General features: G+C 43.2%; 3 protein-coding genes across 6 annotated transcripts in view; all 3 read right to left on the reverse strand.

Annotated features, from left to right (window-relative positions):
* Window positions 1-568: 568 nt before the first annotated feature.
* On the reverse strand, window positions 569-6,389 carry cacng7b (calcium channel, voltage-dependent, gamma subunit 7b). 2 transcript variants are annotated; one of them, XM_041044288.1, is made up of 6 exons: window positions 6,194-6,389; window positions 5,710-5,796; window positions 4,287-4,427; window positions 1,764-1,909; window positions 808-1,024; window positions 569-636 (listed from the first exon to the last, which is right to left on the reverse strand). In XM_041044288.1, the coding sequence occupies exons 1-6, from the start codon at window positions 6,387-6,389 to the stop codon at window positions 569-571; spliced, it is 855 nt and encodes a 284-aa protein (XP_040900222.1). The 2 variants fall into 2 exon arrangements, with proteins under 2 accessions (XP_040900222.1, XP_040900221.1); XM_041044287.1 differs by having other exon boundaries at window positions 569-1,024.
* Window positions 6,390-15,034: 8,645 nt separating this feature from the next.
* prkcg (protein kinase C, gamma) lies at window positions 15,035-29,610 on the reverse strand. 3 transcript variants are annotated; one of them, XM_041044209.1, is made up of 16 exons: window positions 29,357-29,610; window positions 26,423-26,454; window positions 26,225-26,307; window positions 25,180-25,291; window positions 24,223-24,351; window positions 23,963-24,119; window positions 23,370-23,571; window positions 22,650-22,847; window positions 20,031-20,204; window positions 19,647-19,738; window positions 19,091-19,153; window positions 18,778-18,916; window positions 16,976-17,056; window positions 16,680-16,787; window positions 16,088-16,228; window positions 15,035-15,196 (listed from the first exon to the last, which is right to left on the reverse strand). In XM_041044209.1, the coding sequence occupies exons 1-16, from the start codon at window positions 29,596-29,598 to the stop codon at window positions 15,035-15,037; spliced, it is 2,115 nt and encodes a 704-aa protein (XP_040900143.1). In that variant the 5' UTR covers window positions 29,599-29,610. The 3 variants fall into 3 exon arrangements, with proteins under 3 accessions (XP_040900143.1, XP_040900142.1, XP_040900141.1); XM_041044208.1 differs by having other exon boundaries at window positions 22,650-22,838; window positions 29,357-29,598; XM_041044207.1 differs by having other exon boundaries at window positions 22,650-22,844; window positions 29,357-29,598.
* Window positions 29,611-44,299: 14,689 nt separating this feature from the next.
* Window positions 44,300-71,557, reverse strand: part of LOC121185563 (glutamate receptor ionotropic, NMDA 2D) — a 27,817-nt gene continuing 559 nt past the window's right edge. Inside the window, exons 2-17 of the mRNA XM_041043788.1 lie at window positions 71,294-71,500; window positions 69,995-70,261; window positions 66,499-66,827; window positions 64,835-64,949; window positions 59,702-59,907; window positions 58,828-58,996; window positions 57,201-57,354; window positions 56,523-56,648; window positions 55,423-55,652; window positions 54,907-55,067; window positions 53,000-53,069; window positions 52,774-52,891; window positions 48,346-48,581; window positions 46,927-47,494; window positions 45,956-46,818; window positions 44,300-45,808 (exon numbers count right to left, since the gene is read on the reverse strand). Coding sequence (XP_040899722.1) covers window positions 44,300-45,808; window positions 45,956-46,818; window positions 46,927-47,494; window positions 48,346-48,581; window positions 52,774-52,891; window positions 53,000-53,069; window positions 54,907-55,067; window positions 55,423-55,652; window positions 56,523-56,648; window positions 57,201-57,354; window positions 58,828-58,996; window positions 59,702-59,907; window positions 64,835-64,949; window positions 66,499-66,827; window positions 69,995-70,261; window positions 71,294-71,500 — 5,328 coding nt within the window. The remainder of the gene's footprint in view (window positions 45,809-45,955; window positions 46,819-46,926; window positions 47,495-48,345; window positions 48,582-52,773; window positions 52,892-52,999; window positions 53,070-54,906; window positions 55,068-55,422; window positions 55,653-56,522; window positions 56,649-57,200; window positions 57,355-58,827; window positions 58,997-59,701; window positions 59,908-64,834; window positions 64,950-66,498; window positions 66,828-69,994; window positions 70,262-71,293; window positions 71,501-71,557) is intronic.

Genomic DNA, 71,557 nt, shown 5'->3' on the forward strand with positions numbered 1-71,557 from the left:
ATTTAACCACATTTACCTTTTAGTAAAAAGGTACATAGACCATGTACTTCTATGAATTACGTATGTATAAAACTATGTGCATCCTCAGTCTTTGTGATCAGTGTTTTGCATTGTACATTTCCAAGTGCATACAAATTTCCCGCAGCACTGCAGCATCTTCGAATTATACCGCAGCTCCTCACTCTCTCCCTGCCTCACTCTCCCTCCCCTGTATCTCCTCTGCCACTCAACCTAACCTCTAAAGTCTTTTTAGGAAATATTTTTGCCCCTCTTTCCTACAAACCAAATTCCTTGATTTCTTCTCCCATCTTCTCCCATCTTTGTTTCTCTCTGTCCGTCATCTTTGCTATAAAATCACAACAAGGGTGTAAAATCTTCTCTTCCAGTCTCCAAAGCCTCTTTTGTCCTTGCTTCAAATTAGTCCAAGGCTAGATTTTTTTTCCTTCTACCTCACCTCACATGATCTGCAGTCCAAGCTCAGCATTTACGCTCATCCACATTTAAATGTACAGTATACATGGTTATGAAGAGTCAGTATCTCTCCTTCCCTCCATAATGCTTCCTTTTCCTAACAGGGGGAGGCGCTCATTTGCATGTGTGTGTGATAGTGAGGGGGAGGTACAGGCGATGGAGGCATGGCCATCGGGAGAACCTGGCCTTGGGGATGTGAGGAGTGCGACCTAGGCAGGGTGTGTGTGGAGGGGTAGCCAGCAGACTGAGGGGGCATTTGGTAGCTCCCTGCGGAAGAGGAACCAGAGGGTGGGCTTCCCTGGCCGCTTGCTTGGAGGCTGCTTTTGGTTGGCGCTGGCGGCGCCTGATTGAGCTGGATGGAGATGTCGCTGGAGGCCTCGGAGGTGCTGCGGCCTCGCTTCGGTGGGGGCCAGGAGGATTCTGGGTGGAGGAACTGGCCACTGTAGTCGCTGCTCTCGGACAGACGGGGGCGGTAGAGAGCAGGGTGGGGGCGGTACATCTCCTCCTCGGCATAACGCTTCATAAACAGATAGACTGACATCACCCCAGCCCCCTGAGACATTGAGTGAGAATAGAAAGCAGTAAGAAATCAGGGGAAATAAGATGCGACAGGGAGAGAACAGTTTAGTTACAGAAATAAACTGAGCTCAGAGACAAAATAAAACTTCAAAGTAGCTGTTACAAGCGATGGCTAGGGAAATTACATTAAAAGTGACTGATAAAAGAGAAGAAAAAAGGGTTGTACAAAGTAGAAAGGTGTAAGTCCCATGCCCAGATACTGTTGTCTGCAAAGGATTTGAGATTGAATTAGATTAAACTAAAAAAAAAGGAAATATAAGGAAATATAAGTGTGGAGAAAAGACGGGCAGGGGCCAGAGGAGGGGAGGAGGTTAGTTCACACTGAACTGTCCACTGCACCACAGCAGTGCTGCTGATGATGGGGAAGACGGAGAAGGGGGGAGGGGAGAAGGAGGGAGGGAGAGGAGGTGGGAGGATGAGCAGAGGATTCACATGAAACTGCATCATGCATGGATGCACACATGAGTACACACACAGAAACACAAACCCTGCAGTTTTGTGTCATAACCACTGATACCTCACATTATCTCCAGAATATGAATCATCTTACCTGCCTGCACACTCTGCAGACAGTACTCCAGGAAAAATCTCCCATGCCATAGAAATGAAAATATATTCCTTGCGTGTAGTATAGGACAGCCACTCAAACATACAATCTGTCCTCTTCTTTTCCATATTTTTCTCTGTAACACACACACAGAGCTGAGACTGACCTCTTTGAGTAAGAAGGAAGAGGCAGCAAAGGCGAAGGACCAGCCATAATAGTAGTTGAAGAACTGCTCAGGCTCCCTGGGCCGGTTCATCACCTCGTCATTAATACTGGAGATGTACAGCACCAGGCCCACCACCAGACTGAGGCCTGCACACAGCACATTAACAATGACAGAGAGCCAGCGAGAGAAAGAGAGTCAGATACAAGAGAGAGCGAGGAGGTCATTACACAGCAATCTAGACAGCTGCACCAGTGTGGTGAGGGTTTAAGAGACAGAGAGAGAGAGAAAGAGATGGGATGTGGAGTGATCACGCCAAGCAATTAGCCTCCAAAATGTTAACATTAATAAAGAGATGGGAGAAAGATCAGAGAGAGAGTGTGTGCATGGGTGAGCGTATGAATCACAATGACAGATATAGATATAATGATGAATTACTTCCTGAAATTAATAACAAAACAATAAAGCAAAACAATGTACAGCTGTTTACTGTTACCAGAATATATGATGCCAAACAGACCCCTCACTGAAAAGCATAGAGGTTACAAGGGATGACTTTTGTGAGCATTTTGTTTGTTTGTTTGTTTGTTTGTTTGTTTGTTTGTTTGTTTGTTTGTTTGTTTGTTTGTTTGTTTGTTTGTTTGTTTGTTTGTTTGTTTGTTTTAATAAAAAGCTGTCTACAAAGATTCTGGAGAAAAATAATTATAAAGCAGTTGTAGGTGCTATAGGAGCCAAGCGCAGTTCATTTAATTGTCTTGTAATTTCTTAATTATATTGTACAAAGCTTAAACAATCACAAAGTATGTTTGAAAAAGAGATGAAAGAGGATTAAAAGGACATTAAAATTTGTTAAGTGGCCATTTAGTAATAAACTTCTCCCAGCATGCACTGTAAACGTCAGTGTGTTAAAGGACTCATCGTATGGAAAACAAGAATTGGCTTTCCACCCAGAAGCAACACATACAACATTAAATCCCCCCCTTCTTCCATGAATACTCACATGCTCTATACGCTGCCTCAGAAATGTTAAATGCATGATATACAACATATGGCCAACATCGAAGAATCAATATTCAAAGAAAGTTGCATGCTGTAAGCAGCGCACGTGAGTATTTTTAGCTTTTGCTGCAATATTCAGATGTACCACAGGGCTGTCAAGCAGCTATGTCCTTTACATGGACAGTCGGTTTAAGAGGTTGTGTTGTCAATTTAAAATTGAAAAGTGTGGGAAATGCAGAAACCATGCTGCTGTCAATCCTGCAGTGGAAGTACATCTTTATCTAAATAAGTAACACCAGAAAACCGAGGAAAACACGTGCACGAGTACACTGAGTGCAAATGAGAGAAGAGAAAGTGTGAATCAAAAAGGGAGAAAATTTTTAAATAAATGAAGCATCTGCAAGTACAAAAGCACATGCAAGATGTCTGTGGTGTGTTTGCCGGAGGAAGAGAGAAAAAAATCACAGATAGACATCAGCCTCAAACCAATCTTGAACAGCTGTGGCTCCATTCTGTCTTTTGCTGCTGCTCTGAATTCTGTAATATTAACCAGAACATAACCGACCCAAACTACAATATTTATCAGACCACTATGTCAGTGATGCCAGGAGAATAGGTTCATTTCACTCAATAGAGCTCAACACAAACATCACCACAGTGGTGAAAGAATATACTCTGAATGGAGGAGTGCGTAGGAAATGAAAGGAAGGAGAGTGACTGTGGTGGGGGGGGGGGGGGGGAGCAAAGAAAACTGAGAGGCTGCATGAACAAGGGGTGGGGGGTGGGGGCAGGAGGAAGGCAGTGTTCAGAGAGAGAGGCTTAGTGCAGCAGAATATCCAACCGATGTAAAGCAATTTCATACACTTGCCCCTTATTATCACCCTATTATCAAAATACCTCATAAAGTAAAACACTGTGACACTTCCAGCACGGGCTACAAACATTACATAACCCCCATTACATAACACCTATTACACTGTTACACCCTTTATCAGCAAGTCCCTGCCATGGCAAGTGGGAACCGTCATATCAGACTGTGTTTGCTGCTCCTCTGAGCTCTGCACTGCTGCTTCCTTCTCAAACATGTCAAGTGAAACAGCCTTCAGAGAACATAAGCTCCAATTTGGCTGCTGACAGTTTTTACTCTACACACTGAGCACAAGAAGTGGGAGCATTACAGCCACCTGCTGTTCAAGAAAGTTAACTACACTAATGCAGAAAACGCAGCTGAAAATCCTGTTCATGATGTTATATGCCATGGAAATCTAAGAAAAGTCTGGCCTGCTCTTAATCGTTAAGTCAGTTTTAACCCAGAGTCATGCAAAGTCAAAAGAACAGAAAACTCTGTAGGAGTCATGAAAACTAATCTCATCACATTTCCTGATGGCAGTCTACACACCTGCATCATACACTAAAAATAGAGCCATGATGGAGTGTCTCCATGTGTGACACAGGACACACCAGGCAGCGGTAATCAATCACAGAGTGAGAGAGTGGTGATAGCAGGACATGAGTAATGGGTCCCACCTGAGAGGATGAAGAAGATGCCGGACACAAAGGCCAGGATGGTGCGCTGAGGTCGTATGTGTCCGATGTTACTGATGACGAAGGCCGTGAAGACGAAGAGCAGTGACACCATCGGAAAGGGCGTGGCTGTACGCACCATCTCTGTGGGGACGGAGGGGTCACAGTGTTAAACCAAGCTGGTGGGATGTGCCCTTTAACTGCTCTGAAGGTGAATGATAATGACTCAGAATATTAATAACTATAAAATATATATATAAAGTATGCACTGTTTTACTATGATGCAGGTCTAACATATTAGGATGGGAAACTGTATTTTTGTCTTACAATAGAGTCAGTGTATAACCAAATGTCAACAGGGTTCATTTAGAGCGAAAAGTTTAAGTACTTTGTAAACACTATTAACAGAGTTATGATTTAAAATGTTAATAAGAGGGTTCAAAGAAAAACAATTTGTTGTCAGTGAGATTACAGAGATGTTCATTAGTTTCAGCTTTTCCGTAATTATTTTAACTTTTCTATTTTTTCTATTTTTAGTTTTTTGTTTCCTGTAGTACAGTTATGTAACACTGGATATTCAGTAATGCCTAAATAGCTATAAAGTGGAAAATATATCCCACAACCTTGCAACCCTGCATATTATTTACAGTTTGAAAAAGCAATGATAAAATGTCTGTTCATCATCAATTTATGATAAATCTCTTTTTCAAATTTTTTCTTTTCAATTTTTAATAAAGAAATCATCGTTTAAATATACTGACCGGGGAATTCCAGGTACCAAACATTTTGTCATGTCATGTCATCATCTGCCGCTTATCTGGGTCCAGGCCCAGGTCAAGGGGGCGACTCCCGCCCAGCCCACAATGCACCGAAGCCCTACGGCACCTCCCACAGGTGGTGAGCCTATGGGAGGGGGTGCTGTCCAAAGTGGGGCTCACACCCACGACCCCGAGAGATTGAGTCTCGTGCTCTACCAACCGAGCTAATCGGGCAGCTACAGACATTTTCATACACCTAATTTTAATCGAAGTGTTGTTCATAAAAATGTCCTGGCTTTTCTAACTAACTTTCTGTGAGTGTGAAAACTGTGTGATGTACGTCATCAAATGCTCTTCACATTTCCCCAGAATTCAAGGTGACATCTTCAAATGTCTTGTTGTGTCCAAAAGTCCAAATATATTCATCTGACAATAACATAAAACAGGGAAAAGCAGCAAATTGTTCCTCTGAAGAATTTTGGCATTATTTTTTAAAAAATGACTAGAGACAATTGATCAGTTAATTAATAAACTCATAGTTGCCAATTTCCTTGAGAATTATGTTCAAATTTTAGTACCCACAGTCAGTCAGTAGGGGGACTCCTCAGTTACTCACAACTACAGCAGATGATGTGTAATATCATTTTGCTGTAATATGTTTTACGCACTGAGGATGTTTGCAGTGTTTTCGGTGGTGATCTCTATGTCAGGTTCGGTGAAGTACTCCGATGCAACACATCTACCATTTTCTGATCCTGTGAGCAAACAAACAGAAAAATAAGAAAAATATTAGAATTTGCTTTTAGGATCAATGTCAGTGATGCATGAAGAAACAAAACAAAACCAAAACAAAAAAAGGCATGTGGGTCTCTGCAGTCCTGCTCACAGGTAACGATCACGTTTTGTGACAGCTATGAGTCCAGAGGCCAGAAGCTTGCTACCTCTCTTTTCTCCCCTTCCCGCTCTCTCACTCTGCTACTTTATTCTACCTCTGTCTGGGTTTCTATCCCCGTAAAAGATGTATACCTATGCACACACATATAGCAGCACTGTTTGGATGTGTGTTTATATCCCAGAATGTGCAAATGTACCAAATGTCTTCTGTAGTCATCCTTTAAGTTCTGAATATTCAAACATGTTGTATCTTCCTACCAGCGACGAAGCAAACTCTCCAGAGGCCCGAGTGCAGCGCCATCTTCACCTCCATGCTTTGGTTCTGCTGCAGGATGATGCCCTCCACCATGATCAGCCAGTAGTCTGTGGACACGGCCACCCCCACCAGCAGCAGCCCGCAGGCTCCAAACACCGTGGACAGGATGGTCAACGCACGGCTGCTACAGGAACTCATCTGGAGGGCAGAGAGAGAGAGGGGTGTTAGAGGAGAAGAGGAAATGCACGTCAAAACTGCAAAGACAAAAATGTAGGTAAATTCGGAAAGGGTCACAGAGGGGAGGTCATTAGGAGCAGTGAAACACTGAGAGAGACATGTGATGTGCACTCATGCAAACAGCTACTGGCTATTTTCCTGTCTCGCCTTGTTATTGCTAAAGATGAGTTAGTGACACATCCACTGGCAACCAATCCTGTTAAAGGTCAGAGAGGAGCCAATGCAACAGATGATGACTTCACGGTAAACCACTGAAGTTAGGCAAAGACTTGTGTGTGCGTGTGTGATTGTTCAGCCACGAGCCTCTGCTTCATTTAGACTGCTGTTCAGTATCATCAGCTTGGCAAGTAATGGAGAGTAAATGCATCTGGGAAACACAGAGCGGGGTTGGTGTTTACTGTAATCACCCTCATTTTGTTGAGTTATACAGTACATTATGTGCCACAATTGGAGAATCATTACTATAATGCAACTGACCTGTCATTTCATCTCATCTCCCAATGGGAGAAGTTTCACTGCTTGGTGCTTTTTTGTGATTTTCCACATATTGTATATAACCCAGTGTTTCACAGTGTTTTTCACATGATTGCTTTTGCCAATTTTCCCAGGTTTATAGACCTGGAGGCCATTTAATTAGGCTATGCATGTTAGAACTGTAGGACCACCTTTAATCCTTTCAGCAGGAGCTCTGCCCAGACTGATGTGATAGCATCTCTCACTGGCTGCAGATTTTTTTTTTTGTAGTTGCATGCATGCTGTGACTTTCACACAGTATCTCACAGACTGTGCAAGCCATTAAAGTTCATTGAAGTCACTTGAAATGAAACGTGACACAGTAATAGAAAACTGGCTGGAAGAACACAGTTATGGCCATGAAGCAATGCGGCAATGCTTAGCAACAATGTGCACATACACACATTCAATACCCGGCAACCCAAAACTACAACAGTAGCACAATATATAACAAGGAGACCAGCATCATTCACATACTGTGCTGTCCATAGCCTGAACTGCAGAAAAGAGGCAATGTGTCTGATCCTTATTGTCACATAATAACCCATGTTTGTTGCAGCAGGAAATGTTTTCCACCTCTAAGTTGTCCAGTTTGGGTGATCATGTAACTACTCAAGCTTCATCCTCCTGTTCTTACAGTAGCTGACAGAAGTGAAATCAGGCATGTTCTTCTGCTGATGTAACACAGCTGCTTCAAGGTTTGAAAAGACATGTGTTTGCGCTTCCCCTCTGCACATCACTGTTGTGCTGAGCTGTTTTTTGCATACTTGTGGGCTGCCGGTTTGACTGTCATTAATAAAATCTTCACAGTGCTGCGGCTGACCAGATTCTCTCTGTAGTTCCTCGAGTCCTTCTCTGTACACCAGACCAGTGTGGTGCCCTAAAATCCCAGGTCAAATGTTCAAAACTGTAAAATTCCATAACATGCAGCTTCATAGACACTGAGCTTCTGTACCTTATCACCACTGCATAAAGATATATAGTAAAATATATCATCGATATGAGGGTGACTTATTAATTTAACACTGACCATTTATCAGGCACTTACGAAAGCTCTGACAACAGAAGATGAATATTAAATTAATGACTTAAACATGAGAACCACTATTCTTCCTCTCTTCTTTCTTTGCATGACAAACCTTTGAGTCTTTGAAGAGCCGAGTTATAATAGAAATGGTAATTCTAGTGGGGAATAAACTCTTAAAGATTAAGCTTGGCTTCATCTTATCTGGACAGTCACTGCGCGAGACGAGAGCGCTATAGAAGGAACTTGAGTTTCTATGCTGCTGCAGGGATGAATAGAGCTCCTTTTGTGAGCAAGGCACAAGAATGATGTGTAAGAACAGAGCTGACTGGTGGTAAAGGGTACATGTCTGAGAAATCCTCAGAGAAATGACATGTTTAGGCATGTTAAGGCTGAAAGAAGCAGATGAAGAACAGAGTGAGCGACTAATGGGACAGACAGAGGTGAAGGGAAAAGTATGATCAACCATTAAAAAAGATCCAGCTGGGCAAACAGCAGATGAAAGCGATAAAAGCAGAGAAATCATATGATAAAGTAACAGAAGTTTGAACATGGCAGCAATGCCATCAACTTCAAAGACACAAAGGCATAACTGCTGCAGTGGAAATTTACTAACCAACTGCCCTATACAGTATTACTAGATCAGTTAGATCATGTATCATGCCCACCCAATACTCATGTAACTGATGCAATTCAAGTAATCACTGATTTCATGTTCTAAGACATTTTTCTACTATAATCACATGAATGCATTGTTTTATCTTGAGTAGGCAAAAGAAGGGAAAGTGCATCTGATCACAATGACACCTGATTCTAAGAAGTTACTTAATGGACAGGAAGGGTTGGAGACTTACATAAGAGTCTCGCAATGGTCACACTGTATGATATATAGCTTGCTGTTTGTGCATTTATTCCTTGAAGCTTGCGCAAATTTTTATGAATTCCAATGTGTCACATCAGTTGTCACTAATTTTCTTTTTCTTTTTGCTTCCGATTAATCAGTGGTTTTGAAATGTGCAGCAGGCCCAAAAGTGACCACTGCTTCTGCTGACTTTTGGGACCGGTGGACAAGCAGGGAGGATGGTGCTGAGGCCAGAGGTTGGACAAGGAGCTGCAGTGAAGAGATTGAGCCAGTGTGAATGAGAGAGTTCGAAGCACAGTCTTCTGTAAAATCAAAAACAACTCTAAAGATGACCAGTGAGCAGAGAGGAGTGGGTCTAAGGTATGAACTATCACACCTTCCAGCAGTTGGAGGATGTGCCAAAGTGGTCAGGAACGAGTGTGAATCAATTGGAGTTGCAACACTGCAGAAATGAGTGGATGTGCCCGAGTGGCTCCTCCAGACTTGTTCAGCACCGCGGACAGCTCCCTCATCTCTCTCACAGAGTACCAGTCGAACAGAAAACACAAAAACCATCCCACAGATGAAACACATCCTGCTGGTTTATAATGGGTTTTGGACAAAAATGAGGGGAACAAATTCTCCTCCTTCCTTCCCATGTATTGTGCTCATATGATCCCCCCCAAAAAATCTTCTCAAGAACTATTGAGGCTCTTGGAGAACTAGCCATTGTGGACTTGGGATTGAGATTGAGTGAAAAAAAATTCAGTTTCCCTGTTAGATTTGTGATAACAATCCCATTTTAGCGCTGTGAGATAGGCCCCTCAGCTCCCTCACCCAGAAAGTAATGAGCCAATTGAATTGGTTAGATAGGAGCCACAAGGGGGACAAAAGGTTTAATTCTCTCTAATCTGTCACAATCTACAGACTGACATCACCTCTAAGCCTCTCAGGAAAGAGAGACACCAAGAGAAAAAGGGAGTGACTGATGAGAAGAGAGGATGTGAAGATGTGCTGCTGAAAACACATGCAAGCAAAGAAAGCAGTAGAAAGAGGAGAGGACTGAGAGGAGGATGGAAACTATGTTTGCAGAGAGCCTTTAAGGCGGGAATAGCAGGAGCAGGAACGAGGCAGATACACTTTAACACAGAGAAAGACCTTGGCCCAAAAAATGGAAGGAGTACCCAACGTGGACGCGCACGACGGGGACGCGCCTACACCTGTGCTAAACTAACCAACCTTGACTGTGCAGCGTCTCAAAAATTCTTCTCTGAGAGGGACGATGAAATCACTCAGCAGAAAATAAAGGACTTCATAACGACTAAACGAAAATATCGTGACTCAGTGGGAGGGTTTGCTCATGATTTCTCAAAGCATTTCAGCTGCGCAGCCACACTCATGAAACTCGCATTATTTTCACGGAGCGGAGCCGACAGTTGGATATTCACCCTGTATTTTCTGTTACCTACATGTATGTAAAACAGGATCAGTATCCCAGCAGAGGAATGAATGAAGCAGCGATGTGCGCATAGGATTGTTTAGAGAACCCCCCCACCGCCCCACCCCCCTTTTACTGTCACACACACTCACACGCGGAGTTTGGAAATGATAAACAGGGAGCAGGGAACATGTGAGCGACTCAGGCAGAAAATTGGGGAAAAAAAATAAATAAATAAAATGAAATAAGAGCAGCATATGGATTTGGCTTTCAGGTAACATTTAAGTGGGATTTTTCTGTGTGTTCTCAGATGAAGATCAGCGTCTGTCTTTACTCTAACACGACATGAGGACACGTTATGAATGCTGCTCTTTTCACAGCTGTCATCACACACATGCATGTATACATACATACATAGATACATTTCAAAATGACTAAATCAGGCTGAAAAGGCGTCGTCATCTCAATTACTGCCCCCCAAAAAACAAACAAACAAACAAACAAACAAACAAAAAACACACGCGTGTAATTCAAAAGGAAAAATACTCACCCTGCCACGAGAGTCGTGCGCACACGTCAAGAGCCAAGAAACCTCACACCAGGGAGGCTTGTGGATTTTGGTCTTTCTCCCTCTCTCTCTCTCTCTTACCCCCGCCCTCAGCCCTCACCCTCTCTCTCCTTCTTCTGTGTGTTTACCCTTAAGCCCCCTTACCCATCCTCTGAATCCCTCACTCTCTCTTTCACTCAATCTGTCCCAGGCACTGCGGTGGATCGGTTCAGCAAGCTACTTTGGCTACAGAAGAGACATACTGTAGCGGGAGCACTAGGGAGAAGTGCTGGAGAGAGAGGGAGAGAGGGTGGCAGGGTGGGGGGGGGGGGGGGGGGGGGGAGAGAGGGTGGCAAGGGGGGGGGGGGGGGGGGGGGTCAAACTACTACATCTCATCCTATCATTCAGTTTTCTTTTTTAAATGATTTGTTGCCTATGTTTCTTTTTCTTTTACTATAGCATACTGTGCAGTAATTTAGATTTTTAATGTTGAATAATGGAGTGCCCTGTATGTTGCATATTTTATTGGTTTTGTTAATGCCTCATATTTCTTTCTCATGTGCATTAGTCTTAATTTCTCTTTATTTCGCTTTTTTTGTAAACCTCACATGCCTACAATGTGCTTTGGTAGCACTGTAGCACTTAAGTGAAAAAGTCAAGAGAAGCAGGAGACAGGAAGATGGGGCAGTGAGTTTGATTTGGAGCTGAGAGGGGATGCAGGTTGCAAACTTCGGTTCAAATTACATAGATTTACAGTATCAGGTGAAAGCAGAAAACACCTGTCTTTCATTCAACTGGTCAAACACTTTCATTTAATTCCACACTGAATACAAATCAACAGCAGTAAAACAGTACAACTAACCTCTCTCTCCCTCTCTTCCTGTCTCTCTTCATCCCTCGCCTCCTCTTCTTCTTGCCCCCTCCTCCTTTGTCTCCTGTGGTCCGTGTCCCTTGCTCTATTTTTAGCGGGCTGGTGGAGGAATCCTATATTTTTAGTAACGATATCAATAGTCTACAGCACACTCTGACCTAAGGGCATGAGCGTGTGGCGGTGGTGGTGGCGGGGTGGGGGGGGTTGTGTTGAGGCGAGATAGAAACAGAGGAGGGATGGAGACAGAGGAAGAGGAGGCAGGAGTGAAGAAGAGGGGGGATATCATGTCACAGTGACAGTGAGTGATGGACTGCACACACAGCTCCGATCAGTGGGCGCTGGAGGTTCAGTTACACAAAGGCAGATACTGTCAAGGTTGGAGTAAAGGTTGTTGTGTGGACTTTTAAATCATGTGATGTGATGACAGTCAACAGTCAATATCAGGTGTACATCATGTACAGAAAAAAAATGGGCAGGATCGATCTTTTCAGATAAGTTTTGTTAAATGTTATATTTTCTTCAGAAATGCCTTATTTGAGCATCAAATGCACCAGTTGGACACTTTTCATTCCTGCATGGTAGGAAAGAAAGACATCATAGACTAGTAAAGAGCCTCATCTACAAGCTATCTACATTAATTTTCCCACCACATCCATCAATGTGAAATTCTTTGAAACATAACAGTCACACATCTTGACATGATTATTAACAGTTTTTTTTAAATTATAGCAAAACCAAGAACATCAGGGTTTTTTTTCCTCTTTTTTCTCTGTTTGACAGTGAACATACACTTTCATAGTAGTTTAACTTTCTCAGATTATATAATGGTGCAAAGTAGGTTTAACTGGGTTCACCCTCCTCTGCATCCCTCTCTCACTTTCACTGCCTAGTAAACCATTAGAAGAGAATATAAAATGTAAGTGTAAAACAGGTCATAATATTGATGTAGAGGCTGGGACAAGATGAGATACTCATATCAACAGACAACAGTGGGGGGTATTTCAAAGAGACGATAACAATAATAAATTCTGACACTACAGTTTATAGAGAATGATATAAAACAACGCAGTAAAGCATTTACAGTGCAGCACTGACAGAAAAAGACAAACAGAGTGGAAGAGAGATGAAGGGCAGATAAAGAGAAAGAGAGGGAGGTAGAGAGGGAGATGGGAAGTTGATGAGATTTTAATGTGAAGGTCAACTTGTTATAACTCAGATCTCTACGGGGATATTAGTCCCATCATGATGCTGGAGGGGTTGGAGAGAGGGGGGATGTAGGCGGGGCAGATGCAAGAGAGGAGGAGGAGAAGTTGCTGGGGAGGAGGAGGGAGTGAAAGTGGGATGCCTGAGAGGTGGTTTTGCTGGTTCGACAACTATAGCGCCACAGCAAAGAGAGAGGTCAGCATCTTCTGTGTGTGTGTGTGTGTGTGTGTGGTTGTGTGTAAAAGCATGTGAGTGTGTGCACATGCTTGAGATTGCACTTTTGAATGTATGTGTGAAAAGTGAGGGAGAGAGTGTGACAGCGGGGCGTGTGGAGAAGACAAAGCGAGAGGCTGTGCATGTTTGTTTCACACCAGCTTCACACAAACGTCACAGAATGAAACACTTCACTGTTCTTGTTTCATGATTTTTTTTTTCTGTGACTTTATTTTGATGTTCTTTTTCCAGCACATAAAAACAGAATTAACTCAACTAACAGATACATAAATTATCTATTTTATTATCTATTATTGATTGTACTATCTATCGTACATATCGTATTGAAGTATTGTGTGTTGTGACATTTGACCTCAAATCAAACTGAGCTGAGGCAAAGAGATCGGCTGCTCTGACCTTTTACAGTTGGCCACAATTACAGGGGCACAGACATCTGCACTTAAAACAAAACTGTATGATTTTGCTTCTCCAGATGAGAAATGATTATAGTTATCATTATGCTTACATAGAATGTAGCCCAAAAAAATGATAAAGATGCATTAAGGGAAATCAGACTTCTGTGTGAAATGACCAGCTGGTTTGTGAGATAAGAGCTCTGAAATGGGATTATTAAACTGTATGTTAGCAGCCACCTGCCCTGCTCAGATAGTGCTTAATGACAGTGCTGCTATTATTTTTCCATGTATTGAACAGTCCCAGTGAGCCTCACTTTTAATTACACTGTAATCAATGCTGTGCATCATTACACAACAAAAAGCTTTATGGTATACATCACTAAAATTATTAAGTATCTGTACCTGTACAAACTAACAAGCCTCTTGTTTTAGCTGCAGAAAACGTTCCTAAAAGGTATATTTTCTAAAACTGCAAATAAATATTTCAGTGCAACTGTAGGATGTTAAAAGGGCTGCATATACTATAATTTGCAAGACCCAATTCCACAGTTTACACAAGAGTAATAGAAAAAAAAAAAACACGAGCTAAAACCAATTTGTGAATATAATATGATGCAATTCAGACTGTAGCATTTATGTGAGGACTTTCTCCTGGTGTTAATAGAGTCAGACAAAGTGGGCCTGAGCTGGGGGCAGCTCTGTAGCCTTCATTAACTGTCACACTGTGCCCGCAGTGTTGTTTCAGCGTCTCAGTTGGTCATCTGAGGTCACCGGTGTGACGTTAAACCGAGAGATCAAGCCAGGCCAGAGGAACCTGACTGAGCGCTTTCACAGGATGCCAGTCTAATAAAAAATTTTTTAAATGGCTACCCGCTCAGTTTGTATCATAGTCAAATTGTCAGCAGTCACAAGGATATAGAATGAGATAGATATTTAGAATTATAGTGCTTCTGATGCTGAGTTACTGTACTGTGCTTAAACACAACATTCAAAAGGAATACCCTGTTAGGAAACAGCCTACTACCTGGATATGTATACCACAGCTGCAAGAGAAAAGACCTGACTGGAAAAATGTAATTGTTTGGTTTCTCACAACACAAGATAATTCTAATCAAAGCACTGGAAAATGTTTTAAATAAACAGGCTGTAAAGTTATATATCTTTCTTGGATAATCTATGCTATAGAAAACTATTGAGTGAAAGCAATTCATTCTAAAAACACTGCATGCATACAGATGAAGTATGTAATCATACTACAATCATACTACAGTACTCTTATAACAAGTTAAGGGATGTCTTTCAAATCTATTACACTGGCATTGTTTGCAATGTTGCAACATATTCTGTGACTATCAAGATGTGAAATATCAAAGAGAGTGCATGGATATAAAGGTGTCTTGGCATTTTCATGTAAACGTTAGAATTTGGTTATGAGAGGTGTTAGATGTTCAAACTTTCTGTTATAAAACTACTATCAAGGGGATACTAGGGGAGTTTGGGTGCACTTAGAGGGGCCGTGGGGCAGGTGCGGGAGCTATTTTCAAACAGCAGTGAGAGGCGAGGGCGCAAAGTCTGGGTTGAGGAAGGAGAAGCCCTGGAAGTCTTCCTGATTCATGGCAGCTAGTATTTCCGGGTCGGAGGGAGTGAGTGCTGACGGAGCGGCTGTGAAGAACTTGTCAAAGTTTTCACCTTTTCTTCCACCCTAATGAAGAAGAAGAAGAAGAAGAAGAAGAAGGAATGTACACACAAGATTAGTATGAGAATGCATACAAACATGCATGATTAATACCGATTGTATCTACATTAAACTTTTCCTTCTGAAAGAAGACACTAAATAACAAAAGTTAAAATATAATAGGAATCCACCTCCGTATCTTCGTATTTCTCTCCCACATCCTCTTTTTCTCTCTAAGGATCTTTCTATCACACCTGCTGTAGGAAGAAAGCTGCTCAGGTCTCTTTTTCTGCTCCTTAACAGCGTATGACAGCCATTCTGCTGGATCATTTGAATCTCATTTAGCTAATGGGCCTGGCCTCTAACCCCGGAGCATACTCAGCTCACTCAAGGCACACCTCACCATTGGCCAGCGGGGCCACAAAATGGTGTGTGGCAGGCTAATGATGACACACATTTGCATATGGGAGGAGAACGAAGGACCCCAAGGTCAGAGGGCCCTGTCTGTTTTGACTGGACTGTCTGTTCCCAAGCACTCAAAGCCCCAATCTCTAGAAACCAGCAGAGGTGATGAAAGAGAGAAAAGAGAAGGGAAAGGGGGCGAGGCAGGGAGGGACAGGACTGTTAAAATGGAGAGGAGAAGAGGGGATGAAATGGGCAGCACCAAGTGGCTGGCAGGGAAAAGAAACACGCAGGGAAATGAGGGATAGCGTGGGAGTCACAGAGAGACAGAGAGAGAGAGAGAGAGAGAGGAGACAGATGGAAGAAAGTGACAGCTTCAGTTCCCCAAACGTGTCCTCGGAGAGACAGGGACAGAGAGAAAGAAAGAGAGGAGAGTGACAAGACAGAAGAAAAGAGAAAGAAAAAAAAGAGAAAAAGAAAGAAAGACAGGCTCTGAAGTCCATCTGTTCAACTGACAGTTCTGGGTTTGAAAGGCGGCTGGATCTCCAGTCTCTCCAGACGGTCCCAGTCAATCCAGCGGAAGAAGGGGTGCTCCCTGATCTCTCTCTCTGAGTCCTCTCCCCCACCCAGACGCTTGGCCGGGTGCTTTGTCAGGAGCTGGACAAGAGTAAAGAAAAGGAAGAAAAATGGGAAAGAAAAAAGAATAATATGACTGTGATCAGGGGATGTGGCTTTTATTTCTATGAATCAAATGTGTTTTAAATGTAATACATGTAATTTCCTTTTTTCCTTATTCAGATGTTTATTTATCTTGACTGTGTGTGCAACTCTAAAGGAACAGAGGCACAGTTAATGTTAAGTTAATGGCTGCTGGATATAGCATCATATTCACAGACAGTTATAAGAGGGATATCAGTCTTCTCTCTCGACAAGAAAGCAAATAAGCATATTTCCTAAAATATTGTACTGAAGTTTTCCTCCACTTTTAAATGTATTTTAGAAATGGTGTCATTTCATTTCATTTTTTACTGATTTGCATATGCATCATATCTTAATTGACCGTGTGCTAAAACATGTATGAGTAAGGAGAAAATAAAAAGTGACTCACTCCCTTGCAGATAGCGACAGCTTCACGAGAGAGACTTTTTGGGTATGTGACGCTCTGCTCCATGATGGACTGAAACAGCTCCTCCTCATCAATACCATCAAATGGTGGCTAGAAGGAAAAGACAGAGAGAGAAGTTAAAAAGGGAGCAGCCTTAAGGATCTGTAGGCAAACTGAAAGCAAATATACTGAAATTAAAGTTCTTTTAAATGTCTTTTGAAGTGATTACAAAGGAGAAGTACTGGAGGCTTAAGTATCTGCGCAAATGGGTCTATTGTTAGGATTAAGCTGAGTGTTACCTGTCCCGCCAGCATTTCATACAGCAGAACTCCATAAGACCACCAGTCCACTGCTTTATTATAGGGCTGATATGCCACAATCTGAAAGGGATGGAGAGAAAAGGAGAGGAGATAAAGGAGAAGAATGGCAGCGCAGAGATAATGAAGTAAAAAGAAGACAGAGAGGGTGAGAGAGAGCGGAGCTGTAGCAGTCCGCTGCTCGGAGGATATACAGCCGGAGTGAAAAGCAGAGAGAGAGGAGAAGAGAAAGTACGGCGTCAGGGAGGGTAAATGTTTGAATGAGCTTAGAAATGATCATCACATGACTCTGGATATGAGTGTTTGTGTTTACCTGCTTGTGTGTGTGTGTGTAAATGCATGTGTTCATTTTATGTGTTTGTTTGTTTCCCTGGTGTGTGTGTGTGTGTGTGTGTAAGCACAAGGGAACAATCCTCAGCCCCTAGGGAAATATATTGTATCTATTCCAAAATGGCAGATGCAGGAGAATCAATGGGTGTTTACATAAGAGAGTCAATACCCAGGGGTTCCATAGCAAGGTTTACAATATCAAAGACGTGCACAACAGTCACATCCTCTCTTTCTCTCTCTGCTTTATCTGTCTACTACAAGTCCACAAACCAAACAAGCGGGATATCTCCTTCACACTTTCTCTGAATTAATTTGTGTGTGATCACTTCACACAGAAGCCTGCACACACATATTACAGACAACTTGTAAGGTAAACATTATACAGCATACGGATATTTTACACATCAAAAGGGTGTCAAGCGAAACCACCTCCACTGTTTTTAGAATTTCAGAACAGCTGATATTTGCACATCGACTGCACATTACATCCCTTTGAGACACTTAGGTTATTTTTCAGTGGTTCTTCTCAAGCACAGAGGAGAATATAAACATTAAAGGGTAGATTCATGTTTTCAAGTCTGTCTTAAAACAACAGTTTGGTGTCCATATGAACACCAAAACAGGTTTTGATTGCTACAATACTGGCCATATTTTCCTAACATGCTTCCAGTGTAAGCGATCAGCAACAAAATCCACAGTCCTCTTTGTGTGTAAAATACACTGCAAACTCTGCCAAAGTTCAAGTGGGTATCATCCAAGGTCACACTTTTTCATACAAAATTCCCTCTTCTTCTTACAGTCCCTCCTCTGCAGCTCAGCACAGACACGATACCATGGGGGAAAACAAAAAGGAAAGGGCTGAAAGGGCTCTAACTTTGACTGATACCCATTTGATCTGACAAACTGAGACTGTTGAATCCTCATCTCAGCATCAAATAAATTTTGTGTTTTTACAGGGAACAAGGACTGTGGATTTTGTCCGCTATCATGTTCCCCGTACACTGGAAGTATTTAATAAATGTAATAAAAGGATGGTCTGTATGAACAAAAATGTTCAGTGTACACAAGGGCACCTGTAAGGGAGCACTGTTTTAGTACAGACTTGAAAAAAACAATGTAAGTTATGTGAGCTGCAGTAAGAGAAAGGTACTACTGGCAATACAAGGTCTCTGAAGGACAATCGCAGTTTCTGTGCAATGTTCTCACAGAGCAAGCACACACCACTGCTAATTGAATCACGTGAAGTTAATTATTCAAAAATGCTGACAAGGTCAGAGAGGACAGAGGAGATGAGAGGGGCTGCAGCGAAGCAACTTGCCATCTCACAGCTCTGCAAAAACAGGTCAAGCAAACAAAGAGTGGTGACACAAGAGGAAATGAGGGGTCTAAGGAGCAAATGTGGGAAGTTTCAGGAATGATTGTGGACCCTGGACTGAGGGTAGGGGTCAGTGTACCTCAGGGGCGATGTAGTCAGGGGTGCCGCAGAAGGTGCGAGTGGTGTCGCCCTCGAACATGCCCTCCCTGCACATCCCAAAGTCAGCTATCTTTATGTGGCCCTCACTGTCAAGCAGCACATTATCCAGCTTCAGATCCCTGAGAAAGAAATAGATAGATCACACAGGTATGAATCATTTTGATAGATAACATCTTTATAACAGTCATTAGCTACAAAAGACATGATAAATCTGTGTCAGGTCCGTGTGCTGCACCGCAGAGCAGTGACAGCACCAAACCAGGCCATGTTAGATTAGCAGCCCACTTCTTTACCTGTAGATGATGCCTTTGCTGTGGAGGAAGAAAAGGCCGACCGCTATCTCTGCTGCATAAAACCTGGGGGGAGAGGAGAGGGTGGTGGGGGGGGGGGGGGGGGTTTAGGTTTTCAGCTAATTCAAAAGGCAATGATGACAAGAGAAGAGGGGAGAGGGAATGGAGCTCGAGAGGGTGATGAAAGGGAGAGTAACCAAAGAGATGAAAGGCAGAAAGATAAAGAAACAGATCTGGAAATGAGCAACAGGGTAAGAATAAGTTTTAGATGATTGATCAAAGATTATTGATTAGATGAACAGCCAGGGGGAGGGAAAATGTAGATGAAAAGATAAGATTAGTGGGAGGAGAACGTCGGGTGGGGGAAGAGAAGAAGGCTGGTACTTGAGTTGATGACTTTTTATGAGTCACAAGATATAATGAACAAAGCTGTGATGATGTGATGAGTGTGATGAATGTGTATGTATAAGAACAGGGAATAAAAAAAAGGCAGGAAATGAGACGCTGTAGATGAGAACTGTGATTAAAGGTAAAAGAAAGGAGCTTTTTAACTACATACGCTGCATGAGGCTCTTTGAACTTGCCAACTATCTGAATGTGAAACATCAGGTCTCCTCCGTTGACGTATTCCATCACATAATACAGACGGTCCTAAAGAAACAACACACACTCATTTACACACTCTCAATACATAATGACCTCCTGTCCAAATTAAAAAGCAATCTGTTAAAACCCTCCCTCCAGGACCAAGGACCTTGTTAAAGAAAGCAAGCTAATTATTTCATTTATTAATCGAAATTCTCAGCCAACCTGGCCTGAAACAACTCCTGGGAGGACTATGCAGACAAAATGTCAGACAGGTTTATGGACAATTTAATGAAAGTTATGTGGTTCATTTGAGACCAACCCCATATACCTTCTACACACACAGGTATGCACACACCTCAGTCTGGAAGGCACAGTAGAGCGATGTAAGGAAGTAAGGGCGAGAGGAGAGAGCTAGGACCCTCCTCTCCACCAGGGCGCTCTCTGTGTCTTCATCCTGGAAGAGAACGTCTTTCTTCAACACTTTCACTGCAAACAGACGCTCACTGCCTCGCTCCTCTGCCAGCAGCACCTGAGCAGGAGCAGAGAGGAGGGAGAAAAGTTACTGTAACAACAAAGAATTATAAGAATTTTAATGGAGCTACTGTATGTCTTCAGACTGCTGCCATCCATAAATAAACAAAATGTTTATTTACAGATACTGTACCAACTGTCTGGCATGAAGAAAAGAAGAAAATTACAAATGCACTTGCTAACAAGCAAATTTCCCATTTTCAAAGTTCCTCACACACTTAACACAGCAGCAGTCTGCATCAAACCAGGGCTAGTGTTTTTTTTTTTTTTTTTTGCTTTGACACAAAATGTATTCAGATCCAACAGTGTTCAAAATTCTTGAATGAATCTCTCATTCATGCTGCATTTCTCACTCTGGATAAAATTATACATGTACTGTTACTGTAATGTTTCCAGTTCTGAGTGTTTTTTAGGTCATTGTGTTATGAGTTACAAGCTGCTCTAGTTGGGAGAAAACTAGTTCTGCTGTTTTAATAAAACAATGTGCTTTTGAGGCACACTTGCAATATTTTGGCTATTTTGTACATGGAATTAAGTGTTTTCTTTAGGACTCAAATTTATGTATTTAAAATGATGTTGTTGGTTGATACTGTGTCCCTGGATTTTGTTCTCATCATTGTCCTGTATTTTGTTTTTTTACGTTATGTGATGAAGTAGACAGTGAAGTTCCTAAGTAACTAAAATAGTGCAAGAGAAAATTTTTTTTTATCATATTATAATTGACTGATGCTGAAGCAAGTTCAGTGCTGTGCACATTTACCCCGACATAGCGAAATAACTGAATGTAATGTTTAATTAAAGTCGCTCTATGCCTGAAGATTGTAAGACATGTTAATGTTCTAAGTGAAAAAGCGAAGCTGCTCTCATGTTTTTATCAGACATTAAAAACACATTGAGTGGCTATTTTCATACTGTGAAATTGGCTGCTAGCGGGTTGCTCTGACAGCTAATGATGCTATCATTTTCTACAATGAGAGCCACGTGACCCATGTTTTAGTGGAAATAGCATGGTCAAGAGCACTGGAAAGTGCTGACAACAATGTTGTTTAAAAATTGTCTGACCAATCTGCCGTTCTGTGCCGTAATGGTCACTGGCTGCTGGGAATAAAGGATCTCATTTTACTTTCAAATAGTGGTGAATAGTACAGAAAATTACACAGTTACATTTTTCAGAAATCAATGTGACTACATAAAGGTGCTGATGAAGACGGCTGTGTGTGCATACCCTCTGTGTGTGTGTGTGTGTGTAGGACTATTGATGAACTGCCAGTAACTGAGAGAAATCCTGCCATCCTCTGTGATCATGTCTGCTCTGCTCTTCCCTGTGGTTTCAAACTAACGCACACAAAAAAATCCTAAAGATTATCACAGCTCTTACTAATACAGTCACATTTACACGAGCAGTCAAAGGTTTTATCTCCATTTTTTCAGGTGTTACTGAAATTTGCATAGTGTAATGTTTCAGTGTACTCTGAAATGAAAGCATAGAACAAATAAATAATACATTTAATCTTACATCCTAAAGTTAATCTACATTTTTTGACACATTCAGCAGCCGAACACACCTGTGATGTCTTTCTAGAATGGAAATGAAACATTGTCTGGAAAGTTTGTCCAAACACTGTTAAAGAAGTTCCCACAAATGTGTTGCCCTTGTAGTTTGCTTTGCTTTCACCTTCTGTCTAGTTCATCCCAAACTAGCTCCATGGGGTTTAAGTCTGGAGACTGTGCTGGTCTACTTTTCCCCTCTTGATTTTTTTATTTATTTATTTTGGTCATTTTGTCACTTTCTGCAGCACAGTAATGTTTCTCTCTGTCTCTCTCTCACTTTTCCTCACTCAGCAGCCCCGAGGTCTGTCTCTCCTTTCTTGGGTCGCTTTTTTCTCACATCTTACGTAAGTCGAGTCTATTTCTCCTGTCCTCTGTAGACTCTCCTCTGACAGTTATGAAACAGCACAGGGGGATTTCAGAGGAGGAAGAAGGACTCAAAACTCCACTCTCTTCATTATGGCTCATCTACTGGGGAATTAAAGAGAAAATGGAGAGCAGAGGCTCCCTTGAAATGAACACCTCCAGGAGCACTGTCTGCCTGTGTGGCATGTAGGAAGGCAGCCAGCCTGAGTTCACGACTGTTGACAGCACAAAAGAAGCTAAGGGTTAAATGAATCATCTGGCAGTAGAGACAGAGAAGGAAAGACAATGAGGATGTTTGTAAGAGAGGAGATTTTTTTTTCAAAGAAATTCTGCTTTGCTGTGCCCAGGAGATGCCGTTTGAAATGCCACTTGAAGGTCAAGTCCATCGATAGATGAAATTATTTAAAGCCAGGAATAATCTTGCTTTTATCATGAATGGCCTTTTTGATATCACTTACAGCTGTTGGATCGGAGGTGCTGATTGTATGTAGAAAAGATGACATTTCGTCTCTGTGGCTGCGGCATTTACCTTGCCAAAGCTGCCTTTGCCAAGCACCATGAGGAAGTTGAAGTCGTGGATTCCCATTTTGACTTTGCCAGGGCCCGGGGTGTGGACAGGTGGACAGGGCATGACAGGGGTTGGGGACAGGGCCACAGGGAGCGGTTCAGAGAGTGGGGCAGGTACCGCTTGAGCCAGAGGGGGTGTTGTAGCGTCTGGCTGAGGCTCCTAGAGGATCACAGCAGAAGGTTTGAGAAATGAATGCTTGGATGCCGTCCAACATGTACACACACACACACACGGACGCACCAGGGTACATGCACACACACATAAACCATGAACACCTGACAAACCGAACCCCTTCCTACCCCTTGCTTTGTATTACAGTAAGGCAGAACAATCCTGCACCCTGGTGGAGACATAGAGTAACAGAGAGAGATGGGAACTCATTATAATTTATTATCTAATTATTTAACTAGGCATAAATCTTCCATGTTTTTTTCTCAGGGAGGGACAGTTCAAGATCCTGACCCAGTGCGAGCAGTGGCAGCTGCTGTTTATTAGATGTAGGTAATTATAACCCGATAAAGGCAATGTCAAGGCCTTCGGATAAATGGTCATTAGCACAGTCAAAAAAAGGCTGCTCTACTCTAGGGAATATAGGTATAAATATCTCCATTGTTGTTCTTTGTTCACCTGGAGGATCAACTGATGGCTTTATTGTGGAAACTGGAGCATATTTTTTTGTACCTGCAGGTCTGGGTCTGGCACAGGGATGTTGTAGTACTCTCCCTCATCCTGGGCCAGCAGTTTGAACCAGCCGCTGATGGGACGCCTGAAGATCTCACTCACTCCAAAGGACAGCGCTCCCATGAAATCATTCCTAGACGTCCGGTCCCAGTCCCATACCTCCACAGACAGACGTCTGTCCCACTGGTGACCGCGAACTGAGCTAAAGAGACAAACACATAAACTAAAAATCACTAGGGAAGGTTTGCTCGGAATGGTGGCAACATAACAATTCACAAAGACACAGCAGGAAATTATTGTTTGTCTTACATGCTCACTTTTATGACATTTTCCAGATTTCTTTTTTTTTTTTCAAATATCTTGATTTTACTGAATATTATAAAAATGTAAAAATGATGTTCTATTAACTGTATAAATTCTGGGGCCACTAGCCTTATAATCTGTACTCTTATGTTCCATCTTCTGTTCTTCACCTTTCGAGGCCAGTTTAGACCCAGCAATTTGTTTCTGGGACATTTCTTTCTACTTAAAGCACATTTAGTCCCAGACTCTTGTAACTTTTCCACCTTAGATCAAAGTTCACAATGACTCACAAGGTGAAACTCTCATTCCAGACAGGATTTAGTGTGGAGCGGATGGTCTTGGTCTTCTGTTTGCTGTGGCTCTTTGGGTCTGGAATCAGTTTCAGTTTAACATATGGGTCTGACAGGCCGTTAGGATCCATAGGCATCAAGTTACGAGCCTCCCGCACTGGAGAGAAAGTAGAGTCATGGGAAGTACAGACAGTGAAATCCTTCATTATAAGTGTAATCCTGCTTTTTAAAACTTCCTATGATCCAGCAGGTGCTCCCACCTGTGACAAAGATGTCCTCCTTCTCCCCTCTGACCGTCAGGTGGATTCTTCCTCTCTTCTCTGTATGGTCCTGGCCACAGAGACTGGGAACACTGGTCTCACACCGTCGATGGACGTTCATGTCACAACCTCACCACACGAAGATACACAAAACACAAGCACCAACAAATACATGCGTATATGCCAGAAACAGAAATTAGAACACAAACTATAAATGTACATAAAAAAAAACAGCAAGTTCAAAATTTTTTAAATTTAAAAATTAAATTCAAAACTTTATGGAAAGAAATGCATACACAAACAAAGCTTGTTTTTGTAACATAAAAAGACACTGCACTAACTCCCAGGACACTTACCTTAAACTTAACCATACCTACTGCATGTCTAACCCCAACCCTGGTCCTAATCTTAAAGGAAATAGGTTTATTCACCTTATTTTCCAGAGCTGGATAAGGAGATTGATACTGTTGTCATGTCTCTTCAGTAATTAGTCTACAACCAGCAGCCAGTTAGCTTTGCTTAGCATAAAGACCGGGAAAGAAGGGGGAACAATTGGCTTAACTCTGTTCAATGGTAACAACCTTTGTTGCCTACCAGCAACTCCAAAGCACACAAATTAACACATAACACCTTGTTTGTTTAATCTGTACAAAAATGTAAGTGTAAAAATAAGAAGTTGTGGTTTTATCTACACCTCATCTGACCCCAAGTAAAGTGAAAAAGAATCTCCCAAAATGCCAAAAACTAATCCTTTAACCTAACGTTAAATATAAACACAACAGCATCAACTATAAATTTTGCAGAGTGATTTTCTCAGGGTACAAGCTTTGTTCCCCCCTAGATGGGAGGTGAATTTCCAATATTGTGCCTGTTTGAACTGATTTTTATCCCCATTATATGATTAATGTAAGTACACAGACACAGATGTATTACACTTGTATACATGGTGAAACTCACAGGCACATTTCATGCCCTGGTGTATGAGGCCATACAGCAGTGAGCCACAGTGGTCGCAGAAGGTCGGACTGGAGTAGGTATGGACCTTGAATGTGTGTCGGCTCTTCAGGTCCTGAAATACAACAGAAAGAATCTGTGCTGAGAAAGCACACAGCACACAGACCATGGAAGGGACCATGAACACACACACACACACACACACAGATATTTACACACATACAGGCAGAGTATGATTAGTGGAGAGATGTTGAGTGGGGTATTCATGGACAAGCCAATTAGATATCTCCACTGGGAGAGGACATATAAATGAGAGTGCATCTAGGCAGTGTGCGTGTGTGTATATGCTGTGCTGTGCAGAGAGCGATGAATCATTTTTATCTCTCTTCAACTCGTCAGACCCACCACCCCCCACCCCCTCCACGCACCATCCTCTCCCAAACTGTTTTCCCTCCCTTGTCGCTCTGAGGCGCTATTTAAAAACACCGTCACCCTGTTTCTCTTCTTTCCCTGTGTGTGTGCTCCTTTCACTCTCGCATCCTTTTTCACTGAAACACACACAAAGACACACACACACATACACAGAACCACACACACGCACACAGACACACACATGTTCCCCTTGACCCCATTTCTGAGGCAGTTTATTTGGCTGGCAGAAAAAAATGTGAAGAAAAGACAAATCTCCCTGAAATCCTCAAAATGCCACACAGAAGAAGACTGAGCAGTCTGCTGCTTTCTCCCCCCTTTAATTCTCCTTCTTATCAGTCCCTCCCACCCTCCACCTGTATCTCCCCCACTCTCTATCTCCAACTCCCTGTATCTCTGAGGCCTTGTAGGATGACATGACATGAGTACAGACGTCACAGATGGGACAAGGCGGTGTGATGCGAAGGATGTATGGTTTGACAGATGAGTCATGCACATGTGTTACTGGCAGCAAGCGGATGGCTAAATATGATGATGGCTGGGTAACTCTTGACTAAAATGGAAAATAAGACAGTAAAAGTGAAAGCGCCGTGATGGATACACTGATAAATCTGCTCACATCTGGTCTGGGGGCCGTCACAGAGCCAGGACAAGTGAAGGTCACAAACTCATGACATCTTTTGTGGACCACGAAACTGCAAACTAAAAAAGAACACAAAGAAAAATATGCTCAAAAATTTATCTGCTGCACTGAAAAAAATGATCTGAGAAGATTAAACACTGCAAAAAAAGACAATAAGACCAGGTTTATCTCTACCTTGACATTGGAATCCCTGTTTGCCGATGCCCCTGTGTGAGAAAGGCACATGTATTAAGATACAAAAACAAATCTTCAGTACTCCAATTTAAGGTGAAGTATTTTGCTTCTGGGACTGTTTCTCAGCCAGGAGAGTACAGATAATGCTGCCAAGACAGAGATAGCGCTGCTGTATTATTCCATGCTGTATTAAAACCAACAGACACGCAGGTACAAGTTGGGAACACACTCTGTCTCATCAAAACAAAAACCCTAGCTGTGGTAGAGACTACCAACTTGATAAGCAAAGTTATTATGGGTGAACTTTGAGTGTCTTTCCTTTCTAAGACTGACTAGGCCAAGTAGAGCAGTGTCAATTATTGTCTCAGACACACACACACACACAAATTCTCCTGTTTCTATAACTGCGGTGTTGGCTAGTTTCCAGTGTCTCCTTAGAGCTTTAATTGAATAATTAAAGCCATTGATTGACTAAAGAGTCCACTCAGCAGCTTGCCTGCTGTGAATCAGGTTTTGATTAGGAGGTTTAGAAAGGCAGATGAACAAGACACTGCCGAGTGCTCTTCCACAATCATACTGGAGAGGCCCAGGGGTTCATAGGAAACTGACCATAATCACTGATCTACAATCAGTTCACCATCTGGCTGAGTAATAATTAAAGACGGGGTTGCCGAGGGTAATCTGATCCTTGATCAGCATTCAACAGAAGTCACTGTCTGCAGCACTGAGTGTATGAGGTCAGTTCTAACTTTTGACCAGCAGAGAGCATTAGAGAACCAGGTATGGGTTTGGAGGGAACTGACAGTTTCCTGCTGGAGAGATATCACAGGGGATAACTGCATTTCAAATTTAATGATGCTTTTAAAAATCCCTCCAAAACATGTAATTAAACAAAAAGATGCCTTAAAAAAAATCAGGAAAAAAAATTGTATTATATAATATATATAATTGTATAATATAAACATGCTTTCAAATGAAATAATACGTGTGTGTATGTTAAAAAAAAAAAAAACAGAAGAAAATTGGAACTTGTTTTTGTGACAGGCCTTTTTAACTGAGGACATTTTGACATGTCACAGTAGGAACACCAAAAGCTGTAAATAATACAATGAACGATGGCTGAGTTACTTTTAGCAGCTTCAGTTTCAGGGTCCTGGTATTGTTCATGCTGGCTCCCTGTCACACTGTCATGACTTACTGGACCCTTGAATAGAACTGAGCCATCAATAATGTTATTAGTATCTATTCTTACAGGACATGTCAAAATGTCTGCTGTGAAAAAGGCCTGTCAGATCTGTTCTCAGATCTGTTTGAAATACGTCACTGTAAGGTTTTATTCAGTGATTTTCAGTGCTATAACCAGTGCTTTTCATTAATAAATCTTAAACACAGCAGGTTATTGAGTCCAGCCGCACATAGAATTAAACCATGACACCAGGCAATGCAGTTGTTTTTTTCCTTTTCGAACTATTTCACTCAGCTGATAACTGAAGGAGCCATACAAGGCACAACCCATTATTTTTTAGATTCTGACTTAATAAACAAGATATTTACATTTCCAAATTAGAACAGTCTTTTCATAGTTTTTAATTAATTTACCAGTGCCTGCAGGCGCTTCCACACCCAGGTTGAGAGCTGCTGCTCTGACATCCTGTGTGAAGGAAGAGTTTTCACCCTGAACTAAGTGCTGCAACTGCAGCCAAGATAGCAGCCAGTTGGAGAAATGTCCTGAAAACTACCCAGAGGCTGCTGGCACATGCAACGCCCTGCATCTGACATACACCCCCACCATATGTCCAAACACACACACACACACACACACACACACACACACACACACACACACACACACACACACACACACACACACACACACACACACACACACACACACACACACACACACTTTTTTAAAATAAATATTGATGTGCCTGCATGTCAGATAAGAAGCAAAAAAAATGCATTACTCAAGTACTAGACTTAAGCATAACTTTAAGACACTGGTACCTTACTTTACAACAGTATTGATTGGTTTTGGCAAAGGTTGTTACTGCCTCCTACTATTTTTGGCTTCAGCTTTACGGCACTGCAAACAAGCGCTAACTCTAGCAAGTTTATAAAATAGCTACATGCATTGCATGTTAATGCATTAAAAATCTAATATTGTAAAACAGATCATGAAGTTCAGTTTGCTCCTTGTGTGGAGTACTAGTACTTAGCCTGTGCAAACAGTTCTGTAAAGTATTTTGTTCCTCTGGAGGAGCTTACTAAAGTCTGAGACAATAACCTTGATGAAGTCACCAAGTATCCTGGTTTGCCTTTGAGACTTAAGATTCTTAACAGAAGGTCTGCATTACAAACACTAGATCTGGGGTTTGAAAGAAGTGGCTCTTAAGAGGTCATACTAGAGACTAAAAGTCAGAATATCTCAGCCTTTGTTGCATTGATTTTGAATATTCTTGTTTTAATCTGTCTCTTGTGAATTCCCTAAATTCATGGAGGTGACAAGCTAAATTGGAGCAACGCCCCTTTAAGATCTGAAAAAATCCTCCACCATGGCTGCCTGTGAGTGTGCGTGTTTGCATGTGTTGCAGCTCTGTGTGCAATCATTCATTCTGCAATAACTGTATGTCCTAATTTAATTCTTGCTTGTGTGTGAGCACATAAATTTCCTAAAGTAAATCCTGCATTGTGTGGGCTGCAGTGTGGAGGTGAGGTTATGTGATCAGATCAGGTCAGTGTGGTAGCTACAGAGTGTAGGCTGTTTCTCCAGCAGGCAGCTGGATCTGGTGAAAGAAAGAAAAAAAGTGCAGAGAAAGTCAGAGTGAGATGGAGTAGTGGGATGCCTGAGGAGGCGGCTTATGAACTGCTGGGGTGGGTTCTGTGTAAACGTGCAGCTGTGTGTGCGTGTGTTTGTGTGTGTGTGTGTGTTACCAGATGAAGTCGGTGCAGTGACTGCAGAAGGTGGGCTGTTTGAAGAAGCGGGCCGTGAACTGATGGTCTTTCACCTCGACAATCCTCTTGTGTTTGAGAGCTCCCTTCCTCTGGAACACGGGCACCCTGGGTGGAGGGGAGAGGGGCGAAGGCAAAGGGGAGGCACCGGGGGAGGTTGCTGATGTAGGGGAGGCCAGTGTCAGTGGGGAGAGAGAGGGGGAAGGGGAGACTGGGGTAGACATGATGCCTGGAGGATACAGTAGAAAGAGGAGAGGAGGAAGGGAATAGAGTTGTACGGCAAAAGACCTTGAACATGGGAGGGGGAGGAGGGGAGGAAGCAAGGACACAGAGGAGGAGCAGGGGGTGGAGTGATGGAAAGTGTAATGGGTCATGGTAGAGACAGGAGTTGTATTAATGGCACATGGGATGTAGGGTAGGGAGCAGCGGAGGAGTGACGTGATGGAGAGAAAGATCGAGAAAAGATGAAAGGACCGGAAGTGCAGAAGAAGACGGGGAGAGCAGAGGGGAAGCGACAGGTATGAGAGAAAGAGAAAAGAGGTGTGATGAAGGAGACAGGGAGGTTAATTCACATATAGAGACAAAAATCTCCTAAGAGACTCTGAGACACTAAACGATTAGTGCAACTCACTGTGTGTCCCACATACTGCCTGTCCATTCTACCTACATCTCCCTCTTTCTGTACCCGCTACATCTCCATCTCCCCGACAGCTATGAGTACCCCCCATCTCCACACCCCAGCTCCCCAGCCCCTGGTCATCATATCAACTGGACCTCCTTTTGCCATGTCAACAACAGCCCCACCACCTGCTCCAATATTAGAGCCTGTATCCTCTCTCTGTTTCCTGCCTGCCCTTATTAGCAATCAGTCCCATTTCTGAAGAAAAGTTTGGACCAGAATAATATGCATCCGTCTGTAGGGAATGTGATGTGCTGGAAAAAGTGCAAAACGTCAAATATTAGCCGGAGAGATTGTGGTGCAAGAGTTGCACACTACTAAATGATAAATGAGACACCAACAGAGATTTAATGAATAAATAAATAAGCCCATAGCAAAAACCCATGCCAGAAAAAATGTGATGAAACGATGGTGTCTCAGCAAAGAAGCCGGAGCAAATCAATCAAAAGGGTGAAAGAGAAGAATGGTAAGAAAAATGGCACAGTGCTTAGAAATTAGTAAAATAATGACAAAAAGAAAAATATGTTCCAAAAATGTGAGCAGACATATACAGAAAAGATGGTAAAGACACAATACCTCAATTTGCGGTGATGTTGGAGGAAAGGCTCGACAGAAGGACAGCTTTCTTCTCTTCCTCTCCCCCCTCTCTTCTCTTCGTCTGGCTCACTTCAAAGGGAAGGCTAAGGTGTCACACCTGTAGCTTGTTACTTAAAAAAAAAAAAAAAAAAAAAAAGATAAAGACGGATAGAAGAGAAGAACCCAGAGAAGCAGTGCTGTGGCGAGTGTAGGAGAATCTGTCAAAATAAAAAAAATGTATTAAAACAAAAAGAGAAAGCAACAAGCGTTTCGAGAGACTCAAGCTTTCTAGGAACCAAAGATAGAAGAGTGAAGTGGTATATATCCGTTAACCCAGAGGCAGGGTAAGGAGGAGGACGAGATAGAGAGGTGGTATTCTCTTTCCAAGATTGATTCTGTTTTTACTAAGAAGAGGATGAGAGATGGAGAGAGAGAGAAAGAGAGATAGAGAAAGAGGGAGAGAGAGAGAGGAGAAAGATTGAGGGGAATAGGCGGAGATTCATTTTGGATTCAATCTGGGTTACTTCTCTCAGAGGAGAGGGTGAGGGAGGTAGAGGAAGGAGGACGGATGAGACAGAAGCTGCCATTTTGCCGCCATCAATACAGTACAGACAAGCAAGCACCAACTGTCTCTCACTTCCTCTTGCGCCAGACAGAGAGGGGAAGGGGAGAGGAGAGAGAGTCTCCAGTCTGGAGTAAAAGAGCAGAGAGCTTCACTGGTGGAGACTCTAAGAAATGGCTGGTTAAGCAGAGCTAAAAGTGGAAATAAACTTTTAAAAATCATGGATTTTTTGCGGCAGATCCAGATGGCAGAAGGATCAACGCGCCTGTGAAATAAACAACCCTGATAATCTATTCTGCAATAGTGCAGTTACAAGATGTTCACTGCATTTAAAATTTGTTCTGAGATCAGAGCAAGTGGTGGCATGATAACACTGCTCCGCTATACACTGAAACCAGGTCAGCTTAGTCTGATGGGAAGAGTAGTTTTGAAGCGAGAGGGGCAGTTTGTGCATTTATTGCCCACATGCCGTCAAGGACACGGACACACACACACACACATACACACACACACGCTCACTCACACACACCTATGTTCTCACTTAGGAGGACGTTGTATTGACTTACATTCATTCACATGAACCACAAACCAAGTCTTAAAGGAACAGCTCAACACTTTAAGAGACACACTTATTCTCTTTCTTGCTGAGAGTCAGATAAGAAAACTGACACCACTCTGTGTCTACAGTAAATATTTATCTAGAGCTAGTAGATGGTTAGCTTAACTCAGCATGAATACTGGAAACGGGGGGTAACAGTGAGTTTGACTCTGTCCAAACGTAACAAAATCAATCTAACAGTGCCCCTAACTCTCACACATAGTATCTTGTTTGTTTACTCTACACAACAACTGAAGCGTAAAAACAACAATTCCCTGTTTTTCGGGGGGTAATGTGCCAAACCATTTGTTGGTTGGGACCAGTTGCCAAGCAACCAGCAGAGACTTGGGCTACTATAGCATGTTAATTTGTGAGCTTTAGAGGTGTTGGTAGGTGGAATTTTTCTTTTTTACCTTCAGAGGGAGCAAGGCTAGCTGTTTCCCTCTGTTTCCAGTTTTTACACCAAGCTAAGCTAACCAGTTTCTGACTCCAGATTCATATTTAGCGTACAGACACGATAGTGGTCTTCTCATCTAATTCTCTGCAAGAAGTATGTCCCGAAAATTCGAACTATTCCTAAAACTCAATGGATCCAGCTTTTTGTCCACAAATGGGAGCTGGATCCCTATAAAGTGACAGCATGAACAAATGTTTGTCCCTGCAATGTGAGTAATACAAGTATACTCACACACACACACACACACACACACACACACACACACACACGCACACACACGAGTAATCACACACCATGTGTGAACGTGGTCTATGGACAATCCTGGGAGAAGAGAGCAGCAGGCAGGAGCAGAGATGCAGGCAGGCAGGGGACGAAGGGGTGGATTGGAGTGGGACGGAGAGACTGAGAGAGGGAGCGAAGGGTTGAAGGTCTAATTAATGGAAATGTAGGTTATTAGTCTCCTGATGAGGACACTGGCAGAGAATTAATTAACAATTATAATTAGCAAGATTGTTAGAGAGCAAAATGGTGTCAGCCTGCAAGATAAGAGTGAGCTAGCGTGCATAAGTGTGTGTGTGTGTGTGTTTGACTGAGGCCATCATTTTGTGTGTCTTTATTTAAGAAAAAAAAAAAAAAAAGCTGTTCGAACATGCCCTATCTGACAATGATATATGTCATTTCAGCATTAGTCATACAGAACCAGCAGCTGATTGGAAATGATAGCCGGCTTTCCCTCACACATACCATCACCAGACCTATCTCTACAGAACTGCCATTACTGTCTTCATTTTATGGCCCATAAGGCTCACACTCTTCATCGGTCTTATCTTGCACGAGTCATGTTCTTTTTCTGTTGTCACAAATAAATGAAGATGTCCTTGCATAGCGAGAGAAATGGAGAGAGAGGCATACAAAAATAGGAGCTGTAGACGATGTACTCCACAGTAATCAGTGAATTAAAAAACAAAGCACATAAATGGGTCACAATGCTTGCCCTCCATGCAGCGTGATGAGTAAGCACTTGTAGCTCTAAGGTGTCTGTATTGGTGTACGTTTTACATGCCTCTCGGAGCATGCTTTACAGTATTTGATCCCAGGCCATAAAAGCGAGCAGCTGTGCAGGCAGCCAGTGATACATTAAGGCTGTAAACCAAGAAGACGTACACACACAGCTATATGAAAAACACATAGATATAGTTTGGATGATTAAGAGCAGAGGGAAAATGCCATAAAACACAAATACAGGTCAAGATAAAGGGAAATATGCAGATGAAATCTGGCAAGAGAAAAATAAAGATTGATCAATGAGGAAGACATCCTGAAAACCACAAAATGTCTCTTATTTATTGCCATGTTTACAATAATCATTATTATATCACAGTACTGGAAACTGTTGCTACCATTTCTGATCATGAGCACTTTCTGTAGCCCACCCCCCTTCTCTTTCTCTCTCTCAGTCTACAGATGGCTATCTTATTATTTCTGACCATGGCTTAATGAAACAGAAAATTCTCCTCTGATGGAATCTTTTTTGGGGGAGCAATCAGCACTTCACCAATTACACGCATCCATTATCATCTAACGAGTGCTCACTTGCATCAAGCGCCAGCTTCAACCTGGCTGGCAGGCTGGTTGTCTGGCTGGTTGGCTGGCTGACTTTCTCCTCCAATGAAATTAAGGTAAATTGACTTGCCTAACTGTCTTTTGTGGAATCAGGGGAGAAGTGGTGTCTGAGGTAATCATATCTGCCTGTTAAATTTGTCTCTTCAGAACCAATTGGCTCTGTTTGCTTGTATTGGTTTTCTGTTGGGGTGTGCTTCTATTTGCTTTTTTAATGAAGAGAGGTCCGCTGTGTTTTTGGAAGAGAGCAGCAAACCCGCACGCCAGTCAGATGAGACATTTGGCAGGCGATTACGGCCCGTCGACATGGCCTACAAACTCTCAGTACTGAAGCAAATAAGCCTGCTCTCCATATTTATTTTACTGCTGACCTGCCTTGCACTGCAACAACAAATAGCACTAAAATGAAAAGCCATGCAGACAGATGAGAGACAGTTGTGTGAATTAAATCAGATCTGTAAGATAAATTTATGGATTTTGATTTGTGGATGGATCACACCACAAATATCTAAAGGAGGGTCTGTGGCCTAAGAATCTGAGGAATAGGCGTTATGTATTAATCTAACATTACATTACTTTGTACAGTCTTTCACTGGTTATGATGTTCCAGCAAGTCTTTATATATTACACCAGTTTAGCGTCAGGAATAATGTTTACACCACATAAAACATCAATGTACTGTATTTCATAATCTTCCACTATCGTCCAATATGTTGCTCTGGTATACTGTCTGCCTCTCACGGTTTCAAACTGCATTCATTCATATACTGCACAGTATGTGGAAGAAAATGAAAGTCTGCCGCTTGCTTGTAAAACCTGGCACATTATGTGAAAGTATATGACTCAGAAATGTCTTCAGTCTCTTTCAAGGGAAAATTTTAACAAGCTGTAAACACAACACTGGCAACACCTTTTAACTTGATATGGCAAACTTGTTTGAGCATATAGTTGCCTGCAACAGTAATGGAGGAGCATTAGCACTCCTGTAATCTATTAACATAAAAATATTGACTATAGTCATGTTTAAACCAGACAAGGACCACATCAATATCTCCTGATTTCAAATATTTTTCAAATTAAATAACAACAGAATTTGGTGTTATCTATCATGTCATTGTTTTTCATCTAACTACATTTTAAAAAATGCATTTGGCAGATCCTGTCTCCGCAGGGGTTGAGGTTGAGTTTGTGGCCTTGAGTGTAATGAGTTTGGGAGCATAGCCAAGCCAGTGGATCATCTACTAACATGAGCAAAACAGGCATGTGAGCTGAAACATATTACTATTCACAGTATGGACAAAATACTAACAAGAACTCAGAGCCTCAGCTGTGGGCTGCAAAACCTTTCTTACTGTTGCAGGGAGTAAGAGAAGGTTTTGAACAAAATGTGCTCAAGGGGAAGGATGAAAGCAGGAGGGCAGGAGATTCAGGGTAAGAGGGGTGATTGGATAATGAGGCAAGGGGAGAACAAGGTAAAGTCTGAGGATATCTTAATCTTCATCCCAGTTTTCTAGGATGAATTCCCTTTGGGCAGGTGGCATTACACATGCACACATACATGCTCTCTCTCTCTCTCTCTCTCTCTCTCTCTCTCTCTCTCTCTCTCTCTCTCTCTCTTTCATATACACACACACACACACTCACATAGAGGCAAACAAGGGTGTAGTATGAATAATTATTGTGTCCTAGATGTGGTCTGGTAAATGTTGCTCCAAATGTATTAGCTGTAGCATACAGCAAGTACATGCTTCTGTTGATGCTATCTTAAGGACTGCTAGCACAGAAAGCTACCAGTTCTTTCCACTTTACATTCTGACAAAAGGACAACAGACACAAACAAATTCTTAGGCATCAAAATACAAATATGACATGTAAATAAAAATACATAACAGTTATTAAAAGTACATTAGAGCTGAAATGATTAGCTGATTAATTACATTTAAATAATTAATCATTTGTTATTTTCCAAGCAAATATGCCAAATTTAATGATAGGATTTGTTGCTTTCCTGTTTTATATTATACTTTTTAGTTGTTGTTGCTGTTTTGTCTTGGATAATCTAAAAATAATTGATCTGATTAGTAAAAGACAAGCAATATTCAAGTGTTAGTGTCATCACATGTTAAAGTCCTGTTTCTTCCTGGGTATCACTAGGAAAAAATATTGTATGGACCACAGCATGAGCATAATGAGGTACAACAACAGAAAACACAAATGAATGACAATAAGTACACAAACGTGCTAACATACAAACACAGACATAAACACAAATGCAACAAAAGGCACACATTTGTGCACATATTTTCTCTGCCTCTCTCTCACATATATGTGCACATAAACAAAAACAGTGTGGTATCACCTGTGGGTCACTTAGCTCATTTGTCCCTGGTCATGGCCCAGTGTGACTCATGTGAAAATTGAGGAAGCACAAGATTGGCTGTGTAGCTAGAGGAAAAAAAAAATCATGAGATGAAAGGATGCTTGGGTGTTTTTTCAACTTCAGAGATCAAGCGATGAGTTGTAGAACCCTGCGGCGCTGCACACATGATGAAAGAGAACCAGCACTCTCTTTCCACATACTATATGTGTGCAAGTATAGTGTGTGTAGAGATACATGTAGATATAGTTATACAGTTGTTATTGATAAAGATAAATTGATTTCTTTTTTCAAACATACATGTGTGTAAGAAATTCAATAGTGTAAGCAAAAAAAAAAAAAAAAAAACAGACAGAAACCGTAGTAAAATTATCAGTAAAAGCTGGAGAAAGGGAAATCCACTGGGAGGACAGAATGATTTTAAGGATGGGATAACCAGATATAGAGTAAGGCAGAGCATAAATGAAACGACAGAGTCAGTCAGAGGAAATAAATTTGAAAGAAAATCAAAACAGAAGAGACGAAGAGAACCTGTTATTGGCAGAATACTGAGAAAGATGAACGGTAGGAGGTGCAGGAGCATGGGGCTACTGCACTGCATAGCAAGAGACGACGTTTATCGCACTAGATAGAGACAGAATGAGAGAGAGAGAGAGACAAAGATGGAAAGAGAGTGAGAGAAAGTGTTAAGCCCTGCACTGCAGACATGTGTTACAAATCCCCAGGGAGCCAGTGGCAGATCAGTACAGGATCAATCTGCTGCACCTCAGCAGGGACGCACTCCTTCCATTCCCACACACCGTTCATGAGTGTGTGCGTGTGTGTCATTGTAATGTATGTGTGTGAATGCCTGTGTGTGACCATGGAGTTGGAGCAGAAGTGACTGAGGACTAGAAGGAAGGAGGGAGGAGAGGGGAGGTAAAAGGAAAAAGATGAAGCAGGTGGGAGAAGGCAGGAGTTCAACAGAGATAGATAACTGTATAACTGTGCTCGGTTCAGATATTCATCAACAGGCCAGTCCAGACCATATATATTTCACAGTTTCAAGATAAAAGCATAGTTGAGCAGCATACACTAGATATAATGTATATTTAATCAAATAAAAATTTGTATGCCAGTATTTGATTTCCATAAAAGCTCCCAAAAGCAAACGGCATCGTTGCTGGCATCTAACTATAGCCAGCTCTAAGATAAATGACAGGACACAATGCAAGTGATAGAAATCCCACATGGGAGATCAAGGATCAGTTTATCCCCTGCACACTCCCATCATAGCCATTAGCGCAAAAAGCATAACACTGACCTCAGATCAGTGTTTGGGGACACCATGATCCAAACTGCCTGTAACTCAATCTTATTAGAGCGTTAAGTCATTACTGCATGTACACACAGAGGCCTCACAATGCAATTAGCCATTAGCCCATCACACTGACAAAGCATAGCTAATTAGCAGATCGCGGGCGCACAGGGAGCAGAACAAAACATATTTAATATCCCCATCAACACTCTTGCAGAATATCGTGTGTCAGGTACTGTTTAGATGTTTTTTCATGCTTGGTCGAGCACGATTTTAAAGAACCAAGTAGTATTTGCGAGTAAATTTAAAGCAGCTGTGAGAACTAGATAAAAGATTTTCCACAAAGGACAGTGACAGTTAAAACTATCTCAAGCTCAGTGTCATATATCTTTCTCTGTTTGCCAGCTGATATAATAACTTCTAACCACGAAGGCTAAAAACCCCAAAACAAACACAACAAAAACCACAGCGGGCTATCAGTGCAAATATCATTCCACACAGGTCAATGGATGACTACCCAGAGAGCCGCATCAGGGTCAGGTCTGTTTAAAATTCTGTTTTGATCAGCAAAAACACATCTGTTTGTTGTATTAGAAATAGAGCTGTTCGGGGGGGCTCGGACTTGGCCGCTGTTGGCTGAAGCTGAGAGTTGAGGCAGAGTGTGAGGTGTGGTGCACTCTTTGAGGGTGAAAGAAGCGGATCATGTTAGGTCAGCGCTGGCCAGATCAAAGCAAAACTCTGACAAGAACTGAGAAACCTCTGAGAAATATGTGCATGGACACACACACACACACACACACACACACACACACACACACACACACACACACACACACACACACACACACACACACACACACACACACAGGCAGAGAATGGCCTGTCAGAATGCCAAAGAAACTACTCTTTGAGCTCTCCATAAATTTACTTTGAAGGAGTTCTGACTGGGTAATAGCTAGTACTGTCAGACACAAGACAATACACACACTCACACACACACTGCACAAACACAATCTTAAAGCCCCTTATTTATAATCACATTCGTGACAAAAGAATTGGAAGGAAACACAGCACCACTGGCATTAATTAAAGAGAATCATATTTTATGAAGCAATTCTCAGGAAGTAAGTGCAGCACTGACCCTCCAGCCCCACCCCAGACAGACAATGTCAAATAAACTAACACATTTAAATTAGGGCATAGACCAGACCAGTCTGGGCTAGGAGCAACATCACCCTACTAGCAACCCGCCTTAGCAACCCGTAAGTAGGCCTGTAGTGTTGGCGAGGTTACTAGAGCAGAACTGGGCCTTGTACAATGCTGAAAACACACACGCTGGTTTCTGTGGGTATATGCGCCCTGTCACCGTGGTTGGATAAGCTTTACAGGGTGCAACATGCAGACCCTAGACCCAGTGAGTACAATGTGTGGTACTCCTGTATTTCCTTGATATAATTCATGGCCGATTCAGCCAATGAGGACCCTGTTTGAATTCTGGAGCACCACACGTATCGCTTCCCAGGTCTCGGGCCAATAGAGAGAGGGGATGAGGTTGAGGCTGTATCAGGATCTCTTGCAAACTCAGGTACTAGACTAGCCTGGCGCACACTGCACTAGGCTGGACTGGACTGTTGAATGCATACAATTTGACCAAACAGAAATCTGATAAATCAAAGCCGATTAGGACAACAAGGTAAATCAAAAGAGGAGCAACTCAGCAAAGTAAAACAAATTGAACCTGACCCCTCTAAACAGGAACTGATGGATCAGAACAGGCAGGACAGTGCAAAGCAGAGTGCAGGACTTTACAGCAAACTCATGAGACAGATAGCTCAAAACAAGCAGAACAGTCACTGTAAATGTACTTAACTTCCACAGATAACCAAATCTCTGAACCAAGTTTTACACAAAAGACTGAATTTTCAAGAAATGAGAGTGGCTACAGTGTGTGTGTATGTGTGTGTATGTGTGTGGTGTGCATTGTGTGAGTGTTTGTGAAGCCACATGTGTGCCTGTGTGGGATAATCAGACTACTTGAGGCGATGCTTTAGATTGCAGCTTAGTGAGGGCTAGAGGAAGATGAGGATCATTGGCTGAGTGATGTACGCATTGTGTGTTAAATATGCATGCACAGCAAAATGTGTGTGTGTTTTTCAGAAATAGCTGGACAGGGAAAACAGAGTGTGAAAGAGAGTACTACAGAGTCATGCTGCAGTGGACTTACACATGATTAGTGCACATGCAATACACATACATGTCATGTACCCTCTGCACATGAAACACACACATTCAATAGTAGAAATGCACAGTACAGAGACAGAAACACACTACTGTCCTGACTGGTTTCAGGCTATCCGTGATATGAAGCTTTTGGGACAACATGCAGGGCAGCATAAACTGATGATTCAAAGATTAGGTGATCAACACGATATCAACACTGTATCATAGCCACTTCAAGCCAAACCAGTCCAGTCTAGATCAGCATAGACAGCAGACACGTCACCACCATGCTGCCCCTCAGCACTCTTCCAAAGTCAGCTTTTAAATATTTCACCTCCCATTGATTAAGGTCAGGACTGAGCAGACGAGCACATACCAGATCTTTGACCAGTGCTTTGGGGAAAGTGAAGGACATTATGCTATATTACCCAGCAGGCACCAGGTGGTGGCGGTGCAGAGGACACCATGGCAACGCCATGAAAATGCCATGGCAACACCATAGCAACTGTGGCCTCATTTGCTCGCTGGTGGTGTGGTACAGCCCAGACTTGCTACAGTGGCATGGTCGTCAGATACACACTTCAGTCACATCAGTAATAGTAACATTGTTCATTAATTATTTCATCAATCAATTAATTGATCATCATCATCATCAACAATCAGTCAAAAGGAGCAAGAACACAGTATCTACTGGTCTCTGTTTTTTGCTAAGTGAAAGACAGAAGAATGAGCTGATTTAAAAAGAAAGTGAACAAAGAAAAAAGCAAAGGTCAATGGATGGGTTAATTAACAAAGTGATGTGATCACCACATGATAAAACTTTAAAAGAGGAGAGGTGGAGAATGTTCATAGCTTGCCAATGAAAAAAAACAGGAGAATGAACTGCAAAGGAGAACAAGAGAAAGAAAAAGAGACAGCAGACTGTGTGAGAGAAACATACTGATGTGTAAAAGCAGCGAGTGTCAAAAAGTAATGTTAGGTAGTACGAGAGGAGTGACAGACTGATAGCTATAGTAGATATAGATGAATAGAGAGTTTAGACTTTTACTTGTCTTTTTTGTCACAGGCACTAATGTCTTCACAGTCATATAGGAGGAATCGAAATTCAAAAATGATTTCAGTGTCTAGAATCGCTACAAAGCTAAAACATTTAAAACTATTTCATCTAACACTTCCTCCAAATATACCAAACTTAACTAATATATATATATACCTGTATGTATATATATGTATATATTTATTTGTACATATATATTTCTTTATAGATAAATGATAGAATTCAAATGATAATTGAATACAATAAAATATCTCAGTTAAATCACAGTATAACATGGTACATTCTCAAAAACATAGTATATTTTAATATATTCTTTTTTTCTCAGCATAAAATAAAATAAATAAAACAAAATTAGCCAGAGGGTTTTTAAGAGTCACTTCTGTTCATGCAGTCACAGACTTAAGTATTAGCGCCTCAATAGAAATCAATAATGCTCAATGACATACCAGGTTTAAGCCCTGTTGATTGGTTGAAAATGACTGTTCTACTACACAGGAAGCAGTCGAACTGTTGCCGTGGTTTCCACTGTCGGGGTGCAGAGTGGAGCGAGCTTACTACCTCACTGAAAGGTGGCCGCCCTGGGTCCTAAGCATTTGCTACAATTGAACTACACAACCCTCCCACCACAAATCTTTGAGATTTCATTCAGCTAAACATGCAATGATTCTGGAGTTTTCCAAAAGGATGGGTAACGGCAAAAGCATTTCTCTAAAAACAAAGACAGCTTGTTTTAAAAATTGCCCCACGCAGATCTAGAAAAAAGCAATCCATGTGCAGCTAAAAGGTACAGTCTGCCCTCATTGAAAGGCAAAGGAGTTAAAAGGGGAATTGAGAAGGTCAACTAACCCTTCGATCTGTGACGACATGCACAAACACAACGCGCAGTCCCTCACATAGCAGGGCAACCCCCAACCCCCCCTCCCGCCCCCCACCTTCTAGCCATTATCAACAGCATCCAAAAAGCTACAAAGTCTAAAAGTAAATGATCTTTTGCTACATCATGTCAAAGCTACATTCAACTACAATAGAAGAAGAGCTGGGCTGTGGCTGGTCTTAGTGTGAGAGATGAGGTGGATATGTTGACCTTATGAAAATGGAAAGTGTATGCATTGCAATGTTGGCAACATTGGCACAGTTTACACAGTAGATGGCTTTTGGCACAGCTCACAGAAGGTGCAATGCTACAGTCCACTACTCTCTCTTGAACACATAGCATTTTGTATTCATATTGGTCAGCCGGAGCCAGGTGCAGCGGACTTTAACTTATTTCTTACAATCACATCTGACCAAATTAGATGAAATTTAACTACCTATAAGAAAATCACTGAACATCTGGAACATCTGACTCTGGCTGAAACAAATGATCCAATTTTAAAATAGAGGAAAAACAATTACAATGTCTCAGATGCAAACAGATGTGCCATTGCATCCTTGTCACATTGAAGGTGGGAATATTGCTCAAAGTCAAACAGTCATCTGATAATCTTAATAACAGGAGTTATTACTGACTGCATTCAGTGAAGTCTCAGCTATTGTATGTGCACCTCAAATTGGAACGCAAAACATTCACAGTATATCATTCAGTCTTATTTGCCAAAAGGAAATGGTCGAAGTACAAGATAATTTCCTCAGCACAAGGGTCTGTGGTACTTTGTTATTCGAACCTTGGTTACAGTGAATTTTATTGTCCATAATAGCAACATGAGTTAACATCAACTGAATAGTTTTTAACATATCAGCAAAATATGTTATACCTGTAGATTGTGCAGTTACAACTGTGGCACACATGTCTGAGTAATACAATGAGGAATTGTGCTTCATATAATCCATCATCTACAAACTCTGCCAAGGTACAATATAGTAGTGTAATACAATAATATCCTAAGAGAGCTTTTACAATGCACTGCTCTTGGTTTCAATTCCCCTTACTTCCTCTGAATAAATCCTGACTGGCCACTTTCATAAAAGTAATAGTTCATAGCTTCATACCACTTCCTCTGTATCATGTAGCTACACTTATTAAACTCACCAGAAGCCTCTTGCACAATTGTCTCCAAAGCTTATTTGAATATTATGCAGCCATCTAGTGCCAATTACAGATATTGCACCAATCATCCCCTTGATCCACTTACATGATGGTGAATTACTGTATGCATGGCTCACATGCGGAAAGAAAAGATGGGGCTTTATCTACGAAAACTAATGGTGGAATTTTGGCACTGCTATTGAATCATTCCCACTTCCAACACTAGCCACATCCAGCCTCCTCCTTATTAAAACACTAACACAGTGAGAGAAATATACTGATAGAATAAAAAAGAGGGGATTGGGAGAAAAGTCTGAGTAAGAAAGAAAAGAAAAAACAGACATAAAAGAAAATCTGCTACATGTCTTTTTTGTTCTTATTGTCATTTCTCTTTTTAAAGTTCAGTTTTTTGTTCAAATACTTTGATAGTCAACTGTGTTCGAGTTCTGGTTGGACCAGAGGTGACATGACAAGCTCCAACAGGGAGGAGGAGAAGTGGTTCCTGTTCAATCTGATTGGTTAAAAGAGGTTCTAGTAAAACATGACATCACATAGATGGTCCTGGGGTAGAGCTAGATGGGTCTGATGGTGTCATGAAGTCAAAGGGCAAATAAACAGCACTGTCCTCGCTGCCCAGTGAAAGGTAGTCAGGCAGACAGAGTGCATGGGTGAGGTGACTGCATTGCTTTTCATATCAACTGATTTACGAAAGGGAAGAAGAGGGGGCAGTCTCTCCAACACCAAGAAGCAGTCCACCAATCCAGTTCAAAAGCCAACATCCAATGAGGACAGGGAGCCAGAGTCTATTGACCAAACACTGGCATCTTCCGGGAGAGGGTGGGTCTCTCCACATTCCACCGAGGTGTGTTCTCAAAGCCAGAGGGAGGGAGACGTTTTGAGCATATTTATATGTGTGTGTGTGTGTGTGTGTGTGTGTGTGTGTGTGTGTGTGTGTGTGTGTCTGTGTATCTGCTCGTGCATATGTGGGTTTGTGTGTACAAATATGACATCATTACTCACAGATTGGAGACTACTCTTATCCATAGTTGTGACTCGGGGAGGGGAGGAGAACCGAAGATGACATCACAAAGCTCAATTCTGAGCGGAGAAGAAGTTCTGGGGCTGCTGTCCTCGGTGATGCAGCCTCGCCTTCACTCTCGTCATCATGGGAACCATCCAAGCGGATGTAGCTCACCCTGGTGTGGCGTCTCACTGTCGCCCTCACTAGAACGCGCACAATGGAGCTGGTGGCGGTAGTGTTGCTCTCACACAAAGTTGTGTTAGCAATAGAACTACTTTCCATGTCAGTTCCCGCAGTGATGGTTGCTAATTGATTACCTATGGTCACCAAGGCAGCCGTATCTCTGGTGTCATCCCTGGCTCCAGCTGCCATGGCACCACGGTTCTCACTAGCAGTGGTGCTCGCTCCCACGTCTCCCTCTCTCCTCTCCCCCTGTCATACCTCACTCTCTAGGCTGGAGAAATGGGCCGACCCTCTGCGCGAGCACAGGCTCTTGGCTTTGAGTGGCAGGTGGGGGGAGTAGAACCTCCGTGGCTGTGGCACAGAGCGTAGTCTCTGATACTGGAGTTTGGCACTGGCCGAAGCCGGAGCCTGGCCCTGGCCTACCATCCCGACCCCTGCTGGTGGTGAGACAGAGGATGAGGAGGGCGGAGGTGGGATGGGCATCGGGAGGGATGTGGGAGACATGGACGGCTGCTGGGGTGGAGACGGTGAAGGCTGAGGTGCATGATCTGTGGGCTGTGTGCTGAGGCTGAGGTTAGATTGGCTGCCAGATTTGGCCTGACTGGGATCTGGTTTGGGAGGCAGAGGCTTGGGGCGAGAGCCCCCGCTGAAGCTGTGGCAGTGGGGGAGAAGCTCTTCCTGGCTATGCGAAAGCGTTGTGGTTCCTCTCTTGGAGTGGGAGGTGTGCGTGCGACTGTGGGGATGTGGATAAGGATGGGGTTGGGGGTAAAGGTTACAGGAACACATGGTGGCCCGTCCTGTTTCTTCCCCTCTGTCCCTAGCTCTCCCCTTGCTCTTCCCTCCTCCACTCTTCCATTTTCTCTCTCCCTTCACAGGGATTTTGTCCATTGACCAGTATCTTCTAGGAGGAGGGAAGGCTGTGGGGGGTGGTGGCCACTGTGAGCCAAGCCCTCCACTCCCTCCCTCTGATCCCCAACCTACACCTGTCCCTGAACCCCAGAAATCAGCACCAATCCATCCCTCTGCCCTAGTTCCTAGTAAGGAATCATCTCGACTATTGATACTGCCCCCTTTCTCTCTGGAGGGGTAGGTGCCAAAGAACCAACCTCCTCCACCTATGCCTCCTATTCCAGTGCTGCTTCCCCCTTCACCTCCCTCCCAGTACCTTTCAAAGCGGCCAAACTCCCCTGACGAGCCCTCATCGGAGTAACTGTCCTCTGCCCTGGCCCTGTCCCTCTCTGACTCAGACACTGCCCCCCTACCTGCTCTCCTTCCCCTTTCCTCCCGCTCCCTCAGTCTCTCCCTTTCGTCCTCTTCCTCATCATTATCATCTTCGTCATCCTCAGAGTCCCACTCATGGAAGGACAGCCCTTCTCTTGTCTGTGCTTTCTCTTTTTCGTAATGCATTAACAAAGGACGGCGCTCTCCAACTCTACCACTATCTTCTCTGTCCATCCCTCCACTTCTTCTCCGTTTGGAGGATGGGAGGAGCGGGTGGAGGGAGGCTGGAGGAGTATTAGAATCATCCCCTCTTCCATTGACCCAAAATTTGACTGATGCAGGGAGTTTGTTGAGGTTAGGGTAGCGCTTACTGGGGGCACGATGTCTGGAATGGGAGCGTGAGGATTTGGCATGCCTCTCTCTGCTTCTGCCGCTGTCCTCCTCTTCCCTGTCATTACCCTCATCTCCTCCTTCTCTCCTGCCTCTCTCCCTCTCTCCTTCCCATGAATCACGCCCTTTCTCTCCAAATGTGCTCCGATACTGAGCAGAGAAGGAGGAGTAGTCTTGTATTCCTCCTTCCCTGTCACCGTCTGCCTCTCCTTCCCTCTCTGGCTCTACATCTCCCTCCTCTGGCTCAGAACGTTTCCCCCCACTTGATTTCCTCCTCTTCTTTGTCTTCAGTGCCTCCTTCTTCTTCTTCTTTTTCACCTTTCGCCGCTTCCTTTCTCTCTCTCGCTCTCTTTCCCTTTCTTCCCTCTTTTTCCTCTTTTTATTCTTTTTCTTTTTCTTCTTCTCTTTCTCTTTCTCTTTTCTTCTCTTCTTTTCCCTTTTTTGCCTCTCAGCATCTCCACCTGCTCCACTCCTCTCTCTCTCACTCCAGCTTGCCCACCACTCTTGGAGCTGAGACAGTTGGCTCCCCCCTCTCTCCCTTTCTCTGTCACCCCAGGATGTTCGTGGTTTCCTGGGGGGTATAGGTGGTGGCAGGCGCCCGTGGCTGAGGGAACGAGGCCGGATGATTGAACGTTCCCTCTCCCTCCCCCTGCCAAGGAGAAGGCTTGACTCTTCAGTCAGCTCCTCATCATCATCATCATCCTCTCCATCTATTCCTACAGTCCTGTCTCGTGTGCTCCTGGAGGAGCTGTAAGAGTAGGTGGGAGAGGTGGAGCGAGAAGATGAGGCAGATGAGGATGTGGATGTGGATGACGTGGTTGACGAAGAGGACGAGGACGTATAGTGCAAGGATGCCGACGGAGAAGGAGGGGTATAGGAGGGGCTGAGAGGTACAGGCACAGGAAGTGAGAGCGGGGGAGAGAGCGGGCGTGCCCTTCTCCCTCCTCCCTCCCTCACTCCATCTCGTGCTCCTCCCCTCCGCCCCAAGGGCAGGATGTTCTCGTACAGTGGCCCTCCTGGCTCTTTGGGCTTCTTGGGCCTGCGCTTCCTCCAGAAGGATGAGGGGAGAGGGGGAGAGGGGTGTGGCAGCGGGGGTGTAGGAGGCAGAGGGGCCTGACTCTTAGGAGGCAGTCTGGGAGTGCCCAGAGATTTAACGGCCCCTTTCCCCTGACCTCCACTGCCACCTCCCACTACCCTCTTCCCCACCCCATGGTCCATGCCCTTCTCTGAGTAGAAGGCCACACTGGCTGGGGGTGGCTGGGGGTGGCCCCTGGGCATAGTCTTGGGGGTCTGGGACCCTGCCTGCTGCTCCATGCAGGGCCCCAGTCCCTCAGGGTCAATGGGACCATAGTATCTCTTATAGCCATCAAGCCCCCCACCCCCTCCAGCTGTTGAAGCCCAGTTTGGTGGGACTTTTTGAGCAAAGGGTCCCATGTCAGTGATGGTCCCCCTTACAGCCATTGGGTTGGTAGCTGTAGCAGATTTGGGCAGCCTCCAGCGATCCACCACAGCCAGTCTACGGTCTGGGCGAGGCAGGAAGGTGGAGCAAGGGAGGGGTGCACCAGCAATGGGGGTGTTGGAGGGACCCAGTGCTGTCCCAGAATGCACCACGGTGGGAGGAGAGCCCGGCAGAGGTGTTTTGTAGACGGGCTGTGGTTGCTGCTGTTGTGGTGGTTGCTGCTGTTGCGCCATGGCAATGGCTGGGTTGGTCATAGACGTTGAGACAACATGTGGCTGGGATGGGACTGTAACCATTGCAGTGTGGTGATGAGTTGGCAAAGATTTAGCTCCACCTGGCGCTGTTTCATCCTCAAAGCTACAACAGCTATACATGCCCTGAGAAAAAGAGAAAACATAAAATCATTTAATTCTATGAAACTCGAAAAAAAACAAAACATGAAATGACATTGAACGAACAGTATTTTTTGAAATGAAAAATTTAATATATTAAATGTTTCTGTGGGTATTATAGTGCAGGAAAATATTAGCAAAAAGCATAACAACAGATGGGTAAAAATGCAGATATGCTTTGTGTGTACAAAAAACAGTGTGTTAAATGCATATAGGAGATGGAGAAAGGGAGAGGGAAAGATGGGAGTGGACAAGAATGGAAATCATAAAACAGCAACACAATTAAGTTCCAGTTTTCAAAAGAAATGCAAGATTGCTATTTTTCAGATAAACATCCATTCCTATTTATAGTAAAGTTGCACATTGTTTGGTTAATGAAATTTCATACATAAATGCATAAATTACAATCAAAGTGATGAAAAAGGACAAATTATTAGAGAAGCTACAATAATCACATGCATATGGTGTGGGCTGTTTCTGACAAGGTCACTGTCAAAAGAACAGGATATCCAGGGTGTGAGCAGAATTGAATTTCAATTAATCTCCTGGAATTGACTGAGTGGAATTGAATTGACCTCAGACCTCACACTTTCAAACACTCACACTCCGTAACAGATAAGGGCACACACAGACAGGAACACACATGCTTCCACATGTGCGTGAATATGCTTAGAAGAACAACATTTTGGTTCCAGTGATGTCCTTTTCTGGTGCAGCATAGTTTAAGTGCACTAAATTATAGGACAACGTAGTGCTTTCCAAAAAAAGGGGTTTTAACGGGTTGATGTTTAGTGTGCTAGTGCAGAAAAACACTACACACAGATAAAAACACTTACCCTGCTGATTGCCAGGAGAAAGTCCAATTTGCCAGAGCTGGTGGCCATGCAGTGGCGCAGCTTCCAGTAGACCATGTGTTCCCAGGCAAACACCAGCAGACTGAGGCCCATAGCCACCAGCAGCATATAGAAGACCCCGGCCATGTTGTCAATATCCAGTTTACTGCTCATCACCTCAATTTTGTCATTGTGGCAAATACCTGACAGCCAGAGGCGCTCCAGCATCTCAATTTCATCTGGAAAAGGAAAGAGGTGGGGGATGGGGGTGGGCAAGGATGAGGAAGAGAAGTGGGAAAAGGGAAATGGATGAGGTTAAAAAGGGGTCCAAGTAGAGAGGGCTTAAAAGACAGAGAGAAATTGGAGGGAGGAGTAGAGGAGGATCGAAGTGCACAACAAGAAGACTGGAGAAAGACTGGAAAAAGACAAGACATGAAGGAGTTAAGAGATGAGCGAGGGGATCATGTTGGATAGAAGAAGAATTATGGCCTGAAGGCTTGGGGTTATTTTAGGATTGTACAGATAGATAGATAGATAGATAGATAGATAGATAGATAGATAGATAGATAGAAAGACAGATAGATAGATAGATAAAGACAAGGGACACACAGGGAGACAAAAAGGCTAATAATAAACACTAAAGCACAGGTCTACAGTATTACTAGCTGTTTGCCCATTACCCAAGGTGACTCCTCAAGGTCAGAGGTCAGTAATACAAAAAGCACCACTGTGTCCAACATAACAAAGAGGAAGGAGACTGAGACAGAGAGAGAGAGTCCAAAACAATGAAGTAGCACTGAGAAGTAAAATGGCAGCGACAACCTAATCTCAACATTGTAACCCAGAGTAAATGAGGAGAGGAGGAGAAAGGGAGACCAGGAGCCACAGTGAGGTGGTTGGATGGGTTGAACAAGCATGGAAGAGAGGGAGAGAGATAATGAGAGAGTTGGGAAGAATGTTTTATAAAGAGAGAGCGGGAGTGGCATTCTTTCTCTGTCCACGAACGCATCAAGGGAAATGAGACAGACAGAGAGACAGAGAGAGTTAGAGGGAGCTGGAACAAGGGAAGCAGAGATGGAAGACGAGAGGCTGAGGTTGTGTCATTATGACAAACAGCGGGAACACTCCTCAGCTTGAAGAGGATGAGAGGAGAGAAAAAGAGGGAAAAATGTGAAGAGAGAGGGCCCATAGGGAGGAACAGAGACAGAGGCAGAAGGGAGAAGATCATAATCATTTAATTGTGCTGGAGGGATGGTCAGAATCTCTATCAAGGTGGTAAGCTCTGGGGGATTCGAGATTCCCATCTGTTAACCTACCAGGAACCAGGCAAGATAGCTTTACCCACGACTCTTTCTTTTCATTTATGATCTCACCGGCCTAACGAAACCGAGCTGCCCTGCTAAACCTGTGATTGGTTGCGGGGGTTGCTGGTGTAACCATAGTGATGGACAGCCAGAAGATGCAGCATATGATTCATGATGGAATTAAAGAGGCGTATTCTCCAACAGAACTCCTAATGAGGGCTTTCGTTACACTAATAGCAATGGAAGGATGAGCAGCACTGCAATAACCAGGTCTGAAGGTTGCATTTTACTGCATATTACAGTCTGAGAATTATTTCAAGTCAAACGGCTAAAGCAGGGTTTAAAAGCTGACAAGTCACGCATCCACTTCCAACACTACTCTGCCCTGTGAAAACTCTAGCCTTTTCATTTGTGCCATCATTAACCGTGCATGTGTAGCTTAGATGAACCCGACTCAGTCATCTGTGTGATCTGGCTAATGTGTCTCCTGTAGAACATCGTTAGCCAATCAGCCGTGGCCTCCAGCTACAGCAACAGATGGACACAGTGCTACTGCAACCCACTAGCAGAGTCAGGTAACAACTCCATGTCTCAAATTCACTCATACACACACTGATTCCAAGACACAAAGGTCTGTTTCTAACTTCACAGTATAGCCCCACTGAAGAGGATTTATCGGTGTCATTGACCTTCAGTAGTAGCGATGTGTCCAAACAGGAACCTGATGTGAAAATAGCAAGTGTCTTAGTGAAGGGTACAGATAAACAGGTAGTCTCATGTCTGCCCTCCACTTCACAAGTCCCAGCCAAATCCTTTCTGTAAGCTCTAAGTCTCATCTCCTGGCTTTTCTTGCCATTTGACTTCCAGTGATTCATCTTGTGCTTCTTCGTCTCCCTCTTTTACAATCTGACTCTCTTCACACTGCGCCTGTTTCTTCTTCTTGTGATGGCAGTTGTCTCTACCTCTCACTCGCAGCCAGCTCAGGCCTGCCAAATCTGACAGGTGTGTCAAATCCACACTCCACCTCTGTCGTTCCTGGCAGGTCAGGTCAGGTAGAGCTGGCACACTGCAAATGCAGAGCTGGCATGCACCACAAAGACATTATTTAATAAAGGAAAGAGTATTTGTGTGTCTCTATGTGTGTGTGTGTGTGTGTGCGCACAAGTGGCTGCGTGCATGTTTGCATTTTGCAGTGTGCCAGATGTGGCATGATGCCAGACATGTCCAGAGACGCTGAGCTCCACAGTTGTTGAGCACTAAACCATGACCCGTAAAATCCCCTGCTTTTATCACAACATGACAAACCTCTCGGCATTCATTGCAGGATTTCTGAAAAACCATGCTGCCAGCCAAGAGCTGCAAACCAAGCTTCTCAACATTTTTTTTAAACATCTACTCACTGATTAATGTATTCTTGAAATCAAAATCATGATACTATGCAAAAAGCAGAAGCGGATCTGATCAGAGGAAAAATTTTGCTACTCAGCCGTTTTTCCTTTCATCAGCAAACAAGTTGTAGTGAGATCAATGAACCATCTCTTAAAGCTGTGGCATGAATCACCAGAGGCTACAACGAGGAGAACAATACACTCACAGGGTCGACAAAGCAGTGGTGGACTTCTCTAGTGCCCCTCTATCATCTAATGCAGTTGTAAAAATGATATGACTCAACACAGCATGGTACGACAGTGACATGATTTAGACCAGCTGAAGGTGTGATGCCGAGTCCTTGAGCTGCAGGGTGATTGTTGAGAGGGCACGCTGGATGTGAGGCCCCCCCCCCCCCCCCCCCACTCCCTCCCTCCACATCCAAACAAACTAATCCTCTTCCTTAGTAATCCACTCCAATAATGCCTGCCTACAACTAGAACCCTCAGCATTCAACACCACCCTGTAAGTAGATCCATCCAGCATATGATGTTGAGGGCTTTTGCTACACAGAACAGACGCAAGGACAAGGGCATGTACAAAGAATTAAAAGACACAGCAGACATAGTCATGGCTGTCTGGGCTCTCTGTTTTTCTTGCACAAACACACACACATCCTTTTCCAGGTCCAGCTATTCAGCTCCAGACGTCAGTCTTATTTAATAGATCTTGGCACCAAATTGGCATTATCAGTGTGTAAGCAGCTAAAGTGTCTGCGTGCCAGAAACAGCTAAAGGGCTTTGTCCGCCACGCCATAAGCAAAGCTGATTTAAAACATGAGGAAAAGCCAAACAAGCAGCATCCAATTGAGACAATAAATGCGTGTGGCGGACTGTGTAAAATGACAATCAAGCATTAGTGTACTGACAACTATTGCTAAAAACAGATTCCCTCCGTCAAGCACAAGGAACCATCCTCCCATGGATTAATCCCAGGCACAAGTCTGTACAGGGGACAAACAGAATACTAATAATGTTCCCACAGCTATCAATTATTCAATTATCCAACCTTTTTTCTATAACGCTTTTTACTCGAGCACACTCTTTCCACATCTCATGTTTAGGGTGTTTTCAGGTGTTTCTCCTTGGTTATTTTTTTTCCCCTCACACTTCCTCACTCTCTGTGTCAGTCTCAGCTAATCTCTAATGAGTGTAAATCTGTCACCGCACAAGTTGTGACGATCCTTTTTTACAACATTGACTCACACAAGTAAATCCTTTTTTTCTTGTACCAGTCGGAGCAGGAAAAAGGGAAAGAGAGTCAAAGTCAGATAGACTGAGAGGAGTGAAAAGGGGGAAGGGGCTCATGCACTTTCACCAACAGAATCAAGTCATGCAGTGCTTGAAATGAACAAATAACATTCTTGTTGCCCCCCCTTTATTTCTTCTCCCCTCTTCTAGCCAATAAAGAGCCCTACAAACCTCTTTAGCAGCACCATCAGCCCTCTCCTCCACACCATTATTCCCTCTTTCACAATCAAAACCCTTAACAGCTATTACTCTCTCCACACCTTATACTCCCCATCCACTTCTCAACATCCTCTCATTCATTTACCCCCAGTGTCCTCCATCCGCCTCCACCCTGGTGCTACTCTGTCGCTCGTTTCTCTATTTTGTCATTTTACCCATAACCTTCCCTTTGCCCCACCCCTGTCATAATTATTTTCCTCTCTACCCTTCCCACTCCATATAGTTCTCACCATCTCCCACCAGCTGCAGCAGGGCCAGGTCAAGAGGACGTTTCCAGCGTGAGTTTTTGTGCAGGGCGATACCGTAGCCTGTGGTGGCAAAAACCTTCCCCGAGCCTATGGTCATCACCTTGGAAAAAGGACAATGTGGAGATATTTTAAAAAATGACCAAAAGGCAAACATATGTGGCGAATCCACTGTGTGTGAGCAAAAGTGCCTGTGTGAGTTAGTCCTTACCTTACAACCTTCGTCCTTCCTGGCCATATAGTTCAATACTGCAGCATCATAAATAAAAGCATCCAGTTTCCTGTAAAGGGATCAAGGGAGAATTCATTCATCATTTAAGGGGGGGAAAGGGAACAGAGGGATGGAGAGACTGAGAAGGTATACAGGTGGGTCTTTGCAGTGCATCTGGGAAGAGAGTTGGGGTGCAAAATATAGACAGACAGACAGGCACACAGAATAATGGAGAGGGCATGAAAAGTTAAATCATAACAAGAAAAAGGGAGGAAGGGTGGAATAGTGAAGCAGGCCTGGCAGAAAGAGTGAAAACACAAGGAGAATAAAATAAGGCAGAGATCAGGGAAAGATGTGTGAGTAAGAAGGTGGTGGAGGAGGCGGAGGAGGAGGATGGGGATTTATACGGTGCGAAAAGCACAGTGACAGGGAGAGAGAGAGAGGGGGGAAAGATTTACACACTTCAGGGGGAAAAGACATGGGATAGAGCCAGAGAGTGATGAGGATTATAAAGTTTAAATACAGACACACCGAGAAAGCACACTGGGAGGGGAAAGAATGGACCAAAAGGAGAAGGAGAAAGGGGAGAAATGGTAAGATTGGAGGGCAAATGAGGAGCAAGAGGACTTGAAAGATAAGCACTAAGGAACAGAAAAAAAGACAGCAGGAGAAAAGCAAGACTTTCTCATTTTTGTGCACGTTAACACCGAGTCATAATTGTGGTGTCAAGGCAATGGGGAGGCAGAAACGATGACAGAGGCTTAGGATAAAGTAAACTGGGATTATCCAACACATGACGGGTGATAGAGATTCAACTAGAAAGTGGAGAGGGAAACGCTGCTTGCACTGTGTGGGTGGGTGGAGATAGAGGTGAAGGTGGAGAGAGAGAGTAAAGGTGAGAGAATCTGTGCAGGAAAGCAGGAAGTGTGACAAAAGATGTGAAATGTTAGTCGGAGTTGAAAAGAGTGCCACTGTGTATGATGGCCTGCAAGTACAGGAGTGAGAACATTAAAAACTAACAACTGAGAATAACAGACTCTGCCAAACACAAAAAATATTAATAACTATACAGATTAGATGCACATAAAAAAGGTTTTGTTGAATGGACCTTGTGGTGAGTTGCCAATGATCTGATTACAATTGGGCCAGTAGTCTTAGTAAAAGAGCTGTTAGTATCAGTTTAATATGGCCAAACTGTAAACCTGCCTTTTAACTATTTTGTGATACAGTAATTTATTTGTGCACTTTACAGTTGTTGGCACCTTATCATCCAAACAATCGTCAATTGTTTTCTAGGAAAAAGAAACATTTCAGTAGCCAAAGCCATTTTAAAACAGTTACATAAATCATTGAGTTTAATCATGACAGGCCAATTCTACCATTTTTTCTTCAGACAAATATAATTTCAACGTTTCAATTTCAGTTTATTTTCAGTTTACCCCTTTTGCAACAACCTAAAGAACCCACTACCCGAAAATAAATCATTAAAGAATTCTGATTTGTTTTTGATTTTGCCTAAAGGCAATATGCTGAGTTGGCCTTTTAATGAAGAGATCCTTGTTTTGGTGAGATTTATCAAAAAAAGATTGGCTGCTAAGACAGAGTTCTTTTATCCCTTCATTTTGTTATGTAAATTTTGTCTTTTTAAAATGTTTCCTTTTGAACATGGGGATCTGCGCTTAATCATCTGTTATGTGAGCATCTTGGTTGTTGGTGTACACTGTCTTGCAAGCCTATAAAGGCAAAATGATTTCATGTCTCAAGCAAACAATTATATAGTTTTATATTTGCGTGAGGAAAGTTTGAACAATTTTAGCAACTTCCTTAATTTAATAAACAAGCACGCTTGAAAGAAGAACTAGCTACCAGAAACCAAAAAAGCAAGATGTGGGGAGAGGCGAACAGACCCGGTCTTGAGGTTGAGAATGGCGTCCTCCACTCCTCTCTGGTTGTATTTGCCCATGTACTGGTGCATGTCTGGGTAGTTGGAGCGGATGTTTTTTTCTGTGCTCCCGTTGGGCACTGTGCCAAACTTCAGAGGTGGATACTGCTCCTCGGGATGCTGAAACTAGTGGAGCACAGGGAGGCGAGGGAGGCAGACGGAAGGGGCATGAGACACACCAGGCTGTGCACCAATCTGTCTGACCTATTTCTGTCCACTTTCCAGACTAACTTACTAACACTCCATGCACAGTCAAATCTTTGAAAAGAGAGCAGTCTATGGACCTAAAGTAGTATTTAGAACTGCCTTCTAAGTATTCAAGAACTGTGGTAATTGAGTTATGTTAAATGAGATTTTATTCATTTTTAAATTCCTGTGCTTTAATCAATTTAACATTCAAATGCATGGGATTTAGCTCACTTTAAGACCTTAATTCTCCTTCTGCTTTCCCTACTTAATCAGTATTCAAGCAATGAAGTACCTTCTTGTCCGAGAGGCCTGACACTGTGTCAATGTACTCCTCCTGGATCATGAAAGCAGCCAGGTTAGCAGTGTAGGAGGCCAGAAAGATGACGGCAAAGAAGGCCCAGATCAGCACCATGATCTTGCTGGTGGTTCCTCTGGGGTTCTCCACTGGCACAGAGTTGTTGAAGACAATGGCCCACAAAAGCCATACAGACTTTCCGATAGTGAAAGTAGACCCTCCAGCCTCTGCCAATAATGATGGAGGGGGAAAAGAGAGTGAGAAATAGAGAAAGACTAGTGAGTGTAATGAGTAGTTGTAACAATTTTTTCTAGACTGCAATCGAGCCAGTACATGGCACAATAATGTATTCAGTAGCATCTGACTGCAGATGAAGCAGGAGATTCAAATGAAACTTCCCTGAATGATCTGTAAAATGGGTTTACTATATATGAAATTACCTCATAGAATTTTTGACACCAAAGCTCATAAGGCAGTGACTATACGTTTCGAGGACGGCATCTTTCAATTCAGCTGTTACGTGCTCTTACAAATGATTAAACCACACGGAGCAAATCACCATTCAAAGGTCTCAAATACTCCTGCCTTTATACGACAGGAGTAAAGGAGGAAGGAAGGAGAGAGTAGAGAGTGAATGAGAGGGATATATGGGAGGATGACAGAGAGGTAAAATTATGTAGAGCACAGCAATCATGCAGTAAAAGAGGCGAGTCGGGTATTGGACCGAAGCATCAGGCATACTGAATATCACAGGGGTACAAACTATGCTGCTGAATAATAAATGGCTGCTTCAATATTGAGAATACTTGGACGCAGTTCAAAATACTATAGGTAGATTTTCCTCTTTGCCACACTCACAGTTAAGGAATAAAGGCAGCACATTCAAAATGTCCACTGGTTCATTTTGAATGTGACAACTGACCTGTGGAACAGTAAGAAAATTAAGTCATAATAACATAACATATTGTGACTTTGAATTTTTTTCAACCTCATTCAAGGAATGTGTTCGCTGTTTGTCCATGTGGCAAGAGTGACAAACTGCACGCAGACCCATCTATCAGACTGGGAAAGACAGACAGCTTAAACCCATCACTCACTCTTGCCATTCTGGAGACTGCGGTTGTAGCCCACAGGGCTGAAGAACTCAAAAATAAAGACAGTCACAGCCACCACGGTCAGGCACATGACGAACATCATCACCCACACTGCCGGACTGTAGGGCTCTTTGAAGGGAAATGAGAAAAGACTTAAATAAGCACATAGAGCATAGCATAAAAGCCTATTTAACAGTGTTGTATTGCATTATTAAATTATTATTATTATTTATAGTAGTATTATCCTTATCAATAGAAGGATATACAAGCAAGATTTATAAACCTGGTTCTATATCTACATATCTATCCATCTCTCTCTCTCTCTCTCTCTCTCTATAGAGAGAGAGAGAGAGAGAGAGAGACAGACATACGATGTGAAAATATGCAGTGAAAATTGCAAACATATTCTCCAGAAGTACATAAACACTGTTTCTCTTTTTTACAATCATCTCAATGCAGTCTATAGGCCAATAACACTGCTCTCCCTCTGGAGCCTTGAGTATGCTGACGGGGTGAAACTATAAGTTGGGAAGACACAGGCAGCTTAGAAAAAGTAAAGGCTAATCTAAATGTAAGGACCAGCAGCCAAAGACTGAGGCGTTTTATGCAAACTCAACACTTTTACAATTAGATTAGATTCTGTAAATCAGCTAGACTCCTCCCATAAACAGAGCCTCTTACCTAAGAAAGCGGATGGTGATACAGTTCCGTTGCTACGGGAGACCATGACACTGATCCCCGTCTCCACAAAAGGGACAGAGAAATCCACAACCTCTGACCTCTCCTCATTGATAGTCAGCGAGCCAATGGCCATGTCCGCTCGCTTGTACACCACCTAAAGGGGACAAGAACCAGCGGTACGAGAGAAATCTAATCACTGGTAATTCCTGTGGTGGTTATAGATAGAAAAAGCCAGTCTTTTACAGCCCACAAAGGTTTGTTTCCAGGTGAGATAGTGACATTTCTGAACCCTGACCCTTTGTACACCCTCAGATGTTCCTGCATGAGAAAAACGAAGGATTCAGTCGGGTACAAATACTGACGTGTCTCTTGTGCATCTGTTTAGCATACAAAATGAGCGTGGGCCCGTCTCCTCCATTGCCACCATCGAGAAAAACCTGAAAACCGCTGTGTCTGCTGATTGTACAAGTGAAATGTTAATCTACATTAGACATGGCACATCCACTCTTCAGAGCAAATCAGCAGAAAAATGAAGCGAAGCAGAAAGCAAAGCACCCTCCTCTCAACTTTGCCAAGTCTCTGGATTACCTGATCAAAGAATGGCAGGCTTTGGAACATCTGATCAAAAGGCTGACATTAGTTTGAGAAAACAAAATTTGCTTGGCCTTTTGCATGTGAAAATAGATTCGACAGACAGCTCTGGCCCGGACTCAAGTTATAAATGGTCGAGCAGGAGAGCGCAGTGGAACTGTTTTGGAACCAGTGACAACTGGTGTTCGGCAAGTTCCCTCCGGGACAAAGATAGAAACAGTGGGATGCTTCAATGAAACAGCAGCCCCCATATCGATCTCAGTATGTGTGTGAGCATGTGTGTGTGTGCTTGTCTGTTTGTGTGTGCTTGTTTTTTTTATTTTTCTGCCAGCATCTTTGTGTCTTTTCTTGATGGGGGATCATGAACCTCAGTGAGTATTGCCAAGAAAATATCAAGGACTAATCGCAGCTAGCCAGGGGGTGTCTGACAATGTGTGTATGTGTGTCTTTGTGATTGTGTGTTTGCGTGTACAGACGTGTCTCTGCAGATGAAGACACCATAGAGAAGTGTTTGCAGGAGACAATGCGTTCACTGCATGGGTTAGCCATTGTGCTTGCCCATCTAATTTGTGTAACTGTTAGTTTTTTGCCCTCTATTAAAGGTAAAGGTTTGTGTGTGTGTGCGTGCGTGTAAATGACAACTGTTTGATTGCTGGCAGTGGCTAGTGGCCATAGCCCTCCCAGCGATTGATGTGACACATTGTCTTTAACCAGTCACCCAGGACACAGGAGAACAGGCTGAGAAATGCTACTATGTGACTTAGTGACTGAAAATGCAACACAGAATATGCACAGACACAAATATAAACCCCCCCCCCCACACCCACACCCACACACCTTTCACACATACACAAGTGACACAGGACCGACGCTGAGAACACATTGCTCAAAAAGGCAGACAGGCAGAACCAAAGACACCCACACACCCACACCCACACCCACACCCACACCCACACCCACACCCACACCCACACCCACACCCACACCCACACCCACACACACACACACACACACACACACAAAAACAAAGACTTGCCTCTCCGATCATGCCGTTCCAAACCCCATCAATTTTCTTCCCATGTTTCCCATTGGTCACTAAGTAAAGGTCATAGGTGAAGCCAACAATCTTGGCCAATCTCTTGAGGATGTCAATGCAGAAGCCTTTGCAGCACTGCTTCATGGGAGCCACGCCCTCATGGATGGCACTGGGAAAGAGTCAAAAAGGAGAAAAAAAAAAGAATTAAATAAAGAAATTAAAGTAAAAGTGTCAAACAAAAAGCCTTAAAAACTGCATCATGGTTGAGGTGTAATGGGGCATTTCAACATGGGATGAGTTACATAAGAAAAGAGAGAGAGAGAAAGGAAAGGAAAGGAAAGGAAAGAAGGGCAAAGGAACACAAGATTAAAGGAAAGCTAGGCAAAGAAAAACACAAGGAAATGGTCATCGAAGAGGAATATTGTGGCCGAGCCCTTGGTGACAGGTTTGATCGACCAGTGTAGGATAGGTGCTGTCATCCCTTCAGAGGCTGATGAACCATAAAGCTCTACTGTGGTCATATCTGATTCCAGACCCCTGAGTCATTCCACTGATCCTCTGGAGAGCAGTCTGTTATTGATTATGGTCAGGGACTGAAGAGACCACAGTTTTGATAGGTGATTGATGTCACCTAAATTGGTTGGCATCATGAGAGCTTTGGAAGTCCATTCAGAACACAAGTAAATAAAGTACAGAGGCTGCTACTTTTCTTCTTATTATTATTTAACTACAGTACTACTAAAGGAAATTTAAATTTTGTGCTAAAAATGTCATATGGAAAAAGTCAATAATATTACATCGAAGATAAAATGCATCAACCTAAAACTAATCTTAATTATTTTTGAGATTTCTCTTTTACCCAGTAGATTCAAACCTGGCATTAAGGGGTCGTCTGCAGGGCACTGAATCACGGATACAAGTCCCGGATGCGGGGTCTGCCAGCTCCACGATGACAAATGGCCTCTCCTCCAGCGTGACAACACGCAGGTGCTGAGCATCATCAGGTGGTTTAAGGAATGGCCCATAGCGGGACCAGGCTGGGTACCGCAGCCTCAGCACGCCGTTCTCCCACCAGCCTACCTGGGGGAACAGGCAAGAGAAACATTAGAGAAGTGTGGAGTGCACAAATGCACAAATTTCAACCACAGTCTGTATTTTTATTTAATGTGTTTTGTTTTGCTTTTGTATTTGAATGGTTACTAGCTTTGTTTATAAGGATAAACCAAACCAGGTCACCTCGTCAACACTAATGAACACAAAGCAAGTACCAAAATTCAGCCTACATTCCCCACATCTTAAGATAGAGTAAAAAAGATTAGTAATTTTTGTAAAAATGCATCATTTGCATAATGCTTGTTAAAACTTGCACTTAGGTTCATGATGTAGCAGAGGCAAACTATCTGTTGTCGTTATCAAGACTTGTTGGAGGCAGTACCAGTTTCTGGTACTGCCTCCAACTGTAGAAACATGTGACGTCTATGTACGGAGGCTTTGGAGTTATTTATAGACACCGGTTTAGATAGCTTGAGCAGCAAAAGTATCCACCCCACAAGACCTGCCGTCTTGGAGATGCTCTGACCCAGTCATCTAGCTATCCCAATTTGGCCCTTGTCAAAGTCGCTCAGATCCTTACTCTTGCCCATTTTTCCTGCTTCCAATACATCATCTTCAAGAACTGACTGTTCACTTGCTGCCTAATATATCCCACCCCTTGAAAGGTGCCATTGTAACGAGATAATCAATGCTATTCACTTCAACTGTCAGTGCTTGTAACGCTGTGGCCGATCAGTATATATTTCATTCACTGCTTGTGTTGTTGCCTACAATCATATTAATTTTCACCCATAAATATGCATGCTTGTATAAAGAGACTGTCTCTATAGCATATTTTTGTTAAATACAAGATACACAGTAAAGCTATAAAATCAGAATGTCCTTTTACCATTAAGGACCCGCTCTAATGTAGGTTTAGAATAATTGTTCATTAAGAACAATTAAAAAAATGTCATGTCATTAAAAAAAAGCCCCATAGGATTATACATTTACTTGACAATAGACACAATAACAAGAATACCAATCCAGTGTAATGCAATCCTAACAAGCCCTGCCATGAATACTGCATGTATGTTTGTTAACCCTTATAATGTTCAATCACTGCTCCAACTGTTTCAGAGGGACATTCATTAAACTCATTTATAGTCATAATTTGTATTAGACTGTATCATTTTGCCCATCCTTGCATTACACAGACTTAAACAAATAAATTGTGCTATATAAAACAATCCACTGCAGCAACACCACCAAATATGGCCACAAATGACTACAGTCTTCGAACAGTTTCAATAAAAACAGAATATAATAAGCTTCATAAAGGCAGTATTTACCGCAGGACCATAGAATCAGATCCAATCATATTATATAGGTATTATACAGAATATTGTCCCCACTCACTCTATTTTCGAACACCAAGCCCTACTATTCATTGTTATGTAGGATGGGAGCAATTACCTGACAAATCTGTGCACATGTAAAGGCAGCACTGATTGATGGGGCTAGAGAAGTTATTCAGATATGTTCGAACTAGTCATTTACTTTAGTGGCAAATCAGACATTGAACAAAATAATAATAATTTACATATATGGGCTTTGAGTAGGATGAAACCAAGTAACCCAAGGATTCATATTGCACAGTTGTGGTGACACAAAACCTGAGGCCTCCGGACAGCCTGCAACCTGGAAGTTATGGTTTCATTTAAGAATTTTTATGAGACAATTTTTAGGTCTGGTCAAAATGCATTTTTATAGGCATGTTTGGAAAAAAAAAAAACACGTGCAGAGGACAGACACATTGCTACAGATGTCATTTCAGTATGACTTTTAAAATCTGTTCTTGGATGGTGCTGTGAGACCACATTGTTCCGTGTCCACTGTTGACCTGAAAATGTCTGTCAAGCGTCCCTTTGGCTGTATCATTGTTTTCCCCGTTTCTTTGCATTGTTTGTATGCACTCTGGATGCGTGGGAAGACTTTTGAAATCTGCACAAGGCACAGCCACACCCAGGAAGATTCAGTATCTGTTTTTTTTTTGTTTAAACCAGACACATCTTGGCATTAACACCTGACAAAAGTCACGTCTAAGTGTCGTGACAAGCATAACTGAGGCAACATAATGCAAAAGAAAGTACGCATACATACTGTATTCTCATGCACACCCATATAGAAAACACACACACACACACACACACACACACACACACACACTCATAAAAAACACATAAGAATGTTAGTGCTTAAGCATGCCAGTAAAGAAAAGTTTGGCAGCTTCGTGCAGTCTGCCTGTCTGTGTAATGCAAGCACTGGCAGGGAGAGGGGGAGGAGGTGGTGGCAACAATGACAGTATTTCGACTGCACTTCGACCGCAGCTCTGCAACAGACATTCAATCAAAACACACTCAGGGAACACAGACAGGAAACAGATAGAGCTTACGGGGGAACACTCCACTCTCTATCAGACAGATACCCAGAAAAGCGCACACACAAATGTCAGAGAAAGAAAAGTCAAAGAATACCACTTGCTACTTCTCAAATTGCTGAAATATTTTGGGACATGGAAAGTTTGAGGACTGGGAACCACTTTAACCTAAAACGCTATCCTCTGGCAGCTGTCAGTGGCATTAATAAATGTTCATTAACTTCTGGTAATATCCTGGAACATCTATCACTGTGTGCAGCCTCCATAGCCGAAACAAGCCATGCTAATGCTGGACAACCTTCAGCACTAGTCTGCAGTGTTTCAGTAAGCTAAGCTGGGTGCTCCCGGGCTCTAGGTAATGGTGCAGTCTTGTAAAGAGAACATTAAATATTCAGGGAGAGCCAACAGCGTGGATGTGCATAATAGGCAGATACAGGCGTCTTATCCTCATTGTGTGTGTGCAATAGGGTTTATGCGAGAAGTGTGTACACACATGTGGATAACTATGTGGAAGCTCTAAGAGTGTATGTGGGCGGGTTTTGTACCCCGGGTTTGCACAGAGTCGAAGGACCAGTGCAGGAGCTTCTAATTGAAAGGGATTTGAGGGATATGGCAGGAGTCAGCATGTTACAACACGCTGAGACTGGACTCTGGTGGGCTGTTAAAACCAGCAGGAGGCTGAGAACCACCATTGTGTGTATTTGTGCTTGTGTGTGTGAGGAAGCTTTTGCGGAAGCATAGGTATTTGTATTTGTGCGTTGTTTGTGATAATGTGTATGTTCTGAGAGTGTGTTTTTATACATGTGCCGTATGGTGTTGAGGCGCTGGTGTGTGGTTGAGAAAATGAGCATTGCTCTCTTTTCTGACACTGACAAGGGTAAAATCCCGGCATATTAAAGGGAAAACATCTCCAACAGGTGACAAGGCTTTGTATTAGGGATTTTTGAACAAACCACGGCTTTTTAGAATATGCATGACATGCCAGGGGTACTGGTGCTTCATAGCTGTGCACACAGTTATTTAGACAAAACACTCAAACACACAAAACAATGGTGAGTCTACAACCAGATGGTGATGACACAGAGAAATCTTCATCACTATTTCAATCTGCATATCATTTTACAGCAAAGACCTGACAACACAGGCAGAAAACAAGAACAAATCAGCAACTATTGATCAGAACAACACCAGAACATTGCGTTCTACAAAATGACGAGGAATGAAATGTATGAGTAGATGTGTATGACTGCAGGGCTGCAACTAACGATTATTTTCATTATTGATTACTGTCCATTACATGATCTCTTCCTAGCACAACTCCAGTGTGAGAGATAAGAGACCAAATCCACAGTCCTCATTCTGCGCAAAAATACAATCCAAAATTCAGCCTAAGCTCGTATAGATTCAATGGTCCGAAGTCAAGTGCGTTGTGGCCCTCTGTATTAGTATGGTTCTGCTGGATCTCTGCAAGGAAATACTGTCCAGGGAAATATAGACATAAAGAGGGAATTTCGCATTATGAGATTGTTACTCACTTGAGTTGGATAACTCAGACTGCTAAAACTTCACATTTAACTATTACCTTTTCTGCACAAAACTAGGACTGTGGATTTTTTCCTTAATTTTCCAGGAGGGAAAAGATTACCGCAAACCTGAATGTCTTTAAAGGTACATGCGGGCATGCATGTATTGTATTAAAGCATACTTGAAAAAGTGAATGTTGATGTTTTTCATTTTTTAATTGATTAATTGATCCATGACATTTCCAGAGCCCATAGTGACAAGCATATTGCTTGGTTTGTCACACCAACAGTGCAAAACCCCAGTGTATTCAATTTATAAAGACCGTTGAACCAAAAAATGCAGCAAATCCTCACATTGTAGCTGAAAACTAAATATGTTTGTCACTTTTGTTTAATTTTTGTCTAATTTAAACAATCAGTTATCAAAAGTGTAATTATAATATAGCTATCAATTGATTCATTACTTGTTTCAGTTCTATATATGTGTCTGCGTGTTTTTGTTATTGTATGAGCGTGCTTTAAGTTGGAAACACCAGAGATACAGAGAGGCAGCATATACTGAACAAGCACAGTAGAAGCACACAAAGTGCAGTCAAATGGTCAGCAGCCAGCTTCTCTCCTCTGCCTCAGGCACTGATAGCTATAGTGAACTTTACATGATCACAAACCCATGTGACCTGCCTATTCTCACTGGCAGATTTAAAATTCTTCTTTTTCTTCTTTCATTCTTCTTTCAGATGCCAGTGAAGCATGGATCTGCTCTTCCAGCTCACATGGAGAGATTAAGACTCAAGAGCATTGCCCGAATCAGAACAAAACTTGAGCCCAGTTCAGTTGCTTGGCCATTTTGTCCTTGCACTTGTTCACAGGGTGAAATTTACAGCATCTCACGAGTCTCAAGATACAAACAGTTTATGGAGACAGCTAAATAATATACAGTAATATACATATAAGTGGATCATGAGACTCGGAGCACATGGTTAGAAATTAAGAACTGATGTCATGTTCTTACATCTTCCCATCCACGTCCAGGTGTCCAGGAAATTACATCCAGGAAGGGGTTTGCCAGGTAACCATCGCTATTGAAGGAGTAGTCTCGACCACCAAGTGTGATGTTGCTGAAATACCTGCATGGTGATGGATGGAGACAAAAGAAGAAGGCAGACAGCAAGTAAATGACAGAAAAGACATAAGCAAATTCCATCCATCCATTTTCTATGCTGCTTGATCCGTCAGGGTGGCTATCCCGGCTGACTACGGGCAAGAGGCGGGGTACACCCTGGACTGGCTGCCAGTCAATCTCAGGGCCGACACACAAAATCAGACAACCACACACGCACACCTAGGGGCAATGTAGAGTAGCCAATTAACCTAATGTACATGTTTTTTGGAGGGGATTGTGGGAGGAAGCCAGAGTACCCAAAGAAAACCACACAGGCACAGGGAGAACATGCAAACTCCACACAGAAGGGCCCACAACAGGGTTCGAACCTGGAACCCTCTCGCTATGGGGCGACACTGCATCACCACGCTGCCCACAAGTAAATTAATTAATTGCATTCTTGGAGGGAATGAGGAAAAAATAGAACTCAAAGAGCTGCTTTCGATGCAACAGAAAGCCTGCCCTGTTCTCTTCCTTCGTGAAACTGAATCACAGCACCTCTATGGTGACAGTCAGGGCTTGTCTGTTAATCAAATCTACAGACAAATGATCAGACGTACAGAAGTGTCAAGATCTTTGAAGTCAAACAACTGCTGCTCTCTGCATCAGCTGCAAGCTCTATAGTTTGTCTGATAATCACACAGGACAGACCTTCTAATTGTCTCCTCATGTCATCTTGCTGGCTTCAAAAACAAAATCTGAAAGGTTTTTTTTTTTTTTTTTTTTACTTGACAGAAAGCCTCAGATGGAACAACAGCTTGTAGTTACAGACAGTGAACAGCAGGTAGCAGTGCAAAAAATTGTAAATGAGAACGTCTCCTCTGTTCTTGGACATAGCTCATAAACAAAAAAGAAGAACTCATTAATCATTTCCTTTTAATTGCCACACTGTTTGTGCTCTGCTCCATCTACACAAATTAGTGCAAATGAACTAAATAATTACATGTCTGGTTCATTTTCACACTGACCAAACTTCCAGTAGTCCCTCTATACAGTATCGTGTGTAATGTATATGTGGAGCAAAAATGACTGGCGTTAAAAATGAATCAAGATGAAAACCAGAACCACTTGAGTAACCTGTTAGAGTGTGCTGCTGTCTGTTTGCACAGCCTACGAGGAATATATTAAAGCCTGCTCATTAATATACATGAGACATGGTCCGCTTGCTACAGATGCTGGGGTAATTTCGCCAACTCACAACTACACGCACCAACAACATCTATTTTGCATGGATGATAGCCAGCTCCAAATTCAGATATCCCCTCTGTGCCTGCTCTCTGACACTGAATCTACCAACTCCACCCATATACCTTCCAGCTCATTCTGGCTCTGAACCAACTCGTTTCACAGAATACACCTTATCCTGTCTCTATTTCAGTTTCCTCCTTTTTCACATATTCTGTCTAGAACCTGCCAACTGCCCTGCACTTACCACCCCAACCTGATATTTCTCTTCCCTCAATCCTCATTTTCTCCCTTTAAGGTTTTCCTCTTCGCCCTTATCTCTGTCTCACCTCATCCTGCCCCGCAGTCTCTGGGTCTGATTGGCATCCGTCATGCAATTGGTGACAAAGTTCGGCCCACCCGTGGCTCCGTAATCCTTGCGCATCGCCACTGCCCCATGAGTCAGCACTGACACACCCCGAGCAATCCTCCGGCGAGGTTCGTCCCTCCAGCCCTGGGGCCGCACAGCAAACAGAGCCCGGGGCAGGCTCTCCATTCCCAAACCTGAGAGAGCTGGCCCCACAGCAAACCACATGTGCGAGGCTCCGGCCTGACCGGCGGCCCAGGCGGCTCGGAAAACCAGCTCAGCCTCCTCCTGGGAGCAGTACAGCAAACGTACCTGGAGGACAGTAGGAAGGCAGGGAGGGAACAGGGACGAGGGGAGACACACACACACATACACGCTAGTGAGATAAGGAGGGGACAGGGGAGACGTGGAGAGAGACAGAGGGTGGGAGAAGTAAGGGGAGAAAGATAGCGCTGGAGCAGAGGTGCACCTGAGTGGGAGGGGAGGGGGTTGGATAGAAAAGGCCATATCAAGAAAAAACAAGGACGCTGGGAGAGGTAAGAAGAGAGATACAGTAGCTGTAAGCCGATGTGATAAGGTTCATGGGAGTCGGGCATATGATTCAGAAAGAGAAGCAGACGCACCAGTAAGGGGGAAGATTGCATGGCTGCATGTGGTATGTGCTAACCAGGAGGTGCGGGAGGCAATGGGGGTCAGTGCTTAATGAGCTTGGGCCTGATGAAACAAGTTACAGTTATGAATAATGAAAACAAGAAAGGGAAAATGAAACAACTGTATGTGGTAGAGCAGAGAAATAGAGAGAGAGAGGCAGGGAAGCATGGGAAGGGGAGCTGGTTAAAGACCAAACACACCTGAGGGAAAACAAGGGGGAAGAGGTTAAACCCTGACATATGTTATTAAAAGCAGGGTGGAGAAAAGACCTGGAGACAACAGGAGACAGAAAGGGGCAAAGGGAGCGGATGGAGGGAAGTAATCAGAGATGGGAAAACAGAATAGTCACTCCTTGGAGAATGGAAAGGAGGGGGGAGGGTAGCAAAGAAAAGCAAAGGATGACATATTTTGGTGAAATCACGGCCTGGAGAGATAAGAGATATTTGTGAAGGAAGGTGTGAGATGATGGAGTGAGGCTGGGGAGAAACAGAGAAAAAAACATTAAAGAGAGAGAGAAGGGCAGAGCAGTAGCACTGGATGAGCTCTCTGCTGCAAGTGCTGAGGTAAGGACGAGTGGGGGGGTAGAAATTGACCAAAGAGGGTTTTAAGGGGTTAGAGGGGAAATGGAGAGAGAAGGAAGGGATTGACTAAAGGAAGATGGAGCTGAGCTGAGCGAAAAGATGGAAAAGAGCGGGGTCGAGGTTAAATGCTGATAAATACCCAAGAAGCAAGAAAGAGCGCTTAAAATAAAAGAAACATACAAAAATGACTGAGGAAACCAGACAAAGGGGAATCGAAGGACAAAAAAGAGGATGACGACTCTTTCATGGAGGAAGAGGAGGAGGGGGAGTCAGGGAAACAGACTGAAAGCACATTTTGAGAATTGCGCCTTCATTGAATTTTGAACTGTAATGGCTTGGCAAAACAATCCCGCCTGTATGCCAATAAACCTCCAGTGAATTAGGCAGGGAATGAGAGTGACAGGAGGAGGAGGAGGAAGGAGGGAAGGAGGGAGAAAGAGGGTGACAGAGAGGGAGACTGAATTAAGGAGGGAAGGCGAGAATCAGAGTTATAAACACGACACACACAAAGAATCTAAAGACGGGAAATGGAGAAAGAGAGGAACATACAACAGAGAAAGAGAGAGCAGAAGAAATACTGACAAGGCAGAAGCTGGAAGAGGAATGGAACAAAAGATAGACAGTGAGAGATTTGAGTAGAAATTGACCAAGACCCCAGCATCAGGCCATTTACAATGTAGAAGACAACCATGTGGCAAAGAAAGAGAAAGAGAGAGAGCATGTAATGCAAACATACACAGCACCACTAAGCAATCACAAGCATTTATTAGCCCTGCAGTAGAGAAAAGCTAAAAGAAGGGGGGTTGTTGTGAAAAGCAAGGGGGTTAAAAAGCAAGCACTGCGTATAGGCAACCCGCTGCAGGCAGTATGTTATATTAACAGTGACACCACCAGAGTGGAGTCTAAGGAATCCAATACACATGCACACACAGACACAAACACACACACACTCATACACACACGCAGAGCTGCAGTGGCCATGCTGGGACATTAGCGATGACATTGAGACCCAGACTAAACTGAGCCAGCAGAGAGCAGAGTCTGTGGCCAGGAAGACGTGCAGCAAAGAGAGATGGACGAATGGACTGAAGGAATGAAAGACAGCCATACAGAGATGGAGGTGAAAAGCAAAGCAGCAGAGGAGAGTGAGCTTGTCTCCAGGCAAAGAAACGCAGGAGGGGAGGCAGAGGGGGAAGAAGAGTGTGGAGTAGGCATAAGAACACAGAGATGAGAGAAAAACGGAACAGGAGGATCGTGGGGTCAAAGTGGTGGTTTAAGGGAGGATGACAGGGTAACAAAAAAAAACCAAACAAAGGATTGAGAGTGGATGAAACGGCATGTTGAGAGTGAAAAACAAGAGCAAGAGAAGTGGGAATGAAAGTTTGAAAGAAGTAAGGGAAGGAGGGGAAGAAAAGCAAGCCAGTGGGTTAGAAGAGGGAGAGGAAGCAGGCGTACAGTATGAAGGAATGAAAGACACTGGAGGTACAAACCAAAACCACGAGTCCTTCTGGTCAAAGTTAATGAATCAATGTCAATCTGAAGGGTAGCGGCTCAACAGTGGGTCATTCATTACAAACTCTTGCTGTGCAGCCAAATATTGTTCAAATCCACAGATTATGTTTTATGTTTTTAAATTCGAGAGGAGAAAGTCAAGATGCCAAATATGTCAGACTGACTTTGGCGGAAGATTTGTGTAAAATACTTATAAAATGATGCACAAGACATCAAAACTATTTCTGTTTGGTGGAAACATTGCAGCCATAAATTGTTTACTCAGTGTATAAACCATATAAAGTACCCTCAGTGAAGGGGGGAACAAGCTGATACCGAGTATATACTGTATATAATACTGTCAGACAATTTGGATAAGGATTTTTTTTAACCAAACTTAAAGCTACTTAAGGGGAAACAAATGGAAAAGTGTGTGTTAAGTGCTTTAATTTGTTTAGCACTTTGAACTCCATCACTCTTTATCCAATGCCACTTGACAACCAGTCAACAGATCAGATTAACTCGTGGATACTTGTACCATCAAACCCTTTATGCTTTGGCAGATGGAAGGGAAGAAGAGAAGAACAGAGGGATAGAGGAGAGAGGGGAGAGAGAGATGCGGAGGGGGTGAGGGAGAGACGAAGAAGGAAGGAAAAAGCTGGGAAGCCGCCTGTCAGAAAGGGGGCCCCCAATGATACTCGCAGCACTTCCTCCCCTTTCCTCCCCCCTTTCCCCCCTCCCTCCCCCCTGTCTCACCTGCGCCTCGTTCTCCTTCAGCAGCCTGCGCGTGCGTGCCCCCCCAGGGTCGTCGGTCACGTTCAGGATCACCACACTCTTCTTCTCCCAGCCGATGAAAGAGCCGTCCGTCAGGCCCTCCACCACAGACAGGAAATCCTGGTAGCCATGGTGACGCGTGGACACCACGGAAAAGGCAGTCCAATCATACTCCTCCAGCACCTCAAAGATGACCTCTAATTGGAGGGCAGTAGAGGAGCTGAACTGGAGAAAGATGGAACCTGATTCCTGATTTGGGGAAGAGAGCAGCAGATTTGGTTAAAAAATAAACTGTGAAATTCATCCTCTGTAGTCGTACTGTGACTAAACTGCAGCTACAATGCAGTTTAAGTAACAGCATTTTCTCCATGAAGAACTACAACTCTCTGGACTGCTCCATCTTTACGCATAACATCAGGTCATCATGGGGTTTGAAGTTTTTATGGAGCAGCAGCGCCCGTGCAGCCGCAGGGCTAAAACAGCTTGGATTGTTGCACAAATTCTCCTATGACATCCAAAAGGGAGTGTTTCTAAAAAGTCTGTTCAGGAGATGGGTGGGGATGAGGACTAGGCAAGGGTACATCTTCAAAGGAAGTTCATCAAAGTGCTACAATTTAATTCCTCAAGAGTAAATGGTTAAAACTGTTATTTGTAAGCACAAATTCAAGGCTTTTTGTTTCTTCCCCCCCCCCCCTTTGGTAGTGAAAAGCGTGTGGCACTAGTTTTCTCTGATGCATACACACTTGCACACAAATGTACAGTGTGCACACACACTCACACACAGATATACACTCTTGCTCACTCATACACACACCCATGTCTGCTCACTGCCTCCCTCCCAGGAACATCAGAGGCAGAGCGACAGCCCCAGTTGGTGCCATTTACAGATCAAACACTGCGGAGTTTCAGCAGATCAGTGACCCTGACCTTCAACTTCCCCTCCGTCCCACCGGCACTTCCCCAAACCTTTTCTTCACAGAGAGGATGTGCGACATTGTGACATTGTAAGTTGTTATGGCAATATCAGCAGCTCACCCTTTATACTCCATTCATAGCGCTATCAATCCATACTGCTTCAGTATACAGCACACACCTAATTAACATTGTCCCACTCGCCAGTCCTCACATTTAGAGCAACACAATCACACCCCTGGGACACCTGTCCTCTCATAACACCATCTGATTCTCTCCTCTCTCTCACTTATACACTCACATACACAAACAAGCTGCAAACACCTTCTCTTCACTCTCCCACCCCAACCCCAACCTCCCTCCTCCTACCTGTGGCATCCTCCCCAGCCCCGCTCCCCCTCCTACAGCCACTATGGGCAGTCCTGTTTGGGCAGAGACAAACTCCAGCATGGGGGCCAAAGGACCCCAGGCTGTGCGAGGGGGCCTCTCCTCTTCATAAACCAGACCCTGCAGGGGCCGCGCCGCCAGCAGCTCACACAGCTGGGACAGCACCGTCTTAGGACTACTGTCATTCACCTGGGACACAATAAAAGAACCAAGAAAGAGAGGAAAAAACAAACAGAGATGGATAAA

Source organism: Toxotes jaculatrix, chromosome 8, assembly GCF_017976425.1.
Source record: "Toxotes jaculatrix isolate fToxJac2 chromosome 8, fToxJac2.pri, whole genome shotgun sequence".
Lineage (NCBI taxonomy): Eukaryota > Metazoa > Chordata > Actinopteri > Toxotidae > Toxotes > Toxotes jaculatrix.

Coding starts and splice junctions, on each gene's coding strand:
- cacng7b (XM_041044287.1), bottom strand. CDS start 6,389: ATGAGTTCCTGTAGCAGCCGTGCGTTGACCATCCTGTCCACGGTGTTT. Junction 1,910..4,286: donor CATCTTCTTCATCCTCTCAG/GTGGGACCCATT, acceptor TGCTGTGTGCAG/GCCTCAGTCTGGTGGTGGGC. Junction 1,025..1,763: donor CTTCCTTCTTACTCAAAGAG/GTCAGTCTCAGC, acceptor TCAATGTCTCAG/GGGGCTGGGGTGATGTCAGT.
- prkcg (XM_041044209.1), bottom strand. CDS start 29,598: ATGTCTACCCCAGTCTCCCCTTCCCCCTCTCTCTCCCCACTGACACTG. Junction 26,308..26,422: donor ACAGGGATTCCAATGTCAAG/GTAGAGATAAAC, acceptor GTTCTTTTTTAG/TTTGCAGTTTCGTGGTCCAC. Junction 20,205..22,649: donor GCAAAGGCAGCTTTGGCAAG/GTAAATGCCGCA, acceptor GCTCCTGCTCAG/GTGCTGCTGGCAGAGGAGCG.